Source organism: Spinacia oleracea, chromosome 3, assembly GCF_020520425.1.
Source record: "Spinacia oleracea cultivar Varoflay chromosome 3, BTI_SOV_V1, whole genome shotgun sequence".
In the NCBI taxonomy this organism is placed as follows: domain Eukaryota; kingdom Viridiplantae; phylum Streptophyta; class Magnoliopsida; order Caryophyllales; family Amaranthaceae; genus Spinacia; species Spinacia oleracea.
In genome coordinates, this window is record NC_079489.1 from 90,822,391 (window position 1) to 90,894,479 (window position 72,089).

At 37.1% G+C, this 72,089-nt stretch overlaps 3 protein-coding genes across 5 annotated transcripts; all 3 read left to right on the top strand.

The window, feature by feature from the left end:
• The first annotated feature begins 26,804 nt into the window (after positions 1–26,804).
• On the top strand, positions 26,805–34,573 carry LOC110801038 (uncharacterized). The gene is made up of 6 exons (XM_022006351.2): positions 26,805–27,684; positions 27,798–27,997; positions 31,107–31,401; positions 31,520–31,605; positions 31,688–31,779; positions 33,720–34,573. The coding sequence occupies exons 1-6, from the start codon at positions 27,355–27,357 to the stop codon at positions 33,953–33,955; spliced, it is 1,239 nt and encodes a 412-aa protein (XP_021862043.1). The 5' UTR covers positions 26,805–27,354; the 3' UTR covers positions 33,956–34,573.
• A 4,284-nt stretch (positions 34,574–38,857) lies between these two features.
• Positions 38,858–40,738, top strand: LOC110801071 (uncharacterized). Its single transcript, XM_022006389.2, has one exon. It carries the CDS (start codon positions 38,858–38,860, stop codon positions 40,736–40,738), a length of 1,881 nt encoding a protein of 626 aa, XP_021862081.2.
• A 1,332-nt stretch (positions 40,739–42,070) lies between these two features.
• On the top strand, positions 42,071–48,383 carry LOC110801043 (LEAF RUST 10 DISEASE-RESISTANCE LOCUS RECEPTOR-LIKE PROTEIN KINASE-like 1.2). 3 transcript variants are annotated; one of them, XM_022006357.2, is made up of 4 exons: positions 42,072–43,066; positions 46,602–46,634; positions 46,740–47,000; positions 47,080–48,383. In XM_022006357.2, the coding sequence occupies exons 1-4, from the start codon at positions 42,301–42,303 to the stop codon at positions 48,048–48,050; spliced, it is 2,031 nt and encodes a 676-aa protein (XP_021862049.2). In that variant the 5' UTR covers positions 42,072–42,300; the 3' UTR covers positions 48,051–48,383. The 3 variants fall into 3 exon arrangements, with proteins under 3 accessions (XP_021862050.2, XP_021862049.2, XP_056696550.1); XM_056840572.1 differs by lacking the exon at positions 42,072–43,066 and adding an exon at positions 43,087–45,336; XM_022006358.2 differs by lacking the exon at positions 46,602–46,634 and having other exon boundaries at positions 42,071–43,066.
• Positions 48,384–72,089: the final 23,706 nt, after the last annotated feature.

A 72,089-nucleotide genomic window follows, 5' to 3' on the forward strand; every position in this document is an offset into this window, starting at 1 on the left:
TAGAATATTTATTATTTTAATTAATTACGAAATGAATTTAATTTTTGAGTCGGGAAATTTAATGGGTCGCAAGTAATATTAAAGGTTTGGGTTTTTAAATAAAGGTCCAACTCGTTTTATTAGTCGAGCCCAATCAAAAGAATTTAATTCTAAGCTCTAGGCTAGCCCAATCATTTAATTGCTAAGCCCAATGTCAAATTTCCAAGCCTAGCCCACTAGGGATTTGAGAGCCTATAAATAGGACTCTCCTCATTAAATGATCCCCTTGTTTTTCATTAAAGCCTCTCTCTTTTTCTTGCCCCACACTCTTCCTCTCTCTCCTCTCTTGTGCCGGCTCACCCTCACCCGCACACCCGTACACGAGCACTTGTGTGCCGTGCCGTGCTGCATGCCTCGTTGCTCGCCCATCCCTCTCGCCCCCGCAGCCCGCCCAGCCAGCACGCCTTGCTGCTGGTGTTGTGCTGTTGTTTGTTGCTGGTGCGCTACTTCTCGCCCAGCCACACACACCCCTTGCCTCGTCTCTCTTGCTGCACACACAGCGCCAGCCCTCGCCTCGCCCCTCGTCCCACAGTGCAGCGCTGCCCCTGCTCGTAGCCCCTACCTCGCGCACACACGCACTCGATTGTGTGTGTGTGTGTGTGTGTGTGTGTGTGTGTGTGTGTTCTTACTCCTATTCTATTTCGATTCCGTATTTAAATTATATTATTATTATTGTTTTGAATAATTAAAATGCTGGGAAATGGTTATGAACACCGTATTGTGATGTTTTACGTGTTTTAATTCTTGAGGCGTATTTTAATTATTAAAGCATGAATTTTCAGATTTGTTTATTTAATAAAGAATTGATTTTTGTGATGTTAAATTGGTTTTATTGGGAAATTCAAGTTATGGTTTTAACCTAGACCTAATGGGTCAATTGATTAGCATAATTAGGTGATTAATTTATTTATGATAATCAATTATATTTTCAGATTTATAAAAAGGTCTAAAGTGTTGATTTTTATTGATTTTATGGATGGAAAAGTATGTTTTCATACTAGGGATTGGTTTTGCAAATTGAGACGATTAATTTATTAAACAACGATTTATTTCTAATTGTTATCAAGGTTTTATATTTTATAAAGTTTCTGGAAATTTAATGAACATGGAAATAATTAAGGTTTCGTTATTTTGATGATAGCAGGTGATTTCTATGTAAGTGATCTTATTTGCAAAGTGGCCCCTACGCTTAGATATTCAAGGTACGTACAAGTCTAGGGCGACCACATTATTTGTCAAGGGACATTACATGATTGTTATTGATGTGAATTATATTATGTGAACTTGGTGGATTCATATTTTCTTTGGTGAACGATCATGTGAATTATTATTATTATTATGGGAATTATATATTTATTGATTGAACAAGCATGTTGGGACTATTGGGAGTATGGATTTCATTGTCAATCATGTTGTTCAATATTTATGCATGTATGGTTTGGTTCACAGATTAATTATTTATTGTTATGCTATTGTACGGGAAGTCTAGCATACTTTTGAGCCAATTATTCGTACCTCTTTATACTATTTATTTTACCACATGTGAAGGGTTAGCTCACGTAAGCCACCGCACATGTAGGGTTCAGTTGGGAATGTTTATGAAATGAATTAGGATTTTGTCGTGCAAGGGCACAACCCTCATGTTAATGGGCATGATGTGGAATCTCACCTTTTGTGAGAAGGAACTTGGTAGTAATCGCAATACGTCTTGATGATTGATCACAAGTCCTAAAAAATTAAAGTGAGATTTTTTTGGTTGTCGTTTATTAATTGTATGTGTGTAAGTGTGTTCGAGTCTCGAGTTCACCATTAATAAAATGTTAATAAACGTAAAGTGCAACCAGAACAAGCTTCAAAACTCTTGGAACGTATATACCTTGAGTATGAACTGTGGGGGGAGACTTGCCGGAAAGCTTGATCTCCTACTAATGATACAAGATGTTGTTTCATTTAATTTATGTGCTGGAATTCCGTCGGTATGGCCCGACACTCGGTATGGTCCGATTTTTATTATATTATTTATTATGGTGTTTGGTGGGCTCCCAACACCCTTCCTTTATGGAATGTTCTTTTGGCTCGTTCGAAGCTTATTCTAATTAAATTGTGAGTCAAGACTCGAGTCTTGTATTCATGATTTACTTGTTATCTATTAAATGGCTTTTGCATATTGATTAGTACTTTAGCGAGTGATGCACGTTTGTAGTTTTATTTCACTCTAACCTTGTAAGTACTCAGCTTTTGCTGACTACGTGCTTTGTGTCTTTTGGTCATGGCCTTTTGTAGGGGGGTCTTTTTGAGCTCGCATCGCAAGTATGCTCTTTCCCTACAAGGGGCGGATCTTTAGAAAACCATTGTATTTTTGTACCTCGAAGGAGTCGCCACCAAACGTTATTTAAAGTCTCGTTTGGAAAGACCGCAAGTGACTCTATTTTGGATAGGGCTTTGAATCCTCGAAACGGATGGGTGAGATCCGGGCACGGGAACGAGATTCTTATTCCGCGAGCTTTAGAAATTATTCGAGTACGTGACATAGCATTTTCGAAAATATACCCTAGATTAGACTATTTGGGTTTGAAATTTAGAGAAAATAGAATTTCTAATTGTATGGTGGTCACTTTGCTTTAAAGGTAATCTCAAGGAACCTAAGGTCGGTTTGTCCAAGAAATTATCTTCGTTACGCGTGATGTAACCTTGCATTTTGTTGTATTTAGCATGCATGGTGATGAAAGCAATAAAGAAAATAAAGCAACATCACAATTGTAAATGAGTGCGGAATTAGTAAATACAAGACCCCCTAGAAAAGGACTAGGGACTAGGTCCACATTGCCTAGAAGGACTAGGCAAGTAAAGATGCATAATTGAAATGCGGAATTGAAAGTGCGATATTGAAATTGCGGAATTGAAAGTGCGATATTAAAATTGCGGTATTGAAAGGTGCATAATCGAAATTGCGATATTGAAATTTGTACTTGGGCACATGAGATTCGAACGCCAAGTGGCTCCTTAAAAATAAGTGCGCCCGACACGAATTCAAAGCCAAAAATCTCAACTTGGGAGAAGTTGCTCATCCCAAAGTATCCTAGATTTTGCGTCTAGAACTTGAACTTGAAAGTTTGAATCTTGAAATATTGAACTTGAAATAATTGAACTTGAATTTGAAATATTGAACTTGTACTTGAAATATTGAAACTTAAGAGACTTGAATCTCAAAGATCGGGCCTTTTAATGTTGAAAAGGTTAGATCTTTTATGTGCTCTTACTTTGAAGGGATCCTAGTTTAGGGAAGTAGTCATGAGCAACCCTAAACATTGTGGGATCTTGAAATTTGAAAACTTGAACTTGTATATTGAAAAATGGAGTCTTGAATCTCAAAAGACTAAACCTTTAAAAGCTAGAAAGGTGTCATCTTTGATTACTCCATACTTGAAAGTGATTCTAGTTCAAAGAAGTGATTGCAAACAACTTTGAACATCCTTGAATCTTGAAAGTTTGCATTTTTTTTATTTTGAAAAGTTTGGATTTTAAAAAGATTTATGATTGTTGCAAGTGACATTTTTAGTAATAAAAATGCCAACTTGCTAATCATTTTTGAAATAGGAAAATCAAAGAAACATGATTGGATATTGTGGGATTCGGAATTACCTATTTAGGTTTAGGCAAGAATTCCTTTTAGAGCTCCCAATTGCTTAGAACTTGAAATTTGTATGTGTTTTTGAAGGATTTTTGGACTTGAATTTGAGGCGTAATTTTTGTATTACGACGTTGTATCTTGAAGTTGCCTCCCTTAATGCTGAAAATTAGAGGGTATTTATAGGAAAAATAGCTGGAAACTTCCAGCCAATGCCAGAGCAGCACGTCAAACCAGCGCTGGGCGCTGGTGACGTGGCATGAATGCCGCCAAAAAGGAGGAAAGATGTCGTCCTTGATTTGTCTTGTATGGGTGTACCTTCGTACGAATAGTACGATGCTTGGCATGTAGTGATTTCTTGGAGGTTAAAACTTGATTTTGCGTAAAAAAACAAGTCGTTGCGGGTTTTGAATTCCGGTTGTACGGGACGGGGCCCGGCTTGCTCGGTTTTGTGGGTCGGCGCCCGAATTTGACTTGCCTTATATGATTTTGAGTGGAAAAGGCCTAGTAAAACCAATGGAATGGTCTATCATATGAGATTGTACTTGGATTTTGAAATTGGTTTTTGAGAGTTGTATTTTGTACCGAGTTCCGGGAGGGGAACGGTCTCAGGGATTGGATTTTGAACCTTGTATTTTGGAGATGTTCTTAGCAATTGGGATTTCCGCACGGAGGTGCTCCAACCTCCTAGTAAGGATAATGGTATCGTCATCATCCCATCGGGGAGACACAAATTAGGTGTCTACAGAAGCCCCCACTTTGACTGAGCGTTCGGTTAGGAAAGCGCAAGTCAAAGTATTTCGAAAGGGACGGAGAATGATCAAGATGTTCTGCAATCAAGAACATTCTTTGTACGCCGGTACCTGCACAAAACAAGCGTTAGAAAAAAAGGATAGAGTCTACCTCTGTTCGGCTGTGACGACGCCGGTTTGTACTTGTACTGTTCTTCCGCCATCGGTTCGGACGGAGCTTGGCATCGGAAATTTTGAATCTTGAATTTTGAATTTTTGAATCTTGAATTTTTGAATTTTTGAATCTTGAATTTTTAAATTTTAAATACTGAATTTTTGAATTTTGAATACCCGGAGTTGATCCGTTGGGGATGTGCTTTGCTGGGGATAAGAGCTTTTTCCTGGCTCTTAAGATTTTGACATTTCGGCTGACTTTCCTGGAGCTTGGGTCCGTTGGGAGTCGAGGGCCTGAGTCGTTGTATTTTTTGGACTTTGTATTCTTGAAATATTCATCTGTTTGTACTGGGATATACGGGTGTATACCCGTATTTTCGATGGATGGCCTGATGCGACGTTTGATGCTTGGTGCGGAAGACCGTAGCAGTAAAGGACGCGCAATCAGCACGGGAGACCGCGCGCGGCAGAATCTACGCATGCAGCAGGCTGCGCCCAGCGCGGGCCTGGGCGCCTGGCGCGGGGCTGTGCTATAAAAGCACCCCTCGCCGTGCCATTTTGAGGCACGTTCACTTGAAATTCTTTGCTTTCCTCTCTCAAAGGTCGATTAGCCTCTCCCTTTGATCTTGTTCTCGTCTTGTCCATGTAAGTATTTCATGTTTTTTGCTTATGAAATTAACTCTAGGATTGCATGTAGTTTCGATTTTCTTGTACTTTGAAATGATGATTTCATGATAGTAGGCTTCTTGAATCTTGTAGAAAATTGTTTGGATAGCCACTTGAACTTGAACTGTTGGAACTTGTACACTTGAATTTTTTGAAAATTTTCTTGAATGTTGTACCTGGTGCTTGTAGATAGTGGTCTCACTGGTGACCTTGCGGGGTCTCAGGTAGAGAATAGGCTAGGATACCTAAATATTGTTTGTAGAGTTTTGGAACACGGGTTTCGGCATGAGTAACACTTTTTCTTGAGTTTTGAAAGATATTTGGGCTTGAAGCCCCCACTTTTGAGTGCTGTTGTATATGGCAGAGGGGTGGATTTGTCCCTCCTTGTCACCTACTTTGCTGGGCTTGATGTTCCCAAAGTTTTCCGCTTGAGGGCCTTGAGTTTTTGTATCTTTACTCGCTTCCTCTTTTCGAAGCAGGGGTTTGGCAATGGCGATGCCTCCCTAATAGAGATTGTAGAGAAGTTTGCTAATGGTCGGGACTCAATGCCGCTTGTGATTGGGGAAACATTGTTGGGGCTTGACTTGTTGAAGTCGGATCCCTCTTCTTTGCCATCGGGAAGTCCGGTGTTACTCCAAGTAAGAATCTGGAGCTTTCTTGTATGTTGAATTTGTACTTGTATTTGAATTTTGAATGTTGAATTTTGAAATTTGTTCTTGTATACTCCCCAAGGTTTTGCTTATGGAGAGGCTCATGCTGGTGGCACCACCGGAGAACATGGAGAGCTATAATAGGAAAGGGTTCACTGTGCGGCCCATGATGTATGGCCGGCTTTCATTGGATGAGTGGCGATGCGCACTCTCTGGAATTGAATCTTGTATAATGTGGGTAGTTCCTTGGTGGGGAATTGCTGCCATGAGAAATGCCTCTGATTCTACTACTCTGAGGGTGCCAAGCCTCACAACGCTGGTCTTCTACTCGCCTGCTAGAGTGATAAGACAGTATGGCTTGAAACAGGAGATCTCGGACTGTGCTGAAGAGAACCCGAAACCTGTTGCGTTGAATGCCAATCGGCTTGAAGTTTGGAGGCGGTATTGGGTCGCCAAACCATTCTTGAGCATCCAGTTCCCACCTGAGTCAGTTACTTTGTCTGCGGGGTACATTGTATGGATGAGAGGCCTAAGCCAGAGGGACATTTCTCTCTCCGGACCAGCTAGAGTCCGAGGTTCTAGAGCTAGACGTCCTGCATCAACTAACTATGAAGAAGGTGACGGGAGTGTGGCTCATCCGATGCTTGACCGTTCGGAGTCAAAAGGAGGTTCGTCGTCCTCCCGTCTTGGAAGTCTAGCAAGTTCCCTCTCCCGCCGCATGGGCAAGGAGAAGATTGATGATTGATTGGGGGAGGAGTCAGGGGATAGTACTCAAGGTGCCATGACTCGAGAGCATAGTCGCCCGACCCTAGATCTTTGTAGGCTAAATGTGTTTGAAATTGTTTTGGAAAGAATTGTGTTTAGAATGTGTGTGGAAAATGTGTTTAGAAAATGTGTTTAGGAAGTGAAAAGGCTTTGAACTTTGCTTCACTTGATCCTGACTTTGTATTTGAATTAGCTTTGAAGGCCTTAGAGCCAAAGAGAAAGTTATTGTGTTAAATTCCGCTTGAACATGCTTTGCTTTGAATTGGCACATTTGGAATAAAGACAACAATAATTGAGTTTTGAGATTTGATTTGACTTTTAGGATGCCCTTAATTGAGGAAATTTTGAATTTTTTGTATTAAAGTGGTCGGGCCTCGAAATGAGGTTGCCTACGTGTCCCGTTAGGGAATCAGGCCAGACGTAGTTCTGACTACCTTACAGGACTTTGAATTGGATTCTTGAATTTTAACATGGAACTTAGACATAGAACTTCTTGAGTTGATCGAGGTTGGTCAGAGATCTGAATTCTGTTCCATCGACGTCTGTTAGTTCGACTGCTCCCTCGGAGAGGATCTTCTTGACAATGTACGGGCCTGCCCAATTGGGTTTGAATTTTCCCCTTGGGTCCATGGTGCTTTTGCGAAGGGCTTTCAGGACAAGCTCGCCTTCCTTGATGTTTCGGGTTCTGACCCTTTTGTTGAAATGTCTGGCCACTCGTCGCTGATAGACTTGTACATGGTGAGCGGCTTGAAGCCGACGCTCATCGAGCATGACTAGCTCGTCATATCTTGCTTGTACCCATGCAGCTTCTCGGATTTTGCTTTCGAGGACTATCCTTAGAGAAGGTATCTCCAGCTCGATAGGTTGTACTGCTTCCATTCCATAGACCAATGAAAATGGAGTTGCACCAGTTGAAGTGCGAATTGAAGTTCGATACCCCCACAATGCGAAATGCAGCTTCAGGGGCCAGTCCTTGTAATTGGTAGTCATTTTCATGATGATGGTCTTGACATTCTTGTTGGCTGCTTCGACTGCCCCATTGGTTTTTGGGCGATAAGGCGAGGAGCGATGATGTTGAATCTTGTACTCGGTGAATAGGTCTTTACACTCTACTTGAAAATGGGTTCCCTGGTTACTGATGAACTCGTGAGGAACGCCGTATCTGCATATGATGTTTTCTTGTATGAACTGGGCCACTTTCTTGGAACCCAATACTTTGAATGATCTGGCCTCGGCCCATTTGGTGAAGTAGCCGATAGCAACTAGTATGAACTCATGACCCCCTGTGCCCGTTGGAGTGACTTTGCCGATGACGTCGATACCCCAGGCTGAGAATGGCCACGGTGATGATTGAGAGTATAGCAATGATGAAGGAGTGTGCTTCAGATTCGCACACCTTTGACAGGTAGGACATTTCTTGACAAAGAAGTAACAATTCCGTTCGAGGGTAGTCCAGTAGTATTGTGCCCTGATGATCTTGAGGGCTAGCATCTTCCCGTTCATGTGGGTGCCACAGACTCCAGCATGTATGTTGTCTATGACTCTTTGTGCTTCGTGCTTGTCAACACATCGGAGGTTAGGACCGCCAAGGGACCTTTTGTATAGAATGTCGCCTTCTATGACGAAGTTGGGTGACTGTAGTCGTAGAGCCCTTTGATTTTTGCTTGAAAAGTGTGGGGGATACTCTGAATTTTGTAGATAGCTTTGAATGTCTGTAAACCAAGGTTCATCCCCGTCTTGCTCGACGTTGTCAATAGCGTGGACATATGCTGCTTCTTGACGTGTTTCAATTGTAAGTGGTATTTCAGCCATGCCATTTGGGATGTTGATCATTGAGGCCAGTTTTGCCAGTGCATCGGCGAATTGATTCTCCTCTCTCGGGAGGTATGTATAGCGAAGCTCTTCTATTTGTTCAGAGAGCTGCTCAAGATAGGACTGGTATGGAGCCAAGCTCTCACCCCTTACTTTCCATTCGCCGGAAATTTGATTGATGATTAGGGAAGAATCCCCGTACACTCGAAGTTTCTGGACACCCAATGCTAAGGCGGCTTCCAGGCCCATGATGCATGCTTCATATTCTGTCGCATTGTTTGTGACGTTGAATTGCAGTTTTGCTGATATAGGAATGTGAGTGCCATCTGAGGCTACTAGAATTACTCCAACACCACACCCGTTCTGATTCGAAGCACCGTCGAAATGCATTGACCAACTGTCATCACTGGTCATTAGGATTTGCTCATCGGGTAAGTCGTAATCCTCCTCTTCTGCCTCGACGGGACAGTCGTCTAGGAAGTCTGAGACTTCTGAACCCTTGATAGGCTTCTGCGGGATGTATTTGAGATCGAATTCTGCTAACATGACCAACCACCTGGACAATCGTCCGTTGAAAGCTGGTTTTTCTAATAGATACTTGAGAGGATCCGCTTTGCTGATCACATGTACTGTATGGGAGAGCATGTAGTGTCGTAGTTTCTTTGTGGCCCAAACCAAGGCGATGCTGAGTTTCTCTAGCTGAGTGTACTTGGTCTCGTACTCGATCAGTTTTTTGCTTATGTAGTATACGGCGTTCTCCTTGCCTTCAACTTCCTGGGCGAGCATAGCCCCTACTGCTGAATTTGTGGTTGTGAGGTAGAGCCTGAGGGGAATCCCTGGCATGGCTGGCTTTAGCACTGGTGGGTTGGAAAGGTAATCCTTGATAGCGTCAAATGCATGCTGACAATCGTCATCCCACACTTTGGGCTCACTTTTTCGGAGCTTTCGAAATACCGGTTCACAGATCATTGTGAGTCTTGAAATGAACCTACTGATGTATTGTAGTCTGCCGAGAAAACCCCGACTTTCCTTTTCATTCGTTGGTGGTTGCATCTCGAGTATTGCTTTGATTTTCGAAGGATCAGCCTCTATGCCCCGGGAGCTGATAACATATTCGAGTAACTTGCCTGACGTTACCTCGAATGCACACTTTTGCGGATTGAGCCTCATGTTGTATTGCGTGAGCCTGTTGAAAAACTTTCGAAGTACTGAGGTATGCTCGTGTCGCTCTTTGGATTTGACAATCATGTCGTCGACATATACCTCAATTTCCCTGTGAATCATATCGCTCATGATGGTTGTGGCTGTTCTTTGATAGGTTGCTCCTGCGTTCTTTAGTCCGAACGGCATAACTGTATAGCAATATGTACCCCACTGAGTGATAAAGGTTGTCTTCTCCATGTCCTCCTCTGCCATGGGAATATGATTGTAGCCTGCATACCTGTCCATAAAAGAGGGTAAGGCATGATTTGCGGTGTTGTCGATCAGGATGTCGATGTGGGGTAATGGAAAACCGTCTTTAGGGCTGGCCCTGTTAAGATCTATGTAGTCCACACACATTCGTACTTTGCCATCCTTCTTTGGAACTGGGACGACATTTGCAATCCATTCTGGATACTTTGCTTCTCGAATAAACTCGGCCTCTAGCTGCTTGGATACCTCTTCTTGAATTTTGAGGGAAACGTCCGGTTTCAAGCGACGGAGTTTCTGCTTGATGGGCTTTGAACCTGGAATAAGGGGAATTGTATGTTGACCGATGCTTGGATCAACCCCTGGTATATCATGATAGGACCATGCGAACACGTCTATGTACTCCGAAAGTAGCTTGATAAGATCATCCCGCTCTGCTTGAGATAGAGTCAAACCAATCTGAACTAGTTTTGAGTCACTGTTGTTAGAAAGGTTGATTTTTCTGTTTCCTTAATTATGGGCGTCCTTTTTTCATGATTTTCGATAGCTTTTAGAATTTCAAAGTCAGTTTCTTGTGAAGCAAAGTTGTTTGGATTAGGATTGTGTTTTGAATTAGAACTCGAAGAGTAAGTAGAAATTGAAGTGTTATTGAAATCAACAATCATTACATCGACTGTTTTGACTTGAAGCTCGGCCTTTAGAGGCTCTTGATTGATGCAAGACTCTAGTTCTAGACTCTTAGACTCGTTGTTAGACTCAAAAATTGAAAGACAGACTCTGGACTTGGACAAAGGCACTAATCGTAAAGATAGTTCTCGGGGTATTCCCAGATATCCACATCATTGTCATAATCATCGTAGACGGGGCTACATGCACAGATCTTCAAGGCTTGATCCCAGACCTGGTCTCACGTGCTGTAAGGAAATGCGGCGAAGCTGCCCTTGCATGAAGTGTTGAGCCCTAGAAGGAACATTCTCACCATCTTTCCTTCTGGCAGCTCGGGCTTAATTGTACGAGCGAAGGTTGCCCATCTGTAGTAGTATTCTTGAATGCACTCATCTTTTTCCTGGCGTACAGGCGGCTTTTGTTTGATGAGAGTGTCTCGGAAGCTGGAACCTTTGAGGGTGAGGCAGGCAAGGCCATCCAATATTTCCTCGAACCACGGTTCTCCGAATAGTAGGTCGAAGTTGGCAGATACATCGACAACTAGAAATTCAGCATTGCTATGATAAGTGTCGAAGGAGAAGACTAGTTCGAGGACTCCCAGGACCTTGTATGTGACCTCCTGGAGTTTGTCAGTTTGTTGAGCACTCAGCATGAGATCGTACTCGGAAAACCCCAAAGCCTTCAAGGTGGCGAGAGGGCAGATGTTCTCTTGAATGTCGGTGGTAACCCTAGGTTCGGGGATCACCCAGTTTTGAGCACTTGGAAGGAGATGGTAAAAGCTTGGGACCATCAATTCGTAACCTGGCTTGTATATTGTAGAAATCAAATTGCATGGAAATTCCTCCTCTTCATCTTCACAGTCACAGGAGATGGCTTGGACCGAAGGAGTTTGTTTGGCTCCGGGAGGTAGGGGTAAGGTCTTGTTGTCGACCATGTTCTGGATCAAGTGCTTAAGCTTGTAGCAGTCTTTGATGTCATTACCCTTCCCTTGATGATACTTGCAATGGGCTGCCGGATCCCAGCTTTTGGACCTCTTGTCGACTGGAGGATCGGGTGTTGGGCCGATTGGTGTTATGACTTGTTTCTCAACCAACCGATTGAATGCCTCGCTGTAGGACATACCGAGGTTTGTAAAGACCCTTTGTGGTCTGCCTTGATAGTTGCGTTGGTTAGCATTGTTCTTGAAGTTGTTTGACTTTGGACCTTGAGGAGCCTCTAGGGCGTTGACCTCATGAACTTTGTGTGTTGCTTCAGGTCTCTTGCCCTTCCACTTTTCAGCTTGTGCAACCGGGGGCAGCTGGTGTTTTCATCAGGTCATCTTCTATGTCGACCCCGATGTCGTAAGTCCTCTTGAAGCTTTCCAAGCCTAGGTACTTCATGTGAGTATTGTATTTCGGAAGAAGACCAGCTATAGAGATCTTGACTAGTTCTCTCTCGGAGGGTCGAGTCACCATCTAGGATGCCATTTCTCTCCACTGGTTGAGGTAAGTAGTGAAGCCTTCCTAAGGCCCTTGCCTGAGAACCTCTAACTCCCTTAGAGTGGTTTGAAGTTGAATGTTGGGTTGATATTGCTCCATGAATGCTCGAGCGACTGCTTCCCATGTACATGTTTGATGTTCCTTGAGTGAATAGTACCATTTCTGGCAGACTGGTTCCAGAGACATGGGGAATACCACAGGGTATAGCTCAAGTTCGACCCCCTTGATGGCCATTGTAGCTCTGAAGTTCTTGAGGTGGTATTTAGTATTGTCGGTGGACTTGAACTTTGGAATATCATTGGCGGAGAATTTGTCTGGCAGATTCGCCTTCCCCTTGAGGTTATCTTCCATTGAGGTGTCAAAGTAGTTCTCTTGATTAGTGACCTTACTGACCAGACTCTCGATCTTCTTGGTTAAGTCATCAGTAGGCGTGCCCTGTTCCACAACACCCAGTCGGTTGCTTATGTTTTCCACATTGGCGCTGAGGCTAGTGAAAGCTGCTAGGAGTTGAGTGAGTTGATCGAAGGCAGACATTTGGGCTGATTCTTGAAAGGGACTCGAAGTTTGATTTGTAGGAGATGAACTGGCTGCTCGTTCGATGCCGGCTATGAGGGAGGCTAGGGCTGATGGATTTCTTTTCAACCTCTCTCCTCTTCGGCCAACCAACAGGATCCTCGGACTCCTATTTAGGACACACCACATTATTTAGAACTTGGACTTCCCGACACATGATATGATATGCATGCAATGAATGAGACCTAGACTTGACTCTAAGTGCCACTCCGAAGATTCGGGATTTTGGATTTTGTATTTGTACTCGGGCTTTGCAACCCGTTGGAAGTGTTTGAGAGGAGCCTTCATTCTTTTGTGGAAGTTGACTCTTTGTACTAGAACTTGGAATGTCGAAAGAATATTTCGACCTGTTGGACCTTGGACTATTTTAGGGGAATTTCAACCCATTGAGAATTTCGAAATTTGACTTGTGCTAGGAGATTGAATTTTGTATTATTTCAAGGGAATTTCAACCCGTCAATATTTTAGGGGAATTTCAACCCGTCGGACTCGGAATATTTGAAGGGAATTTCAACCCAATTGAAAGGGAATTGATTTTGTATTATTTCAAGGGAATTTCAACCCGTCAATATTTTAGGGGAATTTCAACCCATTGATAGGACTTGGAATATTTGAAGGGAATTTCAACCCGAGAATAGGATGCGAATTTTGAACTTGTACTATTTCAGGGGATTTTCAACCCATTCGAGAATTGGAACTTGTATTATTTCAGGGGATTTTCAACCCATTGGAAAAGAGGGTTTTGAACTTGTATTATTTCAGGGGATTTTCAACCCATTGGAAGTATTTTGAGGGATCGGATTTGTATTATATCAGGGGAGTTTCAACCCATTTGACAATTGGACTTGTATTATTTTAGGGATTTTCAACCCAGAGATAGAATGTGGAACTTGAATTTGTACTATTTCAGGGGATTTTCAACCCATTGGAAATGTTTTGGAATTTTGAATTTGAGAGCAATGGAAGGCAAAGATTTGCAGCTCGAAAATGAGTCTGGAGTTGGAATTTCATTCGAAGTTTGAACTTTGAACTGGAAAGGACGTACTTTTGTATATAGAATGTGAGGCTTTGAACATGGAAAATCCGGCATTATGCCGCCATAAATTTGAGACATTGAATTTGGGAATTTGTAAGTCCGGCATTATGTCGCCGTGGACTTTGAATTTTGAAGTGTTTGAAAATGAGATTGAATGAGGGAGATTATGCCATCATAGATTTGGAATCGGAAAGTTTCGATCATAGGACTTGAGATTTGAGGGTTTGGAATTTTTGAACTTCGAACTTGAGGTTTGAAATGTGGAATGGAAAAGTCGGCATTACGACGGTATGAATTTGGAACTTGAACTTGAGGTTTTGAGATTGGCATTGGCAACTCGAACTTGAGGTTTGAAGACTTGAATGTTTGGACTAGAAAATCCGGCATGACGCCGTTGGATTTGAGTTTTGAATTTGGAACTTGAAACTTTGAAATTTGAATTGAAAAATTTGGCATTATGACGTCGTTGGATTTGAGTTTTGAACTTGAAATAGGAGTTTTGACTAGAAAATTCGGCATTATGGCGCCGTTGGATTGAGTTTTGATCTTGAAATAGAAATTTGGACTAGAAAATCCGGCATTATGGCGTCGTTGGATTGAGTCTTGACTTGAAACTCAAAACTTGGAATTTGAACTGGAAAATCAGGCATTAGGACGTCGTTGGATTTGGATTTGAAAATTGAGGACTCGAAATTTGGCCTAGAAGATCCGGCATTATGACGCCATTGGATTTGAATTTGAATTTGGAATTTGAGGTTTTGAAATGGAAAATCCGGCAATACGACGCCGTTGGATTTGAACTTGAATTTGAAAGTTAAGATTTGAAATGGAAAATCCGGCATTATGACGCCGTTGGATTGCATTTTGAATTCGGAACTTGGAATTTGGACTCGAAAATCCGGCATTATGACGCCGTTGGATTGAATTTTGAATTTGGCATTTGTGCGTGAGGCGTGTTTAAGGGTTTTGAATCAAATGGAGTGGCACTCCTAAAAGACCTTAAATCGGCGATTTAGATGCATGAGGTTTGAATGATGCTCCTAGGGGTTTGATTTCCTAGTTGGAGGCTAATTGGTTTTGGCAAGCTAGAACTCGAGGTTAGCCATTCACGCGTGCAAAGACGCCCACACAATGCACAAATAGCACGTTGTCACACTAACATGTATATGAATGCGACATGCAAAGTTCTCAACCTAAGGTCGGTCTAAGTTTTGTATGATGCAAGTGGTCGGCTTCGGGTGTCAAAAAGGTACTTGACTAAGGGACGGATTCGGCGACAACTTGCACATCCGCCTAAGGGACGTGTGTGTTGGCAGACGGCCTCCATACTTGACACCGGGAATGTCAAGCAAATGTCAAGTTTCGGTAGGCGCGGAAATGGTCACACACTTTGGTCGGGAACCGTATGGAGAGTCACCATTTCGTTGCCCCCGGGGCTAGCCCGAATGTAGAATACATCCGTTTGGGCAAGGTAGAAATTCATTTTGCACAATATGGTTTTCGAAAAATGCATGAAATGCCTAGAAATTGAAATTTGAAATCGCACTCGAATTTGTATTTTTAAAGCTCATTTTTCGACATTCGTTCACGAGGTTTGGGAGCGTCCTTCCAGATTCAAAAATAGACTTACTCCCAACACGAAAAGTTGAGCAAAAGTGGGCGACAAGCCACTGTGAGCCACTGTCCTGGATGCAGGCAGTGGCGTTGGGCGCAGCTGGCTGCGCCTGGCGCCAGTGCTGGCATCCAGTACTTAAGCAGATCAGTGGCTTGCTGCTCGAAGTCTGCTCGCTTTTGGAAATTGAAATTAGTAAGATCCCAAGTGGAGTCGCCAGAATTGTAGGGGGGTGTTTTTGATCTCGCATCGCAAGTATGCTCTTTCCCTACAAGGGGCGGTTCTTTAGAAAACCATTGTATTTTTGTACCTCGAAGGAGTCGCCACCAAACGTTATTTAAAGTCTCGTTTGGAAAGACCGCAAGTGACTCTATTTTGGATAAGGCTTTGAATCCTCGAAACGGATGGGTGAGATCCAGGCACGGGAACGAGATGCTTATTCCGCGAGCTTTAGAAATTATTCGAGTACGTGACATAGCATTTTCGAAAATATACCCTAGATTATTAGACTATGTGGGTTAGAAATTTAGAGCAAATAGAATTTCTAATTGTATGGTGGTCACTTTGCTTTAAAGGTAATTTAAAGGAACCTAAGGCCGGTTTGTCCAAGAAATTATCTTCGTTAAGCGTGATGTAACCTTGCATTTTATTGTATTTAGCATGTATGGTGATGAAAGCAATAAAGCAAAGAAAGCAACATCACAATTGTAAATGAGTGGGGAATTAGTAAATACAAGACCCCCTAGAAAAGGACTAGGGAGTAGGTCCACATTTCCTAGAAGGACTAGGCAAGTAAAGATGCGGAATTGAAATGCGGAATTGAAAGTGCGATATTGAAACTGCGGAATTGAAAGTGCGATATTGAAATTGCGGTATTGAAAGGTGCATAATTAAAATTGCAATATTGAAAGGTGCATAATCGAAATTGCGATATTGAAATTTGTACTTGGGCACATGAGATTCGAACGCCAAGCAGCTCCTTAAAAATAAGTGCGCCCGACACGAATTCAAAGCCAAATCTCAACTTGGGAGAAGTTGCTCATCCCAAAGTATCCTAGATTTTGCATATAGAACTTGAACTTGAAAGTTTGAATCTTGAAATATTGAACTTGAAATAATTGAACTTGAACTTGAAATATTGAACTTGTACTTGAAATATTGAAACTTAAGAGACTTGAATCTCAAAGATCGGGCCTTTTAATGTTTAAAAGGTTGGACCTTTGATGTGGTCTTACTTTGAAGGGATCCTAGTTTAGGGAAGTAGTCATGAGCAACCCTAAACATTGTGCGATCTTGCAATTTGAAAACTTGAACTTGTATATTGAAAAATGGAGTCTTGAATCTCAAAAGACTAAACCTTTAAAATCTAGAAAGGTGTCATCTTTGATTACTCCATACTTGAAAGTGATTCTAGTTCAAAGAAGTGATTGCAAACAACTTTGAACATCCTTGAATCTTGAAAGTTTGCATTTTTGTATTTTGAAAAGTTTGGATTTTGAAAAGATGTATGATTGTTGTAAGTGACATTTTTAGTAATAAATATGCCAACTTGCTAATCATTTTTGAAATAGGAAAATCAAAGAAACATGATTGGATATTGTGGGATTCGGAATTACCTATTTAGGTTTAGGTAAGAATTCATTTTAGAGCTCCCAATTGCTTAGAACTTGAAGTTTGTATGTGTTTTTGAAGGATTTTTGGACTTAAATTTGAGGCGTAATTTTTGTGTTACGACGTTGTATCTTGAAGTTGCCTCCCTTAATGCTGAAAATTAGGGGGTATTTATAGGAAAAATTGCTGGAAACTTCCAGCCAATGCCAGCGCAGCACGCCAAACCAGCGCTGGGTGTTGGTGACGTGGCATGAATGCCGCCAAAAAGGACGGAAAGATGTCGTCCTTGATTTGTCTTGTATGGGTGTACCTTCATACGAATAGTACGATGCTTGGCACATAGTGCTTTCGTGGAGGTTAAGACTTCATTTTGCGTAAAAAAAAAACAAGTCGATGCGGGTTTTGAATTCCGGTTGTACGGGACGGGGCCCGGCTTGCTCGGTTTTGTGGGTCGGCGCCCGAATTTGACTTGCCTTATATGATTTTGAGTGGAAAAGGCCTAGTAAAACCAATGGAATGGTCTATCAGATGAGATTGTACTTGGATTTTGAAATTGCTTTTTGAGAGTTGTATTTTGTACCGAGTTCCAAGAGGGGAACGGTCTCGGGGATTGGATTTCAAACCTTGTATTTTGGAGATGTTCTTAGCAATTGGGATTTCCGCACGGAGTTGCTCCAACCGCCTAGTAAGGATAATGGTATCGTCATCATCCTAGAGGGGAGACACAAATTAGGTGTCTACACCTTTGCCTTAATGACCCTATGATGATCCATCATTTGCACTTGCATTGTTGGGGAGTAGATTAATTTAGCAGGTTGGTAGATCAAAGTACGATCGAAATCATGTAGCTTGGGATGGTTGAGAGAGTTGCATTCTTTCGTGCTTTAAAACTAATTTAAATTATACTTTATGCATGATTTGGGTTTGTTGGATTTTTAATACTTTGGTTTTTGGGCCGTTATTGTAACAGTCCACATAATCAGCTGCTATTTATGGCACAATTAGATTCTAAGCGGAAGCTAAGCCAGCTGATTAGTGCACTATTACTGACTCACTAATCTTCCCCCTAGGTGGATGATTAGTGATCACATTAGCATCTTAAACAAAACAACATAGTTCAAAAGTTTTATTAGTTTCTAGTGCCCTTATTACATATTACAAAGTTATGCAAAACCAAAATTAGTTTACATATTAACATAATTTACTTGTCTATAGCAAAAGTGAACGCGTCCTCGCCGTAATAAAAGCAAACTTCATCTAAGGAACATAATCTTCACCCAAGGAAACACGATAAGCTACTTTCTAAGATTTTGCTTGCAGCGGGGAAGAGTCTTCCCTTACCAGGACAGATTCAAAACAAAATAAACGATCAGCAAAAGCTGGTACACAAATTCCCATCACACACATACATGCTATGAGTTTGATTATATAAAACAAATATTTGAATAACCAAATTTCTTGTACGAACTTATTTTCACAATACCTTATTTTTCAACCAAAAATATCAAAGGAAATCTTATCGCACACAAAATTCAAACTTTCTTTCACAAACATTTTAGAATTTATAGTTGAAACTTTTGTGAACGGGGGAGGAGAACACAATAGAGAGGGGTCGTTTGACCACAGTCTCTAGTAGTTTGAGGGTCGTCACCCTACCTTTTTACACATGCTTGCAAGACTTTTAGGACATGTCTCCACACAGATGTACAGATGTACATTTACACATACACATTTACACACAATCCTCTCCCCGTCAAAACGTAATTGAAAAGAATTCATTTTGCTTCAAGATTTCTGAATGTTCACACATACTTTTGAAACACATTTACTAAGATTTCACATTTTATATTAAACCAATTCCAGTCAAGTCTGGAATTAACGAATTAAAAATGCACATGGTGATTCATAAGGAAAAAGGAAAAAAACAAATTCCTTTCAGATTATGCTTTTAGAAAATCTAGTTTGAAATATCCGCTTAAATACTTGATTTCGAATTTTTGTTTGATTGATAGAACGTCAAGAATGTTAGTGAATATTTCATTGAAATCTCGTTCTCAAATAATTGTTGTCAAAATTCACAAATTCTTTTCGAAACAAGAGCTTGAAATTTAAGAGTTTTAGTTTAAGCGAAAACGAGCAATTTTCGAGGTTTTCGTGTAAATTTAAATTCTTTCTATTCAAAACTAATTAAACCCTAAGGAAACCGGTCAATACATGAATGTCTTGACTACAAAGGTTCCACACCAAAATTTCTGTAATTCAACTGATTTAGTTTATAAAAGAAAATCACACAAAGAGACTTTGCAATTGAAACTACGGTTCGTTTCGACAGATTCTGCTGGACTACCTACAACTCACGACTTGACCAGCAACTAAAACCACTTAATAAACAGGAAACCAAGTATATTTCATCACCAAGAACAACATGTAATTCACACAATTTGTTTCACCCAAAAAATCATTCATAAATATCAAATAGCATAGCTTTTAAAAAGAAGCTTATGATGGTTGTTTTGTGTACCTTAATTGTGGGGTGATATCTCCTCAACTATGAACTCACGAATCAGAGATTTCTTCACTAACACTTTTCCTAGTTCAATACCAACATAATATAAGAATTTAATAAGAAAAATCCCAAGAATAAGGTACTAATTCAACCCAGGTTACAGCCCTAGAAGATTTACCTTAGCTGGTGGGTTTCGCTTCGGTTGGCTTGATTTTCCTTGGTTTTTCCACAAACGATTGCTTACCCAATCTGCAAAAATAGGTAAATAATAAATTCCTAAAGTTTCATGCAAAAATTCAGAAGGAAAGAAGATGAAAATTGGAGGTGAATCATCACCGCCAGACTGGCGAGACAGAAGCAGAGGAGGGAAGAGCTCTGGGCAGAGGGTTTCTGGACTCTTCTGGGGTGGAGAAAACAATGGGGGGTTGCTCTCTATTTATAGGAAGGCTGGGTGTAGCTATTTTTGTAATTACTCATTCTTAGAGAGGTTAATTTGGTCATTTCCCAAGGTGGGTCTGCTGCAGAATGTTGCTGGAAGTATCTATGTTTAAGCTTCACTTATTGGGTCATTTGGAAGATATAATACCTTGATTAATACCCTAATATGTCACATGTATGCCCCAAAGAGTTCCCATTATAATTAATTTCATTAACTAGGTCCTTGAATGCGTTTTTCGGGAATCACCGTTTTACCCAAAATGTCAATATCAGAATTCCCAATATTGTTTTCAATTCTTCAATTTCTCACAAACTATTCTATCTAAATTTTCTTAGAACATTTCCTTACCAATTATACTTAGTTCATAACTTAAAAATTAATCCATCATTTCACAACACAAGTCACAAAACACACACACACACACACACATAATTTACAGTTCACATAGTTATTTGATAATTATCACACTTATCTTAACGAAAATCAAATTTATTCACCGGATTGATGACAATCCCGTTTTTAATCACATATTTATGTTATTTAAAAATAGAGCTATTATAGTTATGGTTCCAACTTGTAGGAGGCCTCAATAATTATTATTTATGTTGGTTTAAAAGTTAGTTGGCATTAATTTCCGCTGCGTAATTCTGGTAATAGCCTTAACCGTTATCACGGTGGCGGTAATACTTTAGTAATTCCTTTATTTAAAATTGGAAAATGGTTTTATAAAAGCAAGGAATTATTAGGGTGTTACAACAATTTCAAACATTAATATCTTCCATTATGGATAAGAAAAAATTATAAGAATTCGATATTTAAAATATATTTGTTGAGACGAATCTAATAAGACCCCACACGACTATGTTTTTTCTTAAGTATAAATCACAAAAGGAAATTAAATGAGCTTGTGTGAATAGTGTCAAAAACTCAATTGTGTCATGTAAATAAGAACGGGGGAAGTAAATTCTAATGGGAAAAAAGTATCAAAATCATGAAAAATCAAATTTAAGAGTATTTGTACTATAAATTTTAGGATTTTTTGGTATTTACTACCTTAAAAATACACCACTTTTGTATTTACTACCTTATGAAAATTTTATTTTAAATTACTACCTTAAAGTTCCATTTTTTTTGTATTCACTACCATTTTACAGTTTTCTCATTTTAAAATTGAGATATCTCTTTCGTTTCTTAATCATTTTAAGTGATTCAAAGCTCATTCTTCTCATTTATATGTAAGGATTCCATAGGGATCTTACCTTTTAACATTTCGTAAAAGTTTAAACAAATTAAATATTATTTTTAAAATTATAAAATATTTATGAATTATCAAACGAATTTTTTTGAAATGACTTTCTCAATGAAATCCCTATAGAAAAAGGAAAATAATGAACTTCGAATCACTTTAAACGATTAAGAAACGAAAGAGATAACTTAATTTTAAAATGAGAAAGCTATAAAGTGGTAGTAAATAAAAAAAATCTGGAAGTTTAAGGTAGTAATTTAAAATAAAAATTTCATAAGGTAGTAAATACAAAAGTGGTGTATTTTAAAGGTAGTAAATACCAAAATTTCCTAAATTTTATATATTTTATTCAAAAATAAAATATTTAAGGATCCACATATCGAATTTGGATCTCAAAAACATATCCAAATCTGATTAGTTAGAAATAGAACAAACTCTAATTTGGATTCACCATGACCAAAAATTGAAGATCCATATCCTTTTAATTTACAAACAGATTTGGATCCACCGGATTCAGACCATGACTAGGATCCATTGTCATCTCAAAGTATAAAATTTTGAAATTATAACTTTCAAAAGTCAACCTGAAAGATAAATCATATATGATGTATATTATTTTTATTTAAATTTTGGAAATTTTGGTAGTTACTATCTTAAAAATTTATACGAAGTATATTTTATTTAAAAATAAAATATTTAAGGATCCACATATCGAATTTGGATCTCAAAAACATATCCAAATCTGATTAGTTAGAAATAGAACCGAATCTAATTTGGATTCACCAGGACCAAAAATTGAAGATCCATATCCTTTAAATTTACAAACAGATTTGGATCCACCGGATTCAGACCATGGCTAGGATCCGTTGTCATCTCAAAGTATAAAATTTTGAAATTATAACTTTCAAATTTCAACCTGAAAGATAAATCATATATGATGTATATTATTTATATTTAAATTTTGGAAATTTTGGTAGTTAGTATCTTAAAAATACACTACTTTGTATTAACCACCTTATGTTTTTTTTTTGTAATTTACTACCTTAAAGTATGTTTTTGCTTTGGAATCACTACCAATTTACAGTTTAAAATTAAGATACCCCTTTCGTTTCTTAATCATTTTAAGTGGTTTAAATATCATTCTTCTCCTTTTCCTGTAAGGATTGTATAGAGAACCATATTTTTAAAAAGTTCGTTTAATGCTTCAAAAATATTTTTTAATTAATTCGATCTTCTACGAAATTTCAAAAGCACGGTCTCTAAGGAACCCTTACACCTAAAGGAGGAGAAGAGCTTTGAATCACTTAAACCGATTAAGAAACAAAAAAATCTTAATTTTAAAATGTGAAAACTGTAAACTGGTAGTGATTTAAAACAAAAACATACTTGAAGGTAGTAATTAGCAATAAAATTTTCATTAGGTAGTTAATCCGAAAGTGGTGTATTTTTAAGGTAGCAAATACCAAAAAAAATCCTTATTTTCAACCTAGACTTTCCTGGACCCCAACATCTAAATAAAAGGCTTTATCCGAAAAGGAACATCCGATTCAATGTGCCCCCCGGCTGGAAGACATCTACCTCATCACGATCATGTACAACCCCTGGTAGACAACTTCCTGTAGGAGGCTCTCCGTGTTAGCTCTCATGACCGGAGGTATAACACACAATTGGCATCTACTCTTAAGGAAAGAACAATGGTTACTTTAAAAAAAAACTATCCCTTTAGTGTTTGAGACCCCTTCTCTCGTGCTAGGAAGTAGGAAGTGTAAGACCGTTGAGCTTAGAAAGTGGATTCCTTATCTCAGGAAGTACGTGGATAATGATGTAGTTGTGCAAATTGTTCAGACTCTTTTGTAAACTGATATGAGTCCTTTGTATAGCATGGTTTCCAGTGGAAATGGTAGTTCATATCTAGGACTCCCTATATGGAAAAACATTGAAAGCATGTTTCCTTGCTTTGACACAACACATAGACCAACACACACAAAAATTTCTTTCACACTCCGTGCCAATCAACAATCCTTTAATATAAATCCCCTCTTGAAATGCTTCCTTGGGATCTAGCTCGGTCCTAATTGAATCCGCAGCCAAAAGTGTGAAAAGTTGGAGGACTTTATACCATCAATTCAAGTGTGGTTGAATTATCTTCTACTGCCGAAGGACTTGGAGAACATATTTTGTTCCTTCTACTGCTTAAAGTGATTGTTACGACCGCTGACTTATTTGGAAAAAGGAAGACAATCTCTTGGATCTCTTATTTCCGGGAAATAAGTGGCTCATGAGAAGAACATGGACTCAAATCTATCTTTCATCAACTACCTTAGCCTTTCTTGAATTATGTGGTCTCAGTTTAAAGCCTTAGGATGAGTTTAGAAGCTAGTTCTCTCTCACGGGGGGCAGAAGCAGCAGAAGATGCTTTTGATCCTAAGGCTCTAAAAGAGTTTGATTTTCGGAAGATAGCAAAAAAATTCTAGCTTGTTGCAGGTCTTATGACTTTCCAAGTCTTTGACCATGCATCTTGATATGTATATAAGAAATTTATCAAGTGAAATTTTATTGGATTCGTTTCGTTATTTATTTCCAAAATGTCAACTTTTTATAATCTTTACTAATGTATAATTCAAGATATTAATAGTCAGACCTAAGCATTGGTATCACATGAAATGAAATTTAATAGAACTCGGAATGGGAGTACATCATTATTTTTAAGTGATATTCAAGCTAGTGAATTAATTTAAGGACAAAAATCTTAAATACATGTGGAAGAACCTCAACATAACAATGATTTTCCCACATCTATTCTACACCAAACTGCGAAACTATTGCAAGATGATGGACGAATTGTTCAATTCTCATTCCATTTTTTTTGACGGGGAATTCTCATTCCATCTTGATATAGCACTGCAAATAATAAATAAATAAATAAAAGAGCCACTTAAGGAAAACATATTCTTTAAGATGAGGTCAAGTTCGGGGAAATAAAAAGCAATCAAGCTCCAATTTAATGTCATTACAACCACATCTTTTTCCAAAATTAATTTCCAAATTAAGAGTTTTCCCGTTGATTGCTTATATTGATCACCACACATGCACCATTCGACCAACCTTCCTCTGCCTGTCATGTGGCTGAGTTTATTTTTTTAACACCAGACAAGTTTTTGAAACTTGAACCTTGTTGAGCTGGTTATGAGTTTATGATCATTAAACTACCCATAGTTCTTCCAACAACCTATGCACTCTTCCAATAACATCACATTGGGGTCATATTTTCATCAAACATCTTCTTTTTGCAACATATATGTTCATATGCTCCAAGCCCGGAAGATACTTCAATTGTTAAATTTGCATCGACCTTCTTCCAAACAATCATAATCATTGTCTTCTTATAACTCCTTACCTCTAACACATTCAGATATAACATGAAAATAAACTAGCCCCATCCTCACACAAACAACATCGATAAGATGCATTTCAGAGTCGTTATCTCAAGCGCTTATCGGTGTAATAAGTATTTTTTTAGGCTAGTTGACTTAATCCTATGACACTAATAATAAAATACATATACAAGGGATACATAAGGGGAAGAACTCTCCGGGATCAATCGTCTTGCAGCAACGGACATGCTATCATCAATATTAAACAATGGTTATGGGGTGTAAGTTTGCACAAATTGTCATTTAATTCACAAACGATGTAAAACAATAATGAAAGACAAGGACTAGGGTAGAGGGATTCCTCTTATATATAATAACAACGACATAGCATAGATAGGACTCTCCTACTTGACTCATACCCAATACATAGCGATTTACTTATTAATCTAAGAGCTCTTGCGCACTAGCTAGCATAAAAAATTAATGTCAATATGTTTTACCTACAATTAATGAATCTAGGTCCTGTTTTTATGAAATCCTACTTAAACTCCAATCATTACCACGAGAGAAGTAAACATTTGGGTTTGAGGTTCAACATGGTGTTGGGATCACCACTCATAGGTCCAGCAAAAATGTATGTGGGTTCTTTCTTGTGTCAAAAGAGTAGCATTTATGTTGTCAATGGATACACGTCCGTGCTTAGGTCTTGCCCCTGGTACACTTCTTTTGTTCTTTCATTTGGACTTAGGCTTGTTACTTTGGACATGGTAAGACTTTAAGCCTTGGATAGATTTTGGTAGGAGCCTTATCTTCTTTTCCTTTCTTCTAAGGGGAGTCCAGATGATGGATGTGATCATGAGGGGAGAAATTTGAGGTCTTCGGGGCTACTCTCGGTCTTTCAGGGCTATGGTTCCTTTCTTTCACAAAATCCTAATTCCGATGTGTCGCTTTGCATGACCTGAAGTAGGGACGAAAGTTCTCTATGTAGAAAACAAGCAAAGAAAGACAAATATGTTGGATATGCTACAAAATTCAACTTATAAACAACTAAAATAATCTAATATACAGATAGATGCATCTCTAAATGCCCTATGTGCAAATTGTTATCAACTTGATTAGGGTAGGAACGTAATTGTGTACCAACGCTACAAACAATATTTCACATTTAGAAAAGCTTTCAATCCCCGATTTTGTACTTAATTAGAACGGATGATTCTTTGAGATCCCCAAAATTGAGTCATGGCCGACTAAATAATTTGATAGGAGCTTATAAACCCCCATGAAAATATCGGAATGGACTGTATACTCGACTTGAGGAGTACCAACCTCTTTTCCTTTTCTTGAAAACAACTTGGTTTCCCACTCTTGAACGTTTTCTTACCAGGATTTGTCAAGTAGGGTTTCTAACAATATTTATTTTTAATTAAATATCAAAATTATTGCAGATCTTGTTGCCTTAATTACGCTAATCATGTTAACGAACTTAACTGCAAAATCAAATACATCCCGACAAAAATACCTAAACTAAAATGTTCACGTCACCCAACTTTACCTGTCAGTTTTGTTAGATATATTTTATTTCCTGAAAACTCGCTCAAAGTACCATAAATGTCTCTAACAATTTGTAGAATCGTTGAGAAAAAATATTAACTTATCAAACCCTAAAAAATAATACTCTATAGTAATGTTAGTAAACTCATACCGAGTACAAAGTACTTAATTTACCAGATATGTAGTCTGTTTTAAGATAAAGAAATGAAATTTAACATGTTGAGATGAACTTAAATAGGTCATTAGGATACTACTTAAATAACCATTTTGCCTTTACTCATATTTTACATTTAGCCATTGTTACCTAAAATTTTTCCTCTCTTTTATTTGTTATTCTATGGGTAATTTTGATATTTATTATTTTACTGTCTAACCCAAATAGAGCAAGTAAAAAAGACAGATACTTGCAACGTTTGTGATTTCTACACTATTCACAAATTATACTTTGACTATTGTTGGTAATTTATACGTGAGTTAATATATAGTCATGTGGGATCTTGTTAGATTCGTCTTAATATGTATTTTCAAATACTAACTTTTTATAATTTTTGCTTAAAGAAACTTAAAGATATTAATGATTAAAATTGTGTATTAATATACGTGAAAATGACAAAAGTTGCGAGTAAAACGAACAAAAGAAGTAAAAGTAAAAGTGTAAAACATAGCCAACACATCGAAGCAATAAGTAAAGTAGTGGACGGAGTTACACGTTGAAAACGGACAAGAGTGTGAAAAGAGATAATGCCAAGACACTCCCTTTTACGTAAAAGGAAAATAATCCAAACGGGCTACATTAAAAATTAAATTAAAAAAATGTCTTTTTCTGCAATTCAAACACAATCCCATCCTTATATTCATCAGCACACTCACTACTCTCGTTTTTCTCTCACCTCTCTCTCCTTGTCATTCTCCCCATCTCTTTAAATTTCGCCATTTCGGATTCTCCTTCTTCTTCATCATTCTATATTCTAAATTCTAAATATTATAAATTTGCATGAACTCCTCTTTTCTCTCTCCCCTTTCTTCAATTCAATCACTGGTCGCTGAATTCATCTTTTTTTTAATTGATTTAAGAAAAGAAATTCAATTTTTAATCGTTTGACTTCGATTTTATTAAAATCTAGGGTTTTGATTTTCTTCTGTTGTCGACCATTTTGCTGGTTTTATCGGGTTGAGTAATCCGATCTTAAAATCGTTTCGGTTTTTAGCCGATTCAATTTTGGGTAGATCGAAGGGATATTTAGAAGGGTGAAATTTGGGTTTGAATAGGGATTTATTTAGGGTTTATAGAATTTTTAATTAGGGTTTGTAGTTTTTTGTTTGGGGATTTGGGTCCGGATTTTTGGAAAAGGGGGGTTTTAGTTTAAAAAAGAAGAACAAAAAAACAATGCTAGGGGCTGGGTTACAGTTTAATCGGAGTCGAAATGATGATCGGTTCTATATTCCAGCGAAAGCCCGAAGAAATCATCATCAAAACCAGAAGAACCCTCAACTTCAAAGAACTCAGAGTGATGTTGTTAATGGAGGATTAGCAGGAGGAAGTCAATGTACGGAGAAAACTGTGATTTCCGGGAGCAAGGAACCCGAAAACCGGACTGAACAGACCCCGAAACAAGCTTCCTTGCCGGCTTTCGAACCGGTGGCATTGCCTTTGAGTAATGTAGAACGTTTTCTTGAGTCTATTACTCCTTCTGTTCATGTGCAGTATCTCTCCAAGGTTGTTGCAACCATTTAATTCTCATTTTATGCGATTATTATTTATGGCCCATTTTAAATTTTATTAATCAAATGTGGATTTTTTTGGTTGTTGGTGAATGGTGGGTTTTACAGACTACAGTGAGAGGATGGAGGACTTGTGATGTGGAGTACCAGCCCTACTATATGCTGAGTGACTTGTGGGACTCATTCAAAGAGTGGAGTGCTTATGGTGCTGGGGTGCCTTTGGTTTTGAATGGCAGTGAAGCCAGTGATTCTGTTGTTCAGTATTATGTGCCTTACTTGTCTGGCATTCAAATTTACGTTAAGTCGAGGTATACCACTCTTTTTATGCTTCCTAACGTCGTCCTCGGAGTTCATTTTATGTTCTATCAGGAATCAATATACCATATTTTGTTTTTCTTGTTGGTGTTTGTATATATTAATAATTTGATCATTTATTTTTGTTTTATATTTGCTGTCCTGTGGCCTTTCATTTGATTGTTCTGATGGTAACTTTGAAAATTATAATACATGGGAATATAGGATTCTATTAATATGGCAGTGGCATCTGAATCTTTTAGGTGATATATTTCCTTATTTTTGATTGTGATTCGGATCATGGTATGCTTCGGATTAGTTTTACCTTATTAACACAATCTTTAATGTCATGCGATTTTCTACAAATTCCTTATTGTTGATTATGTGCTTATTTTATGCATACCGCCTTTCTTGTACTTACAAAATGTGACATTGTCCTGTTGAATGTTTTGTTTGTCTTTTTCTAATAACTTGGCAGTCGGCACAGTGTTGTTTGTGGCGAATCTTAAGTTCCTGGACCCAGTATCTGCTCTCTTTATTCCCTATCTGTATTCTTATGTATATTAAAGAATGTTTGTAGTGAACATACAAACTGCTTTGGGTTAACTAGGCCTCAAGTAAGGAACTGACAGGAGCTTCTGTCTTGACTGCTATGTGTGGATGGTCCCTGCTAAATCCTTTTTATGTAGTGCTGTAATGTGCTTTAATCAAATATTTTTGTAGCTACAATGACTGCTTGAGTTTTGTTTCTAGTGTGCCAGTTTGCACTCTATTACCTTGGAGTTGCATTCATATTTTTGTTATTGACATTATTGTTATACTCCCTTAGACTTGACCCTTTTGATAAACCTGGTGGTTGAAGTTTGTATTATTCCTGTTCCTTGCTGGTTCTAGTTTGATAGGTGATTTAAGGGTCTTGTGCTTTTGTGGTGTTGCTTGTCACTTTACTGTGCATGTTGCGTAGACATTTTTGAGTCACTTGTGTCATGGACTCGTGGGAACAAAGGTTAATCTAGGGAAAGTATGACTAGCTGGTGGTCCTAGTTACTTCAACTTGATAAGTAAAATGTTTCAGGATTAAGCATTTTCTAGGGTACATCATTCTAAATGGCGGAATTCTTGGACCATCTTTAGTTTTTCCTTTTTGAGTCTAGTTTCCATGCCCATGCATGGAAGTTTAGTAGCTAACTTCTGCGACTGCAGCTATGGCGGAAGTCCCGAATAATCTTCAGTTTTTTTCTTTTCTTTTTGAGTCTAGTCTCCATTCTCAAAGTCCATGCATGGAATTTTAGTAGCGAACTTCTGTGATGATAGCTGTTGGATCTATAAAGTAAAGTAGTCAGTTACGTCTTCTAAAATAAAATACTTATATTTTGATTACAGAAAAAATTTGGGTTAAGGCTCTTGTTATGCTGATTACAAATAACACCGTGCTTAGTGGAGGGGAACACAGTTGGATCTAGTGTTCTGTTTTTTACTTCCTAGTATTTTCATATCTTTTACGCCCACATGTATGTGTATGTGTCAGGACCTTGGGGGGATCTGTCAATTTAATGGGTGCTACTGCCTACTGTTGATGATAGGTTTCCTCTTTTGCCACTCGCGTGTATGGTTTATTTGGTGAATAATTGGCTACTTGATCTATTTGGAAAGGAAGAGACGACATTAGAATTTGATTCTTCTGCAATCAATTTCATTTTTGGCAATGTAATTACTGAATGAAATAAAAGCTTGTTTCTGAAATTTTCTGCGAGACACGTGTAGTTGCGTGTCTTTATATAATGCTGCGATGACGCTTTTGAGTTTTGTCGATTCAATTAGGGTATGGGACAATAATAATTCTCCGCATTGAAGATTTTCTTTGATTTCTTTTAATGCAAGATACCTATATGCTGTGCCTCTAGGAAAAAGAAATATTTGTAAGTAAAATGCAAAACGACATATGCTTGTGGGTACAATATTAAATTCTTTGTTTCACTTGCTAGTTTTAATTGTTCGTGAGTGAAGGTCGACTAGTCCGACAACTCCCACCCAACTGCTAGGAAATTCAAAAACTGATTTCTAGCCCCTGTACATTTCACTTGGTTTAATTTTTACTGATTAAAACTGCTTTTTTACTTGTAAACTCCTTTTGCTGAATAAGTTTTTTTTTTACTGATGGAAGCCTCTTTTTACTATCGATCAAAACTTATTTTTACTGTTTGTTATGTTAAAGAGAAAAGGACCTTATTTGATTATGCTGATGTTTGTAAGGAAGAGAACCCCATGTGTTTTTTATACCAAGCTGTTGAGTTAAAGAGGTTAAATGTTTCTCTACCATGCTGTAGTACTTGCACTTTATTCCTTTCTATGTTATGTTGAACATGTCAGCCGCTTTTGTTAATGTCTTAAATGGATCAAACATTCCAGTAATGATTACATTGATATGGTAATAGCTGAGCCAGAAATGAAGTTGTGTCACTTAACCTTTGTAGTAGTAATAGCATGCTTATCATGCTGCAATTAACCATTGTGATAATATTGCAATATTTGGTAAATTTCCTTCACTCGAAATTTATGTTTTGTTTATTCATGCTCCTAACCTTGTCAATATGCTTCATGTGGGTAAGCAACATAATATATTTGTTTTTTTGATGTTTAAGTTGCTTAAATTTATTTGCGATTTATGCACTCCCTCTGTTTCATTTTCTTAGGCACCCTAGGTTTTATGGTTTAACTTTTACCAGTTTTAACCTTAATATATATTGATAAATTATTTTAGAAATAGGGTTTGAAAAGTATTTATAAATGAATCTAATGGTGATTTTCTATAATATCTTATATCATCATCTTGATGGTACTTTTTCCACTTACCTCCTTGGCCAATGTGGATACGACGTTATCACTTTACTTCTTGATTTATTCTCCCTGTTTGATATTTTGCAATATTTTCCCTTTTTGTGCTCCCTTTTCACAATAGGAAACTGTTACTCTTTAGTCTTTACAGTGTTCGTTTAAAGATTTCAGTTAATTTTTTGACAGTATTTTGTAGTGCTTCTCCCTTTCCGCCCTCATTATATATTGGTGTAATCCATGAATTGACCTAATTGTGTGACTATGCTGTAATGATTTTTTGTGGCGCAGGCGCATAAGTGAGGACAGTGATGGAGACTATTTCTGCAGGGACTCAAGTAGCGACGGAAGCAGTGATTCTGAGCGTGACAGGGGTTTAGCTTACTCAAGGGGTCAACGAAATCATTATAACCATCCTAGCGATATTTCCCTTAATATGGACAGATTGATATTGAGAGACCAGCGTACAGGGTTACAAGAGGGCTTTTCAAGTGACGAGGCTGATTCTGGGACTCCTCAGAGAAGTTTATTGTTTGAGTATCTTGAACACGATCCACCATTTTGTCGTGAGCCTTTGGCTGATAAGGTTAGTTTTGTTTTACTTCTCTATAATCCAGAGGAGAAAGAATCTGATGCATTCTTTCCTATTTTATTCATGCTTATTTTTTATTGCTTTTTTAATTGATTTTTTTATGTTCGAATAGATATCTGATCTTGCATCGCGTTTCCCGGAGCTAAGGTCACTTCGCAGTTGTGACGTACAGGCCTCAAGTTGGTTTTCTGTGGCATGGTACTTTATTAATTCAACGACCTTGTTTGTCTTAGCAATGCAAAATGCATTTTTACCTATGTGTGTTTGTGTTGAATTTTAGGTACCCAATATATAGGATACCTATGGGACCAACATTGAAAGATTTAGATGCTTGTTTCTTGACCTATCATTCTCTGAACACACCGATGGGAGGTAATCCTTTGGTTGCATGCTTTCTGTTCCCGCTCCTCCCCTTTTATTATTTATGTTTTTATGACATTTTAATTGACATAGAAAGGTAGCACTACATGATGTCATCATGTACAATAAGGATATTGGCCTATTGGGGATAGGCAATGCTAAACTGTGTGAGTTATAATCCTTACATGTATTATAGAACAATCCATTTTGTATTTACTTTAAGGAGATAATATGGACGCGGTTTCCCTGTCAAAATTTGAAAACAGCAAGTTAAATTAATTGTATTCCTATGTTATCTGAACTTAATTTTGCCGAAAAAAGCTTATTTGTGTTGAACAGAAGTTACATCTGTGTTAAAATTGTCTGATTTTTTATAGAATTTTCTGTTGCAAGTCGAAATAAGTAAAAATAAGTTGTAACAAACAAACCCTTAGTAATTTGCATGCTGGTATACTTACATGTTACTTAAATAACTAGACACTAGATCACCACTCCAAAACCTGTAGAAATTTAGATCCAGTGTTAAGAAACCTCATGGAAGGAAGTTGGGTTCTTCCATCGGTGGCAATATGGAACTGTTAATATTTCTGCACATGTACCCATTATATAATTAGTTTTTCTGCTGAATGTATGCTGCATATTCGGTAATCGATAAATACAAGCTTTGAAGTGCACACATTATAATTATAATTTTGTATTATCGCTTTTATATTTTAATTATTGATATGTAGTTCTTAAAGTAACACTTTATATTTTAAAAACATAAAAGTTTTTTGTATACAACATTCAAATACAAAATTTGAAACTTCATAATGATTTTTTAGTCTGGTGCTTAGATTCTTACCTTCTAAAGAATACAAGACTTCCTAATAAGCTGCGAAGAAAATAATTTTTCTACATTTAAGGCACACCATATAACTATATATACAGAATAACCAGCTGGATGATCCCAAAGTTTGACTGATCTTTTTTGTTAACCCTGAAGATCAAGTTTTTTAGAAATAGCCATGGGTAGTTGGGTTAAAGACAAGCATATAAATCTGTCAGGAGTTTTGGGTTGGAAAAAGAATGGGAATTGTGACTTGTTAGCGGAAGTATCGGCAGCACACATTATATATAGATGTAGATTCTTTTTTTCACAACAAAGTTCCAGGTAGAAATAAACCTGTAAAATTTAATTTAATTTTGGAGGGAGTACATTACTGATTTTACTTGTTAGAGAACACATGCTTTCTATCAAAGTATAAATTTGTGTTTTGGAAGAAGGCCATGAATACAATGCTCTAAAGTCCTCCTAAATTTGAATGACAAGTTCTAAACAGAAAGGATTATCCAAGAAAGATCTTAGCAGCTTTATTGCAAAGTCTCGAGAGTTTATTTAAATCAGAATACTACGTGTAATTTGAAATGAAATATGCATTTGTTATTGCTTTGAACAAGTAATCCTTCTTCTGATTCAACATCTTATCAAAGATTTTGTATTTGTATAGGCCATTGTACACATTGAACGGAGAAATATAGCTCCTATGAAAGGGGGAAAAAACAATTTAGTAGAGCAATATATCTTCTAATTCTGAGTTCCATGATTGAATTTTGAGTTGGTTTGCTGTGGAACCCCTAAAATTTGATGGAGAAAAGAGTGGAGGCCATAGTGCTAAACCAGTAGTTTTCTGGGGACAAATTAGAAGGAGTACAAATATTTCATGCGGTATATCTTTTACTGTAAAACACCCCACAAGTTCCACTCAATTCAGATTGATACCTTTTTGATGAAGCGAGTAACCGAGTATATCAACTTGATGCTCAAATGTGTCTTGGCTTTTTATCTAGAGTTTAATCAGATTTTTTTTTTAATGTTGTTCTCATTAAGGTGAAAGTGTGAAACAGTCCATTTCTTGTGGGCGTTGTGGCGTCTGAACTGAATCCTGCTTTTCTGTTTTATCTATGTGCAGGAGTTCCTGCCGCTCAATCTCCAGTTGTGATTTATCCCAGTGAGATTGATGGAATTCCAAGGATCTCTTTACCAGTTTTTGGTCTTGCTTCTTACAAATTCAGAGGATCCTTGTGGACCTCAAATAGTGGGAGTGATCGTCAATTAGTGAACTCGCTCTCGCAGGCAGCTGATAGTTGGTTGAGACTGCTCCAGGTCAATCACCCTGACTACCTGTTCTTCTGTCGTAATAGATAATGTTGATAAATAGACTGTTACTGTACATTGCCTACCATTATGGAGGAATGTCCAACCATGGGTCTTTCTGAAGGAGATTGACATCTGATTTAGGTTTCAGGTGGCTGATGAGTTTAGAGTCTTTCTCTGACTTGTTAAAGTCATCTGTATATCAGTGGGATAAAAAAAACAAAAACAAAAAGAAAACAAGAAAAGACAAAAAAAAAATAGAAAAAGGAAAAAAGAAAAAGAAAAAGGGGAAAAGGAAAGGAAGGATGTTAACTACCAGTACAGATGAAAGGTTAAGGTCCGGCTGGATTGCGATAGGATCAGGGTAGGTTTAGAAAGGCTAAAGGCATGGGTGAGCCAAACAAGGCTTGCAATCAGAAGGGACAGGCTTAGTTTTAAATTTCTGTTTTAACTTTCAACTTTTAATGTTTTTTTTTACATATCTGCATATGTGAAACAGGCTCTGTTTTTACCATTTTAATCCCTTGCTCTGATGATCAGTTACCAGAAATTAGCTGGTTTATTGTTTCGTAGGGGATTTGATAGGTTGTAACAAGAGTTTAAGAGCTTTTGTGTGGACTTGTTGTTATATTATATACATATATAAAAATAGAGTAGTATTATAGTGTAGTTGATGAGATATGTTTAGTTTAATTGTTTTTCTGCTTTTGCTTTTGCTTGTGCTTGTTTGTCTTAAAAGTTGAAGGATGCTGTATGTATGATTGAATGATGTTGGACATCAGTTGTGTGTTTGGGTGATTTTCATGTACTTGTATAGGTGTTGCACAAATAATACTGCAAGGGTCAAAGATGGGAGGGGCATGTGATGTGGTAGGAGTTTCATCTAAGAAGAGGTTCTGGTGATTAGATGCATTTGGATACTGAGTAGAAACTGTCGTCGAAACTGCTATTTGGCTAGTTGGTGCTTGGTAAATATGGTAATAGTATACTTAAAATGCCCAAGATACAATCAGTGTGGCTGTGGTGAGGCCTGAAGTGCACTGAGGTGGAGTCAAGGTTGAAATGCAGAAGTGGCAATTGGTACCGTAGCCGTAAATAGTAGGCCTATAACATCTTACATCGGTGTGTGTAACTTTAGTTATATGTCTGTCAAAGCAGTAGTAACATAAATTAGTTGGTTGCATAGGTGAGGCCGTGAGGAAGGGGTAAAGATAGGAAAATGACCAAACAAACTGATCTGATATGACCCAATGTATGTTTGTCAAATTTATAAAAGGTCAATAAACATAGTTTTGGCATCAATGGATATATATGTTAGAAATGCTACACATCACAAAACCAGCAGCAGCAGCCACAGCCACAGCCACAGCCACAAGGGCCAAACAAGTACACTATCACGACCTCCCTGGAAGTTGTTCCAAACATGTACAGGAGCATCACCTCCCCGGAACTTTTTTCTTAAATCGACCAGAGTTTGTGTTTTTGATCCAAAATTTGGGGAATTCAATACATGACATCCTTATTTCCCTATCATATTAAGTACATAGTCGCTTGGTTGCACTTCTCATGACATTGTAGGCTTTAATTTAGGGATGTCGCCCATGGGAAGTGAGTTAAGTGACACTCCTCACGACATTTTAGGCTTATAACTAGTGGGTGTCCCGGGCGTTATCTCGGGTTTTGAATTTTATTCAGATTTTATTTGTTGTAAATATGTGCCTACATAGATGGTGTCGTCATAGAATTATGGGGGTGACACAAGATAAACGGCCAGTTAGCAACCTTCCCATGCTTAAACCCCACGTTAGTAAATCAAAACAAAGTTGAATTCCTTTCTTCATTATTGGTTGATTAATTACTTTGAAATTTTTTTGTGCACCGTGCACTAAGGGGAATTTTTATGGGATTTTTCATGAAATGCCCCTGAGGTTTGTCTTAATGCACCAAATACCCTTAAACTTTACAGAATGCACCAAATACCCCTGAGGTTTAGTATAAATACACAAAATGTCCAAAATGACTATTTTCCGTTAACTCCGTTAAGTCCCCCGTTAACATTAATTATTTTTTTCCCTCTTTTTATTCCTTTTATCTTTTATCTTTTCTCTGTCTCTTTCTCTTTCCTTTTTCATGAACTTCACCAACAACCACCACCAAACCCCATTATTTCACCTGAACAGACAAGTTTTCTGCTATCCCCCCCTTCAAAGATTCAACTCAAACTCAAACAAACAAATTCCATTTTCCTCTCTCCTAAAATTCAGATCTACAACACAAACCCTTACAAAAAAATTGATCCCCAAATCAGCAATGGTGGATTCAAATAATCAGCAATCCTCGTTGCAATAATCGAGGGGAAACACCGCAAATCGAGGAAAACGTCGCAAAATTGATCCCCATATCAGCAATGAGGGAAACCCCGACGACGAGGAAGGTGGAGCGGGGTTTGTGGCAGCGGCGGTGGGGTGAGTAACGTGGGGGAAGTGCGGGGGAAGGTGGGGGTTTGGTGGTGGGGGTTTGGGGGTTTGGTGGTGGCGGCAGTGGGGAGAACTGAGGAATTCGGTGGGGGAAGTGCGGGGGGGTGGTTTGGTGGTGGTGGTGGTGGCACTGAAAACACAGATTAATGAAGTGTTGTTGCTGATGTTGCTGTTATTCGGCAATAAAATGGGTTGTAAATCCACCATTGTTGTAGCTTGAGGAGAGAGAAAATGGTGGGTTTTTTTAGGAGGGATGAAGGAAAGTGATGGTGAGGAGAGAGAAAAGACCGACCAATGGCAAGTTAATGAGATAGGGTTTTAGTTAGGGATGATGATGGTGGAATAAGAAGAAAAAGAAGAAGATGATGACAATGATGATTGATGGCGTGAAGGAAGAAGAATGCCCAGAAATTGCGTGAAGAAGAAGAGCCCAGAAAAAAAAATTGGGTTTTTTTTTTTTTTTTTTTGATAACATTTTTTTTTAAATAACAGTAGTTAATTAAATTTTTGGGTTTAATTAATATAATTAAGTGTTAATATTAGAATTAGTAGAGAAATTAGTTGAGTAAGGGCAAAAAAGTAATTTTATGCTAACGGAGACTTAACAGAATGGACGGAAAATGCTCATTAAGGGCATTTTGTGTTATTGTTTTGAACCTCGGGGGTATTTGGTGCATTCTGGAAAGTTTAGGGGTATTTGGTGCATTAAGGCAAACCTCGGGGGCATTTCATGAAAAATCCGAATTTTTATTCCCATTGATGGGTCCTATCACACTTTCTCCTCACATGTAAGGAGAAAATGTGGAGGGTGTATGTATATTGTTCTATAATTACTCAACCTTTCCCCTCTTACTCATTATTACATTCTATTAACCCCAATTTTTTGTTTTTTGTTTTTGAGTCTTAATCTAGGAAAATTATAATTTGTACATTTATAAATAACATAATCATTCCCTTTTTTCTCATTCACTTTTATTCAATTTGTTATTTATTGTAAAAAGAACATATATGTTTATATAAAAATATAACGATGGTTGTAGTTCGCTTTGATGGTAGGAAGCTTAACTTTTAACAAAAAAAGTCTAGTGTTCGATCCTTACTAAGCGCGAGAATAATATGGATATGGATTGGTTCCTACTTGTTGCACTCCATCCTACGTCTAAGAAAGCACCAATAGTTTGGTTAACAAAAGATTGAGGGATACCAAATAAGAACACTTATTTCTTAGGAAGTTAAAGTACATCGTAATTGCAAATACAAGAAAAGTATAACACTGGAACACTTGGGGAGATTCATCCTCTACTCTTTTCTACAGATCAACAAAACAAAGAACGAAACATAATGAATTTTTTTTTATCAAAGATGAAGCTGATCAATGGAATTTTGACAAAGCGGGAATCCATAAACAATTCACGGACCATTTTTTGAAGCTGTTTAGATCCTCAAACCAAGAACCAGAATTAAGACAATGTATTCAGGATTTTGAGATCAAATGGGATGCAATGAAGCTCAAACCAGTACACCTCAGAATGTTGAACGCCACCTTTTCAAATGAAGAAATCAAAATGGCAGCCTTCTCAATTGCAAGCAACAAATCACCAGGACCTGATGGGGTGCCAGGTGAGGTTTTCCACAAGTTATGGGAACCAATTTCAACTGATATATTGTCAGGGGTACACAGTTTTTTTGCTAACCAGAAAATTCTTATAGAATGGAATAACACATTCATCACTCTAATCCCAAAGGTAGCCAACCCAACATCAGTCAACGAATTCAGACCAATAAGTCTCTGCAATGTGGTGTACAAAATAATATCGAAATGTCTTACAATGAGACTGAAGCATATCTTGCCCGAATTGATTGGCCCTTATCAAAGTGCATTCGTCCAAGGAAGATTAATGGGGGATGCAGGACTAATTGCTCATGAATTAATCACTCATATCAAACGGAAAAAGAAAGGGAAGCAACCACTTGCCACAATCAAGATTGACATGAATAAAGCCTATGACCGTATTAGATGGGACTTCCTTCAAAAGGTTCTAAGCGGAATGGGGTTTCCAGTGATTTGGATTCGAATGATCATGGAGTGTGTGACAACTGTAAGATACCAAGTGTTAATAAATGGAGAGCCGTCTACCACAATTGTTCCTTGTTATGGGCTTCGTCAGGGGGACCCCCTATCACCCTACTTGTTCATAATATGTATGGAGGTCCTATCATGACAAATAAGAGAGTTAGAGGAGAACAATCTTATGAAAGGCATTAAAAAAGCAAGGAGAGCTCCCACAGTTTCGCACTTATTTTGTGCTGATGATGCATTGTTTTTTATCCAAGCTGGCAAGGAAGGCTGCACCAACTTGAAAAAAACATTGGAGAAATTTTGTGAACTTTCGGGTGAAGTGGTTAATCTGTCAAAGTCGTCCATCATCTTTAGTCCTAATATTGGAAATGAGGAAAAAAACAACGGAAAGACATCATGGAAATCACTCTGAAATCTGATATAGGTACATACTTGGGATCACCAATCTCCTTCTCCACTTCAAAAACAAAAGATTTTCAATTCCTATGTGATAAAATGACATCTAGAATCTCTTCGTGGAGTGCTTCCACTCTTACCCAAGCAGGTAAACTGATTTTGATGAATGGTATTTTGGCTTCACTTTGTAACCATATTCTATCCATTTTCCTACTGCAAAAAAAAATCACAAATTCACTAGACTCCATGATCAAAAAGTTTTTTTGGAGAGCTAAAGGGAAGGAGCACGCAATTCACTGGCGTAATAAATTGATTCTTGAAAACCCGAAGGGGATGGGTGGACTAGGAATAAGGAATGTAGCTATGTTCAATAGGGCCATGCTTTACAAATATGCTTGGAGATGTGAGGCGCAGAAAGAGAGCATTCTGTCAAGAATGTATAAGGCAAAGTATGGTACCTTACCTCTACAAGCAGGGGGAAAGAGAGTAACCAAGCCACACTGGTCATGGGGGTTCAAAGGAATGTGCAAAGTAGCAATGGAGTTCCATAAAGGAACGAGATGGAAACTAGGGAATGGGAGAAACATCAACACTGAGGGAGACTTATGGGCTGATAATCAGGAGGTTAAATTCAAGGCAAACACCAATGATCAAGTAAGGAAAGACTTTTCTAAGGTAGAAAGCCTGATTGACTGGAATAAAAGGGAATGGAACCAGAACCTTATATGGAACAATTTCCCAAGAATGGATGCACAACGAATACTGAATTCGTACATCCCTGAGAATGGTAAAGATGATGAACAAAGATGGTCACACACAAAGTCTGGTCAATACTCGGTCAAAACGGGGTATGGTTTCCTAGTCAGTCAAAGTGATGACCATAAGAAATACCAAGAAGATAGCAAAATTTGGAAGACGTTATGGGTAATAAACACTCTACATAAATGGAAAGTCTTCATGTGGAAAGTTTGCAATAACGCTCTACCAACAAAAACAAACATCAATCAAAGAGGGATATATGTTGATCCCGTCTGTGTGTTCTGCAACAAAGAAGAGGAGACTGCATCTCATGTGTTTCGCGACTGTGAATGGTCATCAAGAATGTGGCAATCTTGCCCACTTGGCATTAACACTAGAGCTGGCAGCACAACAACAATCCAGGAATGGGTTAAAAACTGGATAAGGCAACTATCAAGAGATGATGCTCCCTACTACGATTCAACTAACATTTTCTTTGCAGGTTTTTGGGCGATTTGGAAGCACAGGAACGAGATCATTTTTAGGGGGGTAGAACCCAGCCCAATAACGATATTAGAAACTCTCCATCATTGGACTAACACCTCACAAAAGGCAGCCCACAATAGAGTGGATCGCAGTGGAAGAACAACAACAACATCAACTAGGAATGAAGAGGAAAATACTGTTTCAATTGGCAACAACGAGATTGGGGAGACCACTTTATATGCAAATGTAGATGGTGCATGGAAGATGGACAAGAAATGCAAAGACAAGAGCTATGCGGGCATCGGATGGAGGATATACAACAATATCACCAATACCACTATACATACAATGAGCATGCCCATAAGATGCACATCGGCAGCAGATGCAGAAGCAAGAGGAATACTACACTTACTGAAATGGCTGATTGACAAAGAGTATAAGGAGGTAATAGTCAACACGGACTGCAGGGTACTAATCAGGTATATTGAGACAGTCCAAGAAGCGCCAACAAACCTGAGAAATCTGATAGAAGATATCCGCAAATTAGGGAATAACTTTAGCTTCTGTAAAATAAATTTTACTAGTAGACAAGCTACTCTGGACGCCCACAAACTGGCAATCCAAGCTAGGATAACTGGTCTCCAGGAAAGCTTCTAAGCTTTGTTTAGTGTCTGTCAAAAAAAAAAAAAAAAAAAAAAATTCATATCTCTCCTACATCACCCATACCCCCCCACCTACATTTATATCTCATGATATTGTTATGGATAAGTATATATAATCAAATTATTAGTGGCATAATTAATCGTTATTAATTAAGTTAGTGACATATTAATTGTTTATTAATTAAATTTTATAATCGGCTAATAAATATTTAATTAAAAATACTTAAAAATGAGTTGTTAGCCATTGTTTAAGTTTTTGTTAACAACAAAAAAATTAAACAAGAGAGAAGAAAATAAATATTTTTTTTGTCTCAATATTAGTGTCTATTTGTAGAGCATAAAAAAATAAAGACATTTATAATTAATTTTTTTTTGAGTTGTAATATTTTTATTTTATGGACATTGTAAATTTGCAATAGGTATGTATTTTTAACACAACAAATCTATGTCATAAATCACATTGCAATTTTTTTTTTTAAAAATAGATAACCAATAATTTTGGTCCTCATAGGACACATGTCAATATCTCCACGCAAGACTTTGGTTTTCCATTTGGTGTTCATGAACACCAAATTTTTTTTGGTTTCATTATCTCTCTAACTCTTTTATTATTTTTTATTCACTTTTCTCTCCTAAACACCAAACCAAGGTGTTTGATAACTATAGTCTAATAGAAACATCATTTAGAAATGTAAAGAGTATTTATTAAAATAAAAAATAAAAAAAATACTATGATGGTCCTCGCTAGGAGGATCACCTTAGAATTCTCAAAACTTAAACCTCTGCGGCTTCATGAGTAAAATTTATTTTTGTTTGATAGAAAAGTTATGATGGGCAGCATATAGAAAACAGCACGACCACTTACGGCACGCGGATAAGCCACGTATGATATCATTTATTCTTGGAAAATATTTACTTTGTGCAGAAATTTAATAGTGACAGGTGGCTACTTTTGAAAAATAAATAAAATAAAATAAAATAAAATAATAGTGGCTACAGTCTCATATAAGTCACATGTTTAATCCAGAGAACCCAATTGGTTTCTGGTTCATCCTTTTCTCGTGGGCCAGGATCACTCTTTGCACTCCCACTAGCCCATTCTCAAAGCTGTCAAATCTTGACTTTTCTCTTTTGGGTAATTGGGTGTGGCTTTCCAATAATATCATTAATTAAAATAAATAAAAATGTCACCATTTTACATTTTAATTCCTCTTTTAGCCCCAAAAATACTACCAAGCTACCTTCATTTTATCATTATTACATTAATTATTAACCAATTTGTGCATGATTTTTGATTTACCAGCTACTAATTATATACTTATCAAAAAAAAAAAATCAAAAAAAAAATTCAACGGTCTAAGATATGGTGCTCATTTGCTGATCATCCCCATCTAGTCTAGACAAAAATCAACTACTCTTACTTTGAGCAATAACAACAATGGAGTCAAAATTTAAAGTCAAAACTTAAAGGCTCCTTAAACTTTATATTTCTTGGTACCTGCTAAAAATACCACCTTTTCTTTTCTTTCTTTCTTTGTAAACCCCTTTTAAGTTTTAATGGTGCTGGATTGTATTCATCAAAACAAAATGAAGTCAACTTTATTCAATCTAACTCTGTTACTTCAGCTTCATCTTCTGGTTTGTTTATCAGAGAATCATTTCGGGGACTGCATAACGAGGTTTTGTGGAAATCTAAGCATAAAATATCCTTTTCATTTAAATAATGAGCAAAAATCATATTGTGGTTATCCTGGTTTTGAGGTATACTGCAGGAATGATGGATTGGTTTTGTTCAATATATCAAGGGACACATATGTAATACGAAACATTTCGTATGAAACTGAGAAGTTTGAAGTGGTAAACTATGCTTTGGCTGGTGATGTTTTAGGTGGAAGTGGTTGTTTGGATTCGATGAAGAATCTGACTTTTGAGAACAATTTGATCGGGTTTGCATCTAATCATGATGATATGTTTGTATTTCCGAATTGCTCAGGAATAGTTGAAGGAGAATATAGGGAGAATAGAGTGAAATGCAAAGGTATAGCTGTGTATAGGAATGAGTCAAGACTGAGTTATTTGAAGGAAAACTGTAATGGAGAGGTTATTGCAGTGCCTTACAATGATAAAGGTCAGAGTGGTGGTAGAATCACTGACACATTGGGAAACGGGTTGATGCTTAACTGGACAGCTTATAATTGCACCGACTGTTTAAAAACTGGGGGGCAGTGTGGATTTGATGCCAAGAATTTTCAGTTCAATTGTTACTGCCCTGATAGAACTCATGCTCTTCATTGTGTTGTGACTGTTGTCCCACATGTTCAAAGTAAGTATATCTTTCTCTCTATCTTTCCCATGAAACTTTTTTGAGCAATAATATTAGGATTTGTAGGTTAGAGATTTGCATTGGAAAAATCACCATTAAGTTAACTGTATGCTTGCAATGGATTATATAGTAAGTGAAGTTACAACTTACAACATTAGAAGAGAGGATGATGGTATGGTATGGTATGGTATGGTATGATATGGGCTTTCTTGAATTAAAGACATATATGCAGTCTTATGTTTAGTTTGTGATCTTCTTTGTGTTATCAATATATTCTAGACAGGAAATAGCTTTTAGGTTCTTCAGACTTGCTGAATTTCCCAACAGTCTTTGGAGTTGTTCATAAGATGAATTTTTATGATTGAGATGTGCCTTAACGGGAGTTTGCAACTCTTAATTAATACCAAGTAGCAACCAGTCAAGCTGGGACTCTCATAGGTTCATAGCTTAACTAATTCAGTGGACAGAAAAGTGGAGTCATCAGCGGCACCAATTACTGCTGCAGCTTCCAGACAATTCTTAGCATTTCAAATGACAATTTTAGCATGATTCGTCTGCTAAGTTGTTGAAAGTAAAGAAACCCACTTTTAGATGCACTTTTGTTTTGGTACTTCTTCAGTATTTGCCTGTTTTCGATTTCCTCTTTGTCCTTCTTGAATTCTTTTGCATTTCACATTTGTCACCCGGCCTCTGCAAACATGGGACTAATATTCACTTTTTGTTATCACAAACTTGTTTCTCTACATCCGTATTGCGAGCATGTATCCTAAGAAAGTGTAGGGAGCTGAACATCAGTTATTCTTTTTATATCTGTGGCAACCCTGATCTTCATGGCCCTGCAACAGAAGCACACAATCTTCAACATGTCTCTTAAAGATGACATACAGTGTTTTTTGGTCCTCAGCACTATTCTGACAATAAATGATATTAATTCACTACTAATGACACCAATTTGGCCGTTTTCATTTGGAAATTTCACAAAAGAAGTGACCACACGAGCTCTTACAGTCTAAGCCTTTAGGGAGATTTGATGCATCACTCAGCACCAACTTAGGACAGTTCTGTTAGCTAATGAGTTAGGAAATCCAGCATGCTGAGTTGGCCAGTTGACTGTGAAGGTTCATCATATTGTTTATTCAATATATCTGTGCTAATCAGAATCCTGAATTCCTGACAGGGTCATTATGTTTCTAATGCCGTATCTTTGTATTTTCTGAGTAGAAATTTCAGCGGCACTCAAGTCCTTTTGCATAACTAAAATACTGCGTCTTAATCAGTTGTAAATAATCTTAGTTAGCACATTCTTTAATCTCTATAACCATTTGTTGACCAGATTAAACTTAGTCAGGCAAGTCTTGTTCTTATAAACTTAGTCGAGCAGGTTTGAATAGTTAATCTTGTACAAGTCAAACGGAAGATTTTTAAACCCCCCATATATATTGGAGGCCATCTCAGTCTCTCTTTCTTACATCTCTCTTTAAACTGTACTTTGTTCCTTCTATCTACATTGCACACTCAATTTTCCTATCCAAAAATGGGTTTAATCAATAAACTCATAAACCTATCCATCTCAATTTCCCCCTTCTTTATATTATGTTCTTTGGCCTTGGATCAATATTTTCAAGACTGTGAACCTAGAGAGTGTGGAAGCAATACCATTACTTACCCTTTCTATATTCCAGGCCTACAGAAGTCCTTTTGTGGCCACTGGGGTTTTGAAGTCACTTGTAATAGCAAGAATCAAACAATCATCAATCTCTCTAATAATACATATGCTGTTCAAGAAATTCTTTATGGATTTCAATCTTTGCATATAGTAAACACCGCCTTTATTGATAGTAGTTTCAATTGTGCTCCTGATATTCATAACTTCACTTTGGATAAGAAAATGTTTCAGTTTAGTTTCCCTGGTGAGGCATTCTTGTTGCAAGATTGCACTGAGGATTTCAAAAAATCTTTAGGACAATACAAAGAGGCCTCATGCGTTTCTGGTAATAAAAGTGTGGATCTTCTTGCCATAAACGCAGAACATATGAATTTGAGCAAATTTGTTGGCAACTGTGAAAGATTTGTTTCAGTGCCATATGATAAAGAAAGGAAAAATGATACTGATATTGATGGTGCAATAAGAAAGGGGTTTCAGCTGAATTGGGTTGTTAGTAATTGTAGCATTTGTGCTGAAAGTGGAGGGAGATGCGGATATCATATTGAAACTAGTTCACAAATGCAGTGTTTCTGTCCTCATGGTGCTTACCCTCATACATGCCCGAGTGAGTCTCTATCTCTATCTTACTTCTCCATGTTTTCACTGGCCTATGCACGGGTTGCATTTCCTCAGAGCGTTTTTGTTTTCCTTTCTCTTATAAAAGTTCATCTATTAAAGAAAGATTTCAGCTCATTCAAGATCTTGATGCATGAGAATCTGTATCACCAAATCACACAAGAGAATGCAGTATGCTAATTCTACATGTTTAACTCCGAAACAGTGTAGAAATGTATTGTTTCCCTTTCTCCAAATCTGTAGAACAATATATTCCTCGTAACTTTTAAGGGTACCTCTAACAATTTATAATAATGCTATAATCTGGTAGTTTTCCTCAAGGTTTCGGGTTTCTTTAGTCCTTGATATGCTTGCATATCCACATAGTTAAACCTCATGCTACAAATTACTTTTCTGTGCCAGTTTTTAGTTTTGGTTGTACTATCATCAATTTTTATGTCTTGGGAAGCTGTCCCATATATAGCCCCTGATTCAAATTCTTAGTTGATTTTTTAAGGGTGCTTTGAAGTGCGATGATCAAGGAGAAATTTCCGTCTTAGTATCATTGGATAGTAAATGATTTGTTTTCAAGATTTCCATGTGAGAAAGATCATTTTTTGAGATTTCCTTTTGTTTTTCTTTGCTTAAAAGTTAACATATTTACTGATATATTCCTACATTTGACAGAAAATTATAATCAAAAGATAGATAGTATAGTATATTTGAACTTTTGAAGGAATCCAATTCGCCTGGGGGGAAAGTGATCGAAATATGTCTTATAGTTTGGTTGTTCATTTTTTGCAAAAAGTAGCAAAAATGATAGGCAATTTCCTCAGTACCAGATCAACCACTGTTATAATGTGGGTAACTGTGTAGGAAAGTCACTGGAGGCTGGACCACACTAAGAACAAAAATTCTTCATTGACAGTTCATTTAATTGACTAGTCTTTGATTTTAGAAATTGCAAGGAATCTATACAAGTTGAACATATGTTGAACCGTTGAATTGAGATAATTGAGTGAAAGACTTGAGCTCAATCAAATTTAGCTGCCAATGTAAGGGAACTTGAGACTGTGTAACATGTTCATACTTCATAGATTAACTTGGTTGCCACATTATGGACCTTACAAATATGATCAATCTTTTTCATTTGTTGCAACCTAATTCAGAACTTGACATCTTTTCTCTCATTGTTTTAATCATGATCTCAATATTTGTAGAGAGTATATGGTTTTACCTGTTATAAGACTGATCGTTGATTTATTTCTTTTGTAGAGAAGGGTCTGTCTGGAAAAGTAGTGGGATTAGGTAACTATGGTTTTCTCTTTTGATTGAATCTATCTAGTAGACTTTTGTACCATAAATTTTGCTGGTAGATACTGCAATCTAACACATGAACTCACCAAACATCAGGCATTGGAATTGGAATTGGAGTATTTATGCTTCTGGTTTTAGCACTACCTATAGCCTTGTGGCACCTGAAGAAGCTGAGATCTGGTGACTCAAAATTTGTGGCTCGGAGTGTATCCCTTGACGGTAGTGCATCAGATCTGGAGAGAGGAAACATATACTTTGGCGTTCCACTCTTCTCCTACAGAGATCTTTTAGAAGCTACTGATAATTTTAATGAGTCTAAAGAGCTCGGTGATGGAGGCTTCGGAACAGTTTATTATGGTAATTAAGTTTTCATTTGAGTTGTTTTCAAATTTAATAATAGTCAAGTAGCTAATAAAAATATTTAAACCATATATAGGAAAGCTAAAAGATGGAAGGGAAGTAGCAGTAAAACGGTTGTATGAAAAGAGCTTCAGAAGGGTGGAACAGTTCATGAATGAAGTTCAAATACTGACACGTTTGAGACACCAACACCTTGTATCTCTTTATGGATGCACTTCCCAACACAGCAGGGAACTATTACTTGTATATGAGTATGTTGAAAATGGCACAGTGGCAGATCATTTGCATGGTAAAAAGGCAAAACCTGGATCACTGACATGGGCTGTTCGTCTTGGTATTGCTATTGAAACAGCTAGTGCACTCTCTTACCTCCATGCTTCTGATATCATTCATCGTGATGTCAAAACTAACAACATTCTCCTTGATAACACCTTTAAAGTTAGGGTGGCTGATTTCGGGCTTTCTAGATTATTTCCTACTGATGTAACTCATGTCTCAACAGCACCACAGGGTACTCCTGGGTATCTTGACCCGGAATATCACCAATGTTACCAGCTAACTGGTAAGAGTGATGTTTACAGCTTCGGGGTTGTTCTCATTGAGCTTATTTCTTCTTTGCCTGCAATTGACTTGGAGAGGCACAGACAAGAGATCAACTTGTCTAACTATGCCATGAACAGAATCCAACGGTGTGCATTTGATGAGTTGGTTGACCCACATCTAGGTTTTGCTTCAGATTTCAAGGTTAGGAAGATGACTACTATGGTGGCAGAGCTTGCGTTTCAGTGTTTGCAACATGATAAAGAGTTTAGGCCGTCAATGGATGAGGTGTTTAAGTCCTTGAACAGGATAGAGAGTGCTGATTTTGATGCACTGCAGGAAGAAGAGATGGCTGTAGAAAGGGTGAAAATACAAACTAGTAATCTACCACCTTCACCTATCGAAAATGTTCACGCACAGCTGTTGAGTAATAATCAGGTACATCCACCATCTCCAATTTCTGTAATGGATAAATGGGACAGTAGATCCACTATACCAAGTAAGTAAGTTGATGCTTTTATTGTTAAGTAATTAAAATGATAAAGAGGTGCCTTTTGGCACCTTGGGTTCTAGTGTAAAACCATTGAATTATGTCCACAATTGTAAAATGGTCCATACCTGACTTCTTTACGCACATATTTGGCAGTTTTGTTGTAAGAAATGTATAGAGTAGATTAAGCCACATTCTGCAATACCGCTTCTCCAAAAACACAGTGAAGTTTTTTCAGAGTTCACTGCTGTTTGATGAAAATTTGTCTTAACACAATGCAATTATATATATAAACTGATGTAACGCAAAAAATTCTGATTAAAGTAATGATTTCTCATGTTCTCTTGTCATTTCCTAGTAAAGTCTAAAACCTAGTTTGACTGTACATACTGTTACTGTACTAGAAATCATATAAGTTTGATTAGGTACAGGTTGTTTATCATGATCCAAAAGTGTTTCAGTTTGATTAGAATCACCATAGATGACTTAAAGCAGGTTTCTCAGACTCTTGGCATGCAATTAAGTGATTCAGCAGGAGTGAGAACAACTACGGAAGCAGATTACAGGTAAGAGCAAGTTGTGAATTTGGGGGATTGTGTTGTGTAGTCATGGAAACTGGCCTCAAATCATTCATTCTGAAGTTAGTTACCAGTTACCACAGACAGGGATCGGAGTACATGAGAACATGACTGACTGACTGACTGACTGACTGACTGTTACTGGTTTCGGCGTTTGGAGAATGTTTACTTCAATGGCAGAACTTAAAGGTTAAAGCTTCACAAGTAGTTTCTAAAGTGGTGGAAGAACAGACTTAGAATAAGATTCATCTAAAGAATAGAGACTACCATTTATTTTAAGTTGTCTCAAAATAACAAGCCAGTTTCTCTAGTTATCAAACTTTGAACAACCAAGAATTACTTGGAGATATTACTATAACAAAAATCATCTATTTCACTTGATTGGAATAACGTGCCAACTGATACAGAAAAAATGAGTAGTGTACTGAATAGACCATGTACAAAAGGACCTATGTCTAAACCTATTTAATGGACAAGCTAACCCAATAAATTCTGGACATTGCGTTTAAAAATTAAAAGAGACGATGATTTTCTGTACTGAATCAATAAGGCTAAAATAACACTCTATGTCTCCTTTTGTTCTTCATGTTTAGAGTATTGGGGGAGTTAAATAGCAACTGGATAGTTAATTCTATTTATTTTATGACTTAAAACGTCATATTTTGGATATATTGGATGAGGTTTAAGAAAAGTGCAAGTGGAAGGGTGAAAGTAAAGACAAAATCAATAAATCGGGATAAGGTTTGATCAAAATAAGGAAAATGACACAACTTTCAACTGAAATCTCAGGACAAGGGTCAAGGGTAGATTTAATTATTTTTTTTTAATTTTTTTTGTATATGGGTGAAATGGAACAGAAACATAAAAGAAAATGTTTTTTTTACGCACAAAAGGAGAAAATTATATTAACATGTCATCGTTTAAGCACCTTACAAAAGAGAATCGGGCAAACCCCAAAAACTTGTAGCCCGAACCATAGCAAAATACAAACAACTAAACTATCCATACCTACACTACCAAAAACTACCCCTCCCTTTAACTTTACAATCCAAACATTAACTTGCATCCAATCGAGGGGGGGGGGGGGGGGGGGGGGGGGAACTAAACCAACTACTCCCTTGCATTTGAACTCTCACCTTGCGCACCTGATTGTCACGAGTCACACTGAGAACCTTAGTAGTTACTGTCGTTGGGATAGTGCCAAACATAATCTCTCGAGTAACCGTCACGACCTCTTCTTCATCTGTTGGAGTTATTTCCAAATCAATAACTGCTGCTGATTGTCCTTGCGATTTAGAAGACTGTCCCTCATCCCTTAATCCTTTCCTTGCTTGCTGAAGATCTACCTGGTACATTATATCTGTGAATGGAGGTGGGTTAAGAAACATCTTATGGCCTACTGCCATTGTGATCGCATATTGATGAGTGACATTTATGTCACTCATAGGGTAGGAATTTAGGCATTATTTGAGTCGATTTTATTCTATTTTAGCATTTTTAGTCTTTATTTTTATTAATTTATCATTTTAATTATTTATAGTTTAGTTTAACGTTTTTATCTATTTTTGTTAGTTTTAGATCTTAATTTCGTACTTTATTTTATTTTATTTGTTTTATAATTTTATAATTTAATTACTTTTGTTTTCGATATTAATTTTCTATTTCTATTTCTATTTATTATTATTATTATTATTATTATTATTATTATTATTATTATTATTATTTTTATTATTATTTAGTTTCGTTTTTATTTTTATTTAGTTCCTCTTGTCTTTGTTTATTTTATGTAGGTGAACGTGTTTGAGTTTCGGGATACTAATTCCAAGGGCCAAATTAATTGTACAACAAAGCCAAACCTTATCCTACACTCTACCTACCCTACTGAAGGAAATAATGCCCTTGGTCCAAGTATGCATTTAATGTTAAGTCTAATAAATGCGGTTCAGTATTAATTAACAAGTTAATAATTCAGTGAGATCAAGTGAGCTGAATGCCTAGCTAGAGGCCGCTTCAGTTCAAGTGGAATTAATGATATTAATCCACAGCTTACTCTTGACTGAACCCGTAGGGTCACACAAATAGTACGTAAACGGATCAAGTATTTAATGGCAATAAATACTCCATCTATGGATATTCGGAATCGACGGATCTTGGTTTCGGTGGGAGCTGAGATCGTCACAAGCAAGAAATGAATACTCCGGAAACGATGATATTGCCGGAAACGGAAATATGGATCGTATCGGAAAAATGAATATTATCCAAGTTGTAGATGTTGCCGGAAACGGAAACATGGTGCGTATCGGAAAATATTATTGGAAATGGAAATATTGCCGGAAACGGAAATATTGTCAGAATCGGAAATATTATCGGAATCGGAAAATAATTCCGGAAACGGAAATATTAAATATTTGTTCGAAACGGAAATTAATTCCGGAATCGGAAATATTAAATATTGTTCGTATCGGAAATGAATTCCGGAACCGGAAATTTAATCGGAAGCGCATCGTACGAATTAGCATCGAACGAGGCTTGCTAGACGAAGGCCCAGCACGAAGCCAGGCCCACGCCCAGCAAGCCGAGCGCCCAACACGAATGCCACAAGCCTCGCCAGGCCCAGCAAGGCTGCTGGCGCGCGCGCTGAGCGTGCTCGTGGGCTGCGAGGCAGCGCTCATGCGTGTGGGCCGCAAGGCATGCGCGGTGCGTGCTTCCCTCGTGGTCGTGCGACGCTCGTGTTCGTAACGAATCCTAATCCTATCGGAATTCGTGCATTGATTAAATCTTAATCCTAAAAGATTAAATTTATTATTTAGAGTTCTAATAGGATTCTAATTAATAAATCCATATCCTAGTAGGATTTTTTTTTTTTTTGAACTACCATATCCTAGTAGGATTATAATTCCTTTCCATAAACTCTATAAATAGGTGCCTAGGGTCACATATTTACATCGAGATTTGAAGTATTTTAAAGGTAAGATTTTGAAGAAAAAATCAGCTAAACACTTGCAACCTATTAGCCGAAAATCCTAGTAACCTTAAGGGCGATTCTAGTTGGTCAAGCTTAAGGCGGATCCGGATGTGCTGTGGACTATCTACGGAGGGACGACACTTGGAGTCCTAAAGACTTGTTCTTGTTCGGTTCGGGCGCAGCTAGGGAGGGCACGCTACAAAGTGTATGCATCTAAATTATGCTAAATGATTATGTGTAAATAATATGTTTCCTGGCTTTATGGTTTTTCCGCATGATTTATGTTTTGTCATATGTATCATAACCTAACACCTACACCACCTCATCTCACCTTCCTTGCCAGCCTGCTCCAACCCTCTTCCATCACCTGCAACGCTGCTTCCCCTTCCTTCGCCAACTACAAACACGAGCATCTTATTATTTTTATAATCTAAATTGCATAAATATGGTTAAATATTACAAATTTGCAAGGAATTAAAAGGGGTGATTAATTTTCGTAATTGTTAATTAATTTGCAAATTGCGTTTATTTAATTATATGTACGCAGTTTTTCGGCAGAATATTCGTTACTCAACCAAATCGAGTGATTTTTGTGTCAATTCCGCATGTAAAAGGCATTCTAAAATTTTGACAAAAAAGTATTTTTCGCCGAAACCCAGAATTCCCAAATTCGAAGTCTAACTATGACTTTTCGGAGGTTTTAGTTTTTCGAACGCAAAAGTTTGTAAATTTAAGATGTTAAATTGAATATTTGCGATTCTTGTTGATAAATCTTGAATCTTTGATTGACCTACTGTATATGTTTAACAAGTTTGAATGCCTAGCCTTGTTAATTATACAACCTAATTTGTAATTATGATTAATTTGTTGAAATTCGAATAATTTAGAATTGATTTGATTTTCATAATTAATTAATAATTTAATTAGGTACCAATGATTAAAAACCACCATAAAAATTGTTAATTTGTGTTAAATTTTAAATTTTTATGACCTAGATTTGAATCCATGTTAATCGGAAATTAATTGATTAATAAATTTTCGATTTTTCGCCCTAAAATTATGAAATTAATATGATTTATTAATTTGTCATTAATTTTGGAAATAAAAGTTTTAATTTTTATGCAATTCGCTCATAAAACTTGCACGCACAAAGCAATGGACGCTACGTGTTACCCTTAAGGGGTGTTGTATAGTGCGGGCATGCGACGACGAGCAAGGGAGCTCGTCGCCCATGCGGTACGATGCAACAAGCAAGGGCCATGGCACACGAGAACAAGGAAGCACGCTGCCCTGTGTCGAGTGCTGTGCGCATGTGGGCGAGTGGGCAAGGGCGAAGGGAAAGGCGTAGGCCAGTGGCAGACGCGTGTGGGCAACAAGCGTGCTGCGCCACAGCGCGCGCTGCCACGCCCAGCAAGCAAGCAGACGCAAGGCGACGAGCAAGCGGGCGCGCGCAGCGTGGCCTGCAGTGCTGCGTTGCGTGTGGCCTGCAGGCGCGACGAGTGAGCAAGCGCGCGCGCAGCGTGACCTGCAGTGCTGCGTTGCGTGTGGTTGCTTGCGTATTGCTGTACGAACAATCAAGGGGCGCTAAGCCTCGTGCACTCGATGGGGCTTGGGGCACAAGCCCAAGTGCCTCGTCGTGTCTCGATTGAGTCGTTTCAAATTTAATTTTGAATTTTCAGTTCGGAAATAATTTTAATTAATTTTAAAATTAATAATTTAAATTGTTTTCTCGGATTTTAATTTTGAATATTATAATTATTATAAATTTTATTTATACTAATTATTTTACTAAAATTAAACCTTGAATTAATTTAAATTCGTTTAATTCAACTGAAATAAATTAAATTAATGGATTCGATTGTAAATTTTATATGAGCTTTAAATTTTAATTAAATTTGTATGTTTCCGGTTAGACTAGAAATACATTTTTATGTTTAAAATTAGTAAAGCATATGAATTTATTGGTTTAAGTGGGAGCCTTTTAGTCATAAACTCTTGATTAGGTCCACAAATCCTTTAAGGTTAAACAACTTGATTAGAATTAATAAGGACTGCATAATTGGTAGATTATTGGTGCCCTTGATTAATTGCTGCAAATATTTATGTGATGCACTAACCAGCTATGTGGGCCATTCATGATAATGAATGGATGAATGGTATATATTGTATATGTACTGTTTTGCAGGTTATGGAGTGACTAGTATGGCCCAAATAGGATAGAAAATATGGTCTGCGTACCATTAATTTGAATGTAATTGGTCTAATGCACCAAATTTGTTTTTCAACTTAAATATGGTCTGCGTACCATCAAATAGTTGTAATTTGTTTAATTATAGCTTATCCTATTTGAAGAAAATGGCGCCTCCCACGGTGAAATTCAAGACGGAGTTTTCAATCCATTTTCATGACGGACTTTGAAGTTGAAGCTTCAAGATGAAGTCGGGCCATACTAGATCACATTTATCTTATGCATGCTTTAAGTTATTTATTGCTTTAAATATGTCTTAATTATGCATGAGATTGTGGCTTGATTATGTTGCATGATTAAGGATTTTAGTTCACTTAAAATCTAACCAACATAGTAAGAGCCTGAAGTTCCAAACTTAAAAATTGAGTTAAAAGGTGCCATGCCAAAATAAACACTTACTTGGATATCCTTTACATCAATCTAGTAATAGTTTTCGCTCAGCGAGGTGTTACTAATTGGTCCTAAAGGGGTAAGGTACACAAATAATTGTGAGTACATGTTAGTTTTGGTGAAACTCAACGATATAAGTAAGGAGTCCTTTTATGTCGTGGCAAATTCGATAGGTTTACCTAATAAGTTCTTAGACGTACCTATCAACCAAGAGTAGTTTCTAGAATATTAGCAAAAGGCTTTTGCTTACCTAGAATGTTTTAGAATTGAGTCAAAATACATAATGTGCTTAATTCTTCAATGGTTTTAGGGTCTTGGAATCATTTTATTCACACCTGCCGGAACACATAACTCGAATAAAATGCTAATAACTTGTTTGAATTGCATGATTGCTTTCATTTCAAGTTATTATTCATGATAAATGTTTAGACGTTGCATGCTTCAATGTATGTTTTAATTATTGTTTACAATTAAATATCTTGCACTGCAATAAATCCTTTTAGAAAGGTAACAGTAAATTTCCTCGATTGGTAGTGAATCCAAGAACGATTCACGGAAATGAGAGATGTGAGCAATTTAAAAATGTACGTTTCTTTTAGCGACTTTTATGGTTGTTTTCGAGTATCAAAGTCGAATGGCAAACCGATTGGTGCTTGTGAATTCAAAATACAATGTAGTTTTGAGATCATAAAGCATTGAGTTTAAACCAATGGTTAACAACCTAATATCTTTGTCCATTTAATTCTCGAATGAGTCTAGTCCCTAGACATTCGAATAGATCGATGCCTAGAGAACTTTAGAAGCTTCTGGTAAGATCATCTAGTTGAAGCAAAACATTCAACATAAATAAAATGGTAAGAACTCTGTTGGAATAACATCAGACATGTCTAACAAAGTATAAAAGTCAACACTATAGAATTCAATTCTTAAGACTATAAGAAAGGGTACAAGAAATAGGAAAACAAAGGAACAAATGAAAGGAATTCACAATTCCGTTTCTACCTATAAATTTATGTTTAAAGAGCAGTGACCTAGCAATCAAACTTCCTTGGTATCATATACCGCTTGAGGTTCTTACTTCGGTAATAACTCAAATAATGGAAGCTAGGCTACACTAATGACCTACAAGTGGGAAATGAAGCATGACAATGCTACATTAGTTGCAGGGTCATCTAGTTTGTTTTAAGTCCTTTCAAAGGCTGGAACTTAATGGCTATTTTGTTCCATAATCAGCATACCTAAATTTCTGTTTTCAAACACAGAAAGACTCACATTCAAGAAAAACAAAAACAATGTTTGTTTGTTTATTTGAATGAAATGTTCAATTACGGGTTGAGTCAATATGCTTGATTAAAACAAACAACTCTTTAACAATAAGAACTTTACTAGGTTCAAATCAACCCCTTGATTTGAGTTCCACTAATCTTTGGCATTGTTGCTTAGACCATATCAACAAGTTAACATTCAAAAGCTCTATTTTGATGGACTTTTGAAAGTTGATTGATTTCTAGATCAATTCAAGACAAGCTAGTCTTACTTGTTGAAAGTAACAAAAGATATGAACTATTGTTAGAACGCCTAGATAATAGAGTTCAAAGCTAAAGAAAGATTTTATGACTTTATTATTTCACATGGTTTTGAGTGCATATGGTTTATTTACTCAATGTGATATAAGTTTGAATCTGTTTGGCTAGTTCAAAGATTCGGAAGTATAAAATCCACTTGGCAAGGAATCATAAAGATCTAGGTCAGATCATGTTGATGATTACTTAAGTCAAGAATGATCATCAATAATTGTGTGTTGTAAATTCACGATCTAGCTCCATAAGATATGGCATATCTACGTTGCAATAATCGAAGTCAATTAGTACTTGATTCGATCAATGATGAATCATAAAGACTTTTCCTATAATTTCTAAAACAAAATGCTCAACTACCACCAAACTAAACCAAATTCGTCAAAGCTATTGAAAAGTAATTTCAGAATATCTTTTCATAAATATATATCTAAAGAGTTGCTAAACTTAGTGGGAGCTTAGTGTTTGTTATTCAACAAACTAAGGCCCATGTCTAGATAGACCTGATCAAATGAAACCCGGCCCGCAGGCCCGGCCAGGCCGGGCCCGAAAAACGGCGGGTTTGGGCACGGTAACTCAGGCCCGTACTCCGGGTTTGGACATGGAAAAGCAGGCCCGATTTATTTCTGGCCGGGTTTGGACTAGCAGTACAGGCCCGGCCTAGGCCCGGCCCGGCCCGAAATTATTTTAAAAAATAAAATACACTGCAGCGCTGCTCCTATGAAAAAATAAAAAATAGAAACTGTTAGAATAGAAACCAACCTTAAACCCTAATCAGTAATCAGCTATTCTCTCTCAAAAAAAAAGGATGAGCCGCCACCCTTTTCCCTCTCTTAATCTTTTCTGATTTTCTCCTCTAATCCTTGATTTCCTTCCATTCATCCATTGAAGACTACACAAATTTACAAGAATCTGAATTCTTCATCATCTCTCCGACATTATTTCGGTATTTCTCTCAATCTCTCATTAACTAAGTACTCAATTTTTAAATTTTGTTTTACTGAATTATAAATGTTGGCTATTTATATAAATATACACTTATATTCTTACACTTGTGGAAGATTTATAAGTTATTTTGATAATTTGACAAGAAATTGGGATAAATTACTGTTTTTTTTTTTTTGGTTTGATTAGTTTCGAATTTCAGGCAAAAAATAAGAAAATTTTGAAAGTTAATAATGGGATTAAATGATAAATGGTGCGGTAATGTTGTTCAGTTGTTGTTTGTATCAGGTCTATGTTTATACTTCATCCATATAATGCTAAATGCTTTTATTAAACTTATTTTTTTATGAAACAAGAACTCTCAAATAATGGCTATAAAAGATGATTAAATACACCAAAGAAGTGATGCTGTAGAAATGTAGAATGTAGAATTTGTAGATGATTGAATTTTGAAGTGTATAGCTGAAGTAATGGTTTTCCAACTTTAAAGGACAATGTGGGTCTGTTAGCCTTGGAGAAAATTTAAGATGGAGTCACTAGTCAGTAGTGTAAAGAAGAGGTTTCTGTAAATTTATTATGTGTAAATTTATTCAATATTGTCTTATTGTTCACATTTTAATATTTTATTATCTTTTTTCAGTCATGGTTAAGTCTGCTGCAAGTAAAAAATGACCATTGCCAAGCTTGCCTGAAGAAGAGGATGACATTGCTATTCCGGATGAAGATGGAGTTGGAGAAGATGGGGAACTCGAGATTGTTAAGGATCGTAGATCATCAGTATGGCTGGAAATGGATAAACTTGAATCCACCGACAAGAGTGAAACAAAAGCCAAATGTAAGCACTGTAAGCAAGTTTATACTGCAAAGTCTAGTAATGGAACTTCTCATTTGAGAAGGCATCTTGATAAGTGTCCAGCAAAAGGGAATGTTTCTATTAAAAATTTTATGATTGGGGGTCAATATAATTCTGAAGGGCAATCAATGGCTTTAAAAAATCCTAAAATTGATCTAGTAGCAGTGAGAAAAGCTATATGTATGTTTGTTGTTGCTGGAGCTCATTCTTTTTCAATAGTTGAAGAACCTGGCTTTAAGAATATGTTTTCTGCTGCTTGTCCCAACTATAAAGTTTTGAGTAGACACACACTAAGGAAGGATGCATTAAAGCATTATGATGAAGAGAGACAAATTGTTGAACTTGATATGCAAAATGCTCCTGGTAGGATTAGTTTTACATCTGATAATTGGAGAAATGATAGTACGCAAGATGAGTATATTTGTATTACTGCTCATTGGATTGATAATAACTGGAAGTTGCAAAAGAGAATCATTAGATTTGGGGCATTGACGCCTCCTTTTGATGGGGTTAGTATTGCTGAGGATGTTTCTTTTTGTTTGGCTAAATGGAAAATTGATGGAAAGGTGGGATTATTTACTTTGGATAATGCCACCTATAATAACACAATGTGTAGCCAAATTAAGAGACAACTTGTGAGGAATGGAAAGGAACTTTTATTTGGTGGTGAATTTTTTCAAATTCGTTGTTGTTGTCATATTATAAACTTGGTTGTGCAAGCCGGCCTTAAGCTCATTGATAGTGTCGTGGATAAGATTAGAGCAATTGGTAAGCATTTTAGATACTCTATTCCAAAGAAGAAGAAGTTCTATGAAATTGCTCAACAAACTTATCACTTAAATCCTAAGAAACGAATTCGAGGTGATTGTTGTGTTAGGTGGAACTCAACTTATTTGATGCTTGACCGTGCTCTTTGTTTTAGGGCGGCTATTGATCATGTAGTGGAAAAAGATAGTGAAATAAAAATGTATCTTCTTGATGATGATGAATGGAAAAAGGTGTCGGCGATTCATGAATTTTTAAAGTTTATTTATGATGTCACTTATGAGTTCTCATCTTCTAACACTCCAACAACAAATATGTATTTTAAGGGAGTTTGGGATATTCAATGCATGTTACTTGAAGCTGCAAATGGGTCAAATTCATTTTTAGATGCTATGGTCAAAGAAATGCAAAAGAAATTTGACAAGTATTGGTCCGACTACAATTTGTTGTTTTCTTGTGCTTGTGTTTTGGACCCTAGGTATAAGCTTAAATTGGTTGAGTATTGCTACACTAGTCTTTATGGTAAGGAGCGTGCTAAAGAGAAAGTGGCGGAGGTAAGAACCACTTTGTGTAATTTGCTTAAGGAGTATAGGGATGTGGATGGAGGGGGTATTGGTGATAGTGGTGAGGTTAATGGGGGAGAACCAAGTCATGGCACCCTTTCTAAGGGTAGTGATAGGATGGCAAACTTTGGCTCTTGGATAAGTAGTCAAGAAGAAAATGTCGCCGATAAAACTCAATTTGATCTTTATTTGGAAGAAAAGAATGTTGATTACAATTCTAAAATTGATGTGTTGTCATGGTGGAAAAATAATGGTGCACCTAGACATCCACAACTTGCGGCATTGGCTCGTGATGTATTAGCTATTCCTATATCTTCCGTTCCATCCGAGTCCGCTTTTAGTATGGGTAAGAAGTTGATTAATCCTTGGAGGGGTTCTCTTACATCAATGACAATTGAATCTCTTGCTTGCTATGAGGATTGGCTTCGTGCAAAAGGTTTCTCTTTAGGTGAGTTTCTATATATCTTTAGTTTTCACTTCATTTACTTATTTCGGTATTCCTTAATTATTTTAACATTTTTTTCTTATGTCAAAGGTGGTTCAACCATATTTACTCCGCCACAAGATGAACATGATGATGAAGATGACTCTAAGGATGACGAAGATTGCCAAATTATTGAGTAGTGATGGTGTAATTTGCATTTTTTTTCCTCTTTAATGGACATTGAACTTTGTTGAAGAAGACTTGTATTTGGTTTGTTTTGTACTTTGTGTTTCTTCTTTTTCGTTGGAAGTTTGGATTAATTGGGAGAAGTAATTATGTTGTATTTTCTAAATTTCTTATTTGAACTTTGAAGTAATTTCATTATTTTTGTTGAGGAATTTGAAGCTCTTAAAGAAATAACGTTACCAATTGACTACATTTTGTAGTGTAAATACTAAATAGTATAGACTATAGAGAGATTTAACAATTAACATCGTAAAAATTAAAAAGTGTTAGAATTCAGTTTAAACAAATAAAAGCCCGGCCCGGCCCGTGAAGCCCGTATGGCCCGCTGAAAACGGGTATGGGCAAGCAAAACTGGCCCGGTAGCTGGCCCGGCCCGGCCCGCTGTAGTGGGTAAAAAAATCTGTCACGGCCCGGCCCGAACCCGGCCCGGCCCGGTGTTTGATCAGGTCTATGTCTAGATATATGTTTCATTGTGATTTATTCAAATGAGACACAAGGGTATTGTTTCCACCACGAATTTTTGAGAACATAATGTTTGTTTGCTCAAAATAATGTCCTTTTGGAGATTCGTTTCCAAAATGAAAAGTGGGAGAAAATAGACCTCGAAAGGTCTTCGAGGCGAACAACAAACATAAACGGACATTCTGGAGGCTTTTCGAAGTGCTTCAGAAAATCCGAACTTATTCTTTAAGGACTTTAGAAGTGGCTTTAAAGAATAGACATCTCTTAGAAGACTTCACAAGTGCTTCAAGGAGAACAGAATATTCAAAGGATTTTCAAGTGGCTATTGATATTCTATTTGTTTGATGTTCTATACCCAAGTAGGCATAGAGTTCAAGTCACTGAAACTATGTGATTCTTCTATTAGATAGTGAAGAAACCTACAACTTGCAGTCAAACTATTATCATGTAGATTAATGAGTTTGTGACCTGTAAGAAAGCTATGACGAAACCCAGATTCCCTAAAATGGTTAGAGGCCATATATAGACTCAAATGTTTTAAATGGTTAGAGGCCATAAAACATACTCAATGTTTTGATGACAAAATTGAAATTTTGTTGATTTGCAAGAATAGTTTCACACCTATTGGTTGCAAGTTTGTTTTAAGGATAAAAACCATCAAACATGAAATTGTGTTCACACACATAGCTAGATTAGTTGCTAAAGGTTACAAGCAAATTCATGACATGGATTGTGTTGAAACCTCATGCATAATCTTAATGCTCAAGTCTATAAATCAAGCAATGATTACATATTGGTACATATGGCAATTGGATGACAAAACGTATTCCTCAATCAAATGTTGGAAGAAACTATGTACATGGTATGTCATAGGATTTGTGGATCCAAAGAAATGCTTGAATAGAAAGCTGGCTTATGAAATCTAAGTACAGATTTAAGCAAGCAATTGGGAATTGGAAATGTATCTTAGTGAAGCTAATAAGTATTTTAGTTTCATTAAATGTACATAATTCTTATAGATATATAAGAAGTTTAGTGGGAGTACGTAAAACTTAATTGGTCCTATGTGTATCACACACATATCTCTCTATTGTGAAATAACATTCAAATTCTAATGACTTAGATTTGAAATTATTCATCAATGATGGACCATGGCGAAACTTAGTACATACTGGGTATTAAGATCTATTTAAGATCTTATAATATTGTTTTAGATTAAGTAATGGCATTTACTAAATCAAACACGGAAGACTCCATTGGAGATATTCGACCCATGTGAATAAATCTAAGTAATGAATGTTTTGAACTATGTATAAGCATTTACTAAGTTAAACATCAAAGGATCTAAGTGAGATTCTTAACCTATATTATATGTCAAAGAATTTAGCTGGATTTAGTATCTACTGAAACTAGATGAGCTAAAGCTACATGAATAGAATTCAATTGGGAATTATTCTGCAAAAGAATTTATCATGTATGATATAATATGAGGATCGCCAAAAACGTATCCTATGACTTTAGGCATGACGAACATATACCAATCTCTATTGATCTCAGTGAAGATCAACTAGATTGAGATCAAGAATACTTATGGTACTTGAAAAGGTACATAGGAATAGTTCTTGATTCAAGGAAATAAAGATATGCTAAATATTGATGCTACACGCATAAACACTGGCAAAGGATCAAGCAAGATTCCTTTGGAGTTACCCATTGATAAGGACGAGCTAAAGAGCATCGTGTTTTGAAATGGCAACATGGATTGGAGACCATGAGTTGTTGCGTGGGAAATTATAATAATAATTTCTATGTTCTAAGATATAGTTGGAAAGTCTTCCGCATATCCGTGAACTGCTTGGATAAGTAAATCCAAACAAAGCATCACTAGCAACCTATACAGTTGAAGTAAAAGTACTTATTGCCTAAGAAGGAATAAAACAGGGTTGTTTATGTTAAAGAGTTCTTCATTGAACTTGGGTAGATCACATGTCTGTTGACTTAATGGTTCTTTATTGCAAAATACGTAGAACCACTAATGGAGCAAGAAAGACTAGATCACAAAATAAACATACTCAAAAGATCTTATCATCTATCTCGAAGAACATTCGATGAAAAGGATATTAAGATTGGCAAAGCATGACAACTAAACCTATGCAACAAGTGAGAAGCAACACTCACATTGTAGCACCGGAAATCGAGCATAGCTTTGAATTCCACGAACTATTTTAAAGATGGGTTTGAGGCCCATGGTTGTACAACATTGGGGTTGAACATTTATCATATATGAAATGTATTTTCATATTCCATTTAATCTTGGTTTAGTATTAAATGATGAGTCCCTTCAATTTGACGATATATTCAAGATAGACTGTCAGGACCAGTCCTGTGACTAAGAAATGTCTATCAAGTGAACTTGAATGTCAAAAGTTGAAAATGGTCCCTGGTCGGAGTTTTCTATAAAGAAGGACGCATAGAAAACGTTAGACGACTAGAATGCAAGATGACTAGTAGTTATGTTTCTTGAACTATGTGGACATGGCAATGTCGTAATCATTTGCATATATACTTACTTTGGGAAGACTAGTATCGGACAGACCTATGAAACTTTACTGTAAGAGATGAAAATCTGTCATAAGTAAATTTCATTGAAGTTATTAGACACTAAATCCTCAATACCTGAGTGATTTGAGATTACTTGTTTGAGAACTGGTTACTTTGACGTTGACCAACCGTCGCACCGTAAAAGGAGGCTATAAAGGCAACGCTCAGGTAATCACCTATCAAACGAAGTCTAATCTCAAGATCACAAGATTGGGATTGTCCTCCCATAAATCGGGATGAGATGCTTAAAAGTTGTACAAGGCCACTCGGAGAGGTAGAAACTGTAAAATGCATGGCCGTGCTCGGATGAATCATAGGCTATGATTATCTGTTTATTTGATCAGTTGAACTCTGAAACCGAGAAACACCTCTGGACATAATAAGGATGACAACTCTTACCTTATGTTCAAGAGCAAGCATCGAGCGACGAAGGAATTAGGAAATGCACACTTGTCCCTAAGGACAAGTGGGAGAGTGAAGGAAATAATGCCCTTGGAACAAGTATGCATTTAATGTTAAGTCTAATAAATGCGGTTCAGTATTAATTAACAAGTTAATAATTCAGTGAGATCAAGTGAGCTGAATGCCTAGCTAGAGACCGCTTCAGTTCAAGTGGAATTAATGATATTAATCCACAACTTACTCTTGACTGAACCCATAAGGTCACACAAATAGTACGTAAACGGATCAAGTATTTAATGGCATTAAATACTCCATCTATGGATATTCGGAATCGACGGATCTTGGTTTCAGTGGGAGCTGAGATCGTCACAAGCAAGAAATGAATACTCCGGAAACGATGATATTGCCGGAAACGGAAATATGGATCGTATCGGAAAAATGAATATTATCCAAGTCGTAGATGATGCCGGAAACGGAAACATGGTGCGTATCGGAAAATATTATTGGAAATGGAAATATTGTCGGAATCGGAAATATTGCCGGAAACGGAAATGTTGTCAGAATCGGAAATATTATCGGAATCAGAAAATAATTCCGGAAACGGAAATATTAAATATTTGTTCGAAACGGAAATTAATTCCGGAATCGGAAATATTAAATATTGTTCGTATCGGAAATGAATTTCGGAACCGGGAATTTAATCGGAAGCGCATCGTACGAATTAGCTTCGGACGAGGCTTGCTAGACGAAGGCCCAACACGAAGCCAGGCCCACGCCCAGCAAGCCGAGCGCCCAACACGAAGGCCACAAGCCTCGCCAGGCCCAGCGCAAGGCCAAGCCCAGCAAGGCTGCTGGCGCGCGCGCTGAGCATGCTCGTGGGCTGCGAGGCAGCGCTCATGCGTGTGGGCCGCAAGGCCTGCGCGGTGCGTGCTTCCTTCGTGGTCGTGCGACTCTCGTGTTCGTAACGAATCCTAATCCTATCAGAATTCGTGCATTGATTAAATCTTAATCCTAAAAGATTAAATTTATTATTTAGAGTTCTAATAGGATTCTAATTAATAAATCCATATCCTAGTAGGATTATAATTCCTTTCCATAAACTCTATAAATAGGTGCCTAGGGTCACATATTTACATCGAGGTTTGAAGTATTTTAAAGGTAAGATTTTGAAGCAAAAATCAGCTTAACACTTGCAACCTATTAGCTGAAAAATCACCCCTTTTAATTCTTGCAAATTTGTAATATTTAACCATGTTCATGCAATTTAGATTATGAAAATAATAAGAGGCTCGTGATACCACTGTTAGGTTATGATACATATGACAATTCATAAATCATGCGGAAACAACCATTAAGCCAGGAATACATATTATTTACACATAATCATTTAGCACAATTTAGATGCATACTCTTTGTTGCGTGCCTTCCCTAGCTGCGCCCGAACCGAACAAGAACAAGTCTTTAAGACTCCAAGTGTCGTCCCTCCGTAGATAGTCCACAGCACGTCCGGATCCGCCTTAAGATTGACCAACTAGAATCGCCCTTAAGGTACTATTATTTTCGGCACTTTTAGGCAAATGTGTGACTGAATTTTTCTCTCAAAAACTCACTTTGAATACTTAAAAACTCGTTGTAAATATGTGACCCTTGTTAGGTTATGATACATATGACATTTACATAGATCATGCGGAAACAACCATTAACCCAGGAAACATATTATTTACACATAATCATATAGCATAATTAGATGCATACTCTTTGTTGCGTGCCTTCCCTAGCTGCGCCCGAACCGAACAAGAACAAGTCTTTTAGGACTCCAAGTGTCGTCCCTCCGTAGAAAGTCCACAGCACGTCCGGATCCGCCTTAAGATTGATCAACTAGAATCGCCCTTAAGGTACTCAGAAAATTCGGCACTTTTGGGGCAAGATGGGTGTTTGAATTTTCTCTCAAAAACCTCACTTTTGAATACTTTGAAACTTATGTATAAATTATGACCCCTAGGCCTTTATTTATAGAGTTATGGAAAAGGAATCGTAATCCTAGTAGGATGCGAATTAATTGGAATTAGAATTCTACATGAATTCTACTTAATCAATTTATCCAATAGGAATAGACATTTAATCATACACTGACTCTTGCAGATTCAGGAATCTCGCATGAGCTCAAACTCACACACACACACGGCAGCCACAAGGGCTGCCCACGCATGCGAGCAGCAGCCCACGCAGCGCGGCCCACGCATGCGTGGCCTTGTGCGCGCTGGGCTGTGGCGTGCGTGCTTGCTGGGCGATGGCCTGGCTTCGTGCTGGGCCTTCGTCCGGCAGGCCTCGTCCGATGCTAATTCGTACGATACGCTTCCGATTAAATTTCCATTTCCGGAATCTATTTCCGATACGAACAATATTTAATATTTCCGATTCCGGAATTAATTTCCGTTTCGAACAAATATTTAATATTTCCGTTTTCGGAATTATTTTCCGATTCCGGCAATATTTCCGATTCTGACAATATTTCCGTTTCCGGCAATATTTCCGATTCTGGTAATATTTCCATTTCCAATAATATTTTCCGATACGTACCATGTTTCCGTTTCCGGTAACATCTACGACTTGGATAATATTCATATTTCCGATACGATCCATATTTCCGTTTCCGGCAATATCATCGTTTCCGGAGTATTCATTTCTTGCCTGTGACGATCTTAGCTCCCACTGAAACCAAGATCCGTCGGTTCCGAATGTTCATAGATGGAGTATTTAATGCCATTAAATACTTGATCCGTTTACGTACTATTTGTGTGACCCTACGGGTTCAGTCAAGAGTAAGCTGTGGATTAATATCATTAATTCCACTTGAACTGAAGCGGCCTCTAGCTAGGCATTCAGCTCACTTGATCTCACTGAATTATTAACTTGTTAATTAATACTGAACCGCATTTATTAGACTTAACATAGAATGCATACTTGGACCAAGGGCATTATTTCCTTCAACCCTAGGCACTTATTTATAGAGTTTATGGAAAGGAATTATAATCCTATTAGAATACAAATCTATTTAAATATAACCCTACTAGGATTCTAATTAAACAGAGTTTATCTATTAGGATTAGATTTAATCATATTACGAATCCCGGTAGCCTTAGGATTCCGAGTAACACACACGAGTGGCGCACAAGCACCGCACGCAGGCCTTGCGGCCCACGCCGAGCGCACAGCGCAAGGCCCACTGTCGCAGCCTTGTCCGCGCGCGCGCCCAAGCTACGGCTGGGCCTGGCTTTTGCGCTGGGCCTGGTCGTATGCTTGGCGTGTGGTTGTTGCGCTTGGCTTGCTGGGCGATGGCCCGGCTTCGTGCTGGGCCTTCGTCTGGCAGGCCTCGTCCGATGCTAATTCGTACGATACGCTTCCGATTAAATTCTCGATTCCGAAATTCATTTCCGATACGAACAATATTTAATATTTCCGGTTCCGGAATTAATTTCCGTTTCGAACAAATATTTAATATTTCCGTTTCCGGAATTATTTTCCGATTCCGATAATATTTCCGATTCTGACAATATTTCCGTTTCCGGCAATATTTCCGATTCCGGCAATATTTCCATTTCCGATAATATTTTCCGATACGTACCATGTTTCCGTTTCCGGCAACATCTACGACTTGGATAATATTTATATTTCCGATACGATCCATATTTCCGTTTCCGGCAATATCATCGTTTCCGGAGTATTCTTTTCTTGCCTGTGACGATCTCAGCTCCCACTGAAACCAAGATCCGTCGATTCCGAATATCCATAGATGGAGTATTTAATGCCATTAAATACTTGATCCGTTTACGTACTATTTGTGTGACCCTACGGGTTCAGTCAAGAGTAAGCTGTGGATTAATATCATTAATTCCACTTGAACTGAAGTGGCCTCTAGCTAGGCATTCAGCTCATTTGATCTCACTGATTTATTAACTTGTTAATTAATACTGAACCGCATTTATTAGACTTAACATTGAATGCATACTTGGACCAAGGGCATTATTTCCTTCAGTCTCCCACTTGTCCTTAGGGATAAGTGTGCATTTCCTAATTCCTTTGTCGCTCGATGCTTGCTCTTGAACATAAGGTAAGAGTTGTCATCCTTATTATGTCCAGAGGTGTTCCTCGGTTTCAGAGTTCAACTGATCAAATAAACAGATATTCATAGCCTATGATTCATCCGAGCACGGCCATGCATTTCACAGTTTCTAGCTCTCCGAGTGGCCTTGTACAACTTTTAAGCATCTCATCCCGATTTATGGGAGGACAATCCCAATCTTGCGATCTTGAGATTAGACTTCGTTTGATAGGTGATTACCTGAGCGTTGCCTTTATAGCCTCCTTTTACGGTGCAACGGTTGGTCAACGTCAAAGCAACCAGTTCTCAAACAAGTAATCTCAAATCACTCAGGTATTGAGGATTTAGTGTCTAATAATTTTAATGAAATTTACTTATGACAGATTTTCATCTCTTACAGTAAAGTTTCATAGGTCTTGTCCGATACTAGTCTTCCCAAAGTAAGTATCTATGCAAAGGATTATGACATTGCCATGTCCACATAGTTCAAGAAACAGAACTACTAGTCATCTTGCATTCTAATCGTCTAACGTTTTCTATGCGTCCAATTTTATAGAAAACTCCGACTAGGGACCATTTTCAACCTTTGACATTTAAGTTCACTTGATAGACATTTCTTAGTCACAGGACTGGTCCTGACAGTCTATCTTGAATATATCGTCAAATTGAAGGGACTCATCATTTAATACTAAACCAAGATTAAATGGAATATGAAAATACATTTCATATATGATAAATGTTCAACCCCTAATGTTTTACAACCATGGGCCTCAAACCCATCTTTAAAACAATTCATGGAATTCAAAGCTATGCTTGATTTCCAGTGCTACAACGTGAGTGTTGCTTCTCACTTGTTGCATAGGTTTAGTTATCACGCTTTGCCAATCTTAACATCCTTTTCATCGAATGTTCTTCGAGATATGATGATAAGAACGTTTGAGTATGTTTATTTTGTGATCTAGTCTTTCTTGCTACATTAGTGGTTCTACGCATTTTGCAATGAAGAACCATTAAGTCAACAGACATGTGATCTTCCCAAGTTCAATGAAGAACTCTTTAATTTAAACAACTCTATTTTATTGCTTCTTAGGCAATAAGTACTTTTACTTCAACTGTATAGGTTGCTAGTGATGCTTTGTTTGGATCTACTTATCCAAGCAGTTCACAGATATGTGGAAGACTCTCCAACTATATATTAGAACATAGAAATTATTATTTTAATTTCCCACGCAACAACTCATGGTCTTCAATCCATGTTGCCATTTCAAAACACGATGCTCTTTAGCTCGTCCTTGTCAATGGTTAACTCCAAAGGGTCTTGCTTGATCCTTTGCCAGTGTTTATGCGTGTAGCATCAATATTTAGCATATCTTTATTTCCTTGAATCAAGAACTATTCCTATGTACCTTTTCAAGTACCATAAGTGTTCTTGATCTCAATCTAGTTGATCTTCACTTAGATCAATAGAGATTGGTATATGTTCGTCATGCCTAAAGTCATACGATACGTTTTTGGCGATCCTCATATTATATTATATACATGATAAATTCTTTTGCAGAATAATTCCCAATTGAGTTCTATTCATGTAACTTTAGCTCATTCAGTTACAGTAGATACTGAATCCAACTAAATTCTTTGACATATAATATAGGTGAAGAATCTCATTAGATTCTTTGATGTTTTAACTTAGTAAATGCTTATACATAGTTCAAACATTCATTACTAAGATTTATTCATATGGGTCGAATATCTCCAATGGAGTCTTTCGTGTTTGATTTAGTAAATGCCATTACTTAATCCAAAACAATATCATAAGATCTTTGTAAATAGATCTTAATACCCAGTATGTACTAAGTTTCTCCTTGGTCCATCATTGATGAATAATTTCAAATCTAAGTCATTAGCATTTGAATGTTATTTCACAATAGAGAGATATGTGTGTGATGCACACAGGACCAATCAAGTTTTTATGTACTCCCACTAAACTTCTTATATATCTATAAGAATCATGTACATTTTATGAAACTAAAATACTTATTAGTTTCACTAAAATACAATTCCAATTCCCAATTGCTTGCTTAAATCTATACTTAGATTTCATAAGCTAACATTCATTTCAAGCATTATTTGGATCCACAAATCCTATGACATACCATGTACATAGTTTCTTCCAACATTTGACTGAGGAATACGTTTTGTCATCCAGTTGTCATATGTACCAATATGCAATCATTGCTTGAATTATAGACTTGAGCATTACGATTATGCATGAGGTTTCAACACAATCCATGCCATGAATTTGCTTGTAACCTTTAGCAACTAATTTAGCTTTGTGTGTGAACACAATTCCATGTTTGATGGTTTTTATCCTTAAAACAAACTTGCAACCAATAGGTGTGAAACTATTCTTGCAAATCAACAAAATTTCAATTTTGTCATCAAAACATTGGTTATGTTTTATGGCCTTTAACCATCTAAAACATTTGAGTCTATATATGGCCTCTAACCATTTTAGGGAATCTGGGTTTCGTCATAGCTTTCTTACAGGTTACAAACTCATTAATAGTTTGACTGTAAGTTGTAGGTTTCTTCACTATCTAATGGAAGAATCGCATAGCTTCAATGACCTGAACTCCATGTTTCTTCACTATCTAATAGAAGAATCTCATAGTTCCAGTGACTTGAACTCTATGCCTACTAGGGTATAGAACATCAAACAATAGAATATCAATAGCCACTTGAAAGTCCTTTGAATATTCTGTTCTCCTTGAAGCACTTGGAAAGTCTTCTAAGAGATGTCTATTCTTTAAAGCCACTTCTAAAGTCCTTAAAGAATAAGTTCGGATTTTCTGAAGCACTTCGAAAAAGCCTCCGGAATGTCCGTTTATGTTTGTTGTTCGCCTCGAAGACTTTCGAGGTCTATTTTCTCCCACTTGTCATTTTGGAAACGAATCTCCAAAAGGACATTATTTCGAGCAAACAAACATTATGTTCTCAAAATTCGTGGTAGAAACAATACCCTTGTGCCTCATTTGAATAAATCACAATGAAACATATATCTATACTTGGGCCTTAGTTTGTCGAATGACAAACACTAAGCTCCCACTGAGTTTTGCAACTCTCTAGATATATTTTATGAAAAGTTATTCTGAAATTTCTTTTCAATAGCTTTGACGAATTTGGTTTAGTTTGGTGGTAGTTGAGCATTTTGTTTAAGAAATTATAGGAAAAGTCTTTATGATTCATCATTAATCGAATCAAGTACTAATTGACTTCGATTATTCCAACTAAGATATGCCATATCTTATGGACCTAGATTGTGAAATTACAACACACAATCATTGATGATCATATTTGGTCTCAAGTAATCATCAACATGATCTAACCTAGATCTTTATGATTTCTTGCGAAGTGGATTTTATATTTCTGAATCTTTGAACTAGCCAAACAGATTCAACTTATATCACATTTTAGTAAGTAAACCTATATTCACTCAAATCCATGTGAAATAATAAAGTCATAAAATCTTTCTTTAGCTTTGAACTCTATTGTCTAGGCGTTCTAACAATAGTTCATATCTTTTGTTACTTTCAACAAGTAAGACTAGTTGTCTTAAAATGATCTAGAAATCAATCAACTTTCAAAAGTCCATCAAAATAGAGCTTTTGAATGTTAACTTGTTGATATGGTCTAAGCAACAATGCCAAAGATTAGTGGAACTCAAATCAAGGGGTTGATTTGAACCTAGTAAAGTTCTTTAAAGAGTTGTTTGTTTAAATCAAGCATATTGACTCAACCTGTAATTGACCATTTCATTCAAATAAACTAACAAACATTGTTTTTTGTTTTTCTTGAATGTGAGTCTTTCTGTGTTTGAAAACAGAAATTTAGGTATGTTGATTATGGAACAAAATAGCCATTAAGTTCCAGCCTTTGAAAGGACTTAAAACAAACTAGATGACCCTACAACTAATGTAGCATTGCCATGCTTCATTTCCCACTTGTAGGTCATTAGTGTATCCTAGCTTCCATTGTTTGAGTTATTACCGAAGTAAGAACCTCAAGCGGTATATGATACCAAGGAAGTTTGATTGTTAGGTCACTTTTCTTTAAACATAAACTTACAGGTAGAAACGGGATTGTAAATTCCTTTCATCTGTTCCTTTGTTTTCCTATTTCTTGTACCCTTTCTTATAGCCTTAAGAATTGAATTCTTTAATGTTGACTTTTATACTTTGTTAGACATGTCCAATGTCACAAACAAGGTTCTTTCCATTTAATTTATGTTGAACATTCTGTTTCAACTAGATGATCTTACCAGAAGCTTCTAAAGTTCTCTAAGCATCGATCTATTCGAATGTCTAGGGACTAGACTCATTCGAGAATTAAATGGACAAAGATATTAGGTTGTTAACCATTGGTAAAGCTGAGCGTTTTAAGCTCAATGCTTTATGATCTCAAAACTACAGTGTATTTTGAATTCACAAGCACCAATTGGTTTGCCATTCGATTTTGATATTCGAAAACAACCATAAAAGTCGCTAAAAGAAACGTACATTTTAAATTGCTCATTTTCTCTCATTTCCGTGAATCGTTCTTGAATTCACTATCAATCGAGGAAATTTACTGTTACCTTTCTAAAAGGATTTACCGCAGTGCAAGATATTTAATTATAAACAATAATCAAAACGTACATTGAAGCATGCAAAGTCTAAACATTTATCATGAATAATAACTTGAAAATGAAAGCAATCATGCAATTTAAACAAGTCATTAGCATTTTATTCGAATGATGTGTTCCGGCAGGTTTGAATAAAATGATTCCAAGACCCTAAAACCATTGAAGAATTAAGCACAGTTTGTCGACTCAATTCTAAAACATTTTAGGTAAGCAAAAGCCTTTTGCTAATAGTCTAGAAACTATTCTTGGTTGAT

What these genes read in the sequence shown, in the direction of transcription:
- LOC110801038 (XM_022006351.2), top strand. Translation starts at nt 27,355, where the DNA reads ATGCTAGGGGCTGGGTTACAGTTTAATCGGAGTCGAAATGATGATCGG. An exon ending in GTGAGCCTTTGGCTGATAAG is followed by an intron (nt 31,402 to 31,519) that starts GTTAGTTTTGTT and finishes ATGTTCGAATAG; the next exon opens with ATATCTGATCTTGCATCGCG. An exon ending in AGTTGGTTTTCTGTGGCATG is followed by an intron (nt 31,606 to 31,687) that starts GTACTTTATTAA and finishes GTTGAATTTTAG; the next exon opens with GTACCCAATATATAGGATAC.
- LOC110801071 (XM_022006389.2), top strand. Translation starts at nt 38,858, where the DNA reads ATGGAAATCACTCTGAAATCTGATATAGGTACATACTTGGGATCACCA.
- LOC110801043 (XM_022006357.2), top strand. Translation starts at nt 42,301, where the DNA reads ATGGTGCTGGATTGTATTCATCAAAACAAAATGAAGTCAACTTTATTC. An exon ending in TGTTGTCCCACATGTTCAAA is followed by an intron (nt 43,067 to 46,601) that starts GTAAGTATATCT and finishes TTTCTTTTGTAG; the next exon opens with AGAAGGGTCTGTCTGGAAAA. An exon ending in TGGAAAAGTAGTGGGATTAG is followed by an intron (nt 46,635 to 46,739) that starts GTAACTATGGTT and finishes ACCAAACATCAG; the next exon opens with GCATTGGAATTGGAATTGGA.